Here is a 70,975-nt window from a genome sequence, read left to right as displayed (position 1 = left end):
CTAGGGTAAATTGTAATTCAGTTGGTCACCTAGCATCACTGTGGAGTTTTCTGTGTGTTACAATTTCATTGGTCACCTCTGCATGGCCAGGCCCGACCGCATGGCCTTTGCCCTTAAAAGCTAGTCTGTGAAAAAGGGAAGGGTCGCCCTCTCTTGTAAGAGGTGCGGCCCTGAACATTCGGTTAGATTCTTTTTTTATTTTTTTTTTAATATTTTATTTATTTGACATAGAGAAATCACAATTAGGCAGAGAGGCAGGCAGAGAGAGAGGAGGAAGCAGGCTCCCCGCAGAGCAGAGAGCCCGATGCGGGGCTCGATCCCAGGACCCTGAGATCATGACCCGAGCCGAAGGCAGAGGCTTTAACCCACTGAACCACCCAGGTGCCCCTCGGTTAGATTCTTTTTTTTTTTTTTTTAATTTATTTATTTATTTTTATTTGCTTATTTACAGCATAACAGTGTTCATTGTTTTGGCATCACACCCAGTGCTCCATGCAGTACGTGCCCTCCCTATTACCCACCACCTGGTTCCTCAACCTCCCACCCCACCCCACCCCCTCCCGCTGCCCCTTCATAACCCTCTGGTTGTTTTTCAGAGTCCATAGTCTCTCATGGTTCATCTCCCCTTCCAGTTTCCCTCAACTCCCTCTCCTCTCCATCTCCCCATGTCCTCCATGTTATTTGTTATGCTCCACAAATAAGTGAGACCATATGATACTTGACTCTCTCTGCTTGACTTATTTCGCTCAGCATAATTTCTTCCAGTCCTGTCCATGTTGCTACAAAAGTTGGGTATTCGTCCTTTCTGATGGAGGCATAATACTCCATTGTGTATATGGACCACATCTTCCTTATCCATTCATCCGTTGAAGGGCATCTTGGTTCTTTCCACAGTTTGGCGACCGTAGCCATTGCTGCAATAAACATTGGGGTACAAATGGCCCTTCTTTTCACTACATCTGTATCTTTGGGGTAAATACCCAGCAGTGCAATTGCAGGGTCATAGGGAAGCTCTATTTTTAATTTCTTCAGGAATCTCCACACTGTTCTCCAAAGTGGCTGCACTAACTTGCATTCCCACCAACAGTGTAAGAGGGTTCCCCTTTCTCCACATCCTCTCCAGCACACGTTGTTTCCTGTCTTGCTAATTTTGGCCATTCTAACTGGTGTTAGGTGGTATCTCAATCCTCGGTTAGATTCTTGATGCTTGGTGCGAAATAAAGCTTTGCTTGACCTTCGCTTTGTATCAGTCTCGCTCCTTTAATCACGGACCCATTATTGGGGCATAACACTTACCTTTGAAGATGAGAAATCACACCAAGATGGGCTTGCATAAATAGATTTTACTAAAATAGCCCTTATCTCCCATTAGTTCCCCTCTATATTTCCTAGTCACTTCCTGACAATGTATTGTCCCTTGAAACTTTGTTAAGTTTCCTTTGTTAAGAGAGTATATAAGCTCCCCAAATTAAATGCTTCCTTGATTTTCACTCTTTTCTGTGATCTCCTATGCACATCAACTAAGTACCTCTTTTTTTTTTTTTAATTTTTTTTTAAGATTTATTTATTTGACAGATAGAGATTACAAGTAGGCAGAGAGGCAGGCAGAGAGAGAGAGGAGGAAGCAGGCTCCCAGCTAAGCAGAGAGCCTAATGCGGGGCTTGATCCCAGGACTCTGGGATCATGACCTGAGCTGAAGGCAGAGGCCTTAACCCGCTGAGCCACCCAGGCGCCCCAACTAAGTACCTCTTCTCCAGTTAATCTATCTTTTGTCCATTTAATTCACAGCCTCCAGGTACAGAACTTGAGAGAGCAGAGAAAATTTTTTTTTCTTCCTAACACACTTGTGTTCATAGCAACAATATTCACAACAGACAAGCCCCAACACAAATATCCATCAATGGATGAATGGATATACAAAATATGGAATATACATACAATGGAAATTTTCTGAGCCTTAAAAAGGAAAGGAATTCTGACACATGCTATATAACCTTATATGTGTTGATCTTCAATATAAAACTGTCAGTCATTTTACCAGTAAAAAAAAAAAAAGGGTTTATTCACAAATATCAGAGAATAGACACCTGGGATCAGCAAGCTCTGGCAAAACCATAGGCAAGTCTGCAGAACAAAGGGGAGGAAGGCTCTTATACAGGAAAGGGGGAAGTTGGAAGGGTTGCTGTAAACAAAAATCCATTAGAGTAACCTGGAAGACTGAAATATAACGGATTTTCATTGGCTGCGCTGTGACTCTCTCTCTCTCTCTCTTTAGCCAGGCTGTTGCTGGGGGAGGAGGAAAGCTTGCCATCCTTCCGCAGGGATAGTGAAGTAGCATCAATGGGCAAAGTCCATCTCTTCCTGTTGGGTCTGCAATAAGCAATGAGTGACAGGGCATGAGAGCTCCCCCTGCTGGCCTGCCAACTCCTTTCTAAACAAGGTTTCCTTTCTTTCTTCCTTCCTTTTTTTTTTATTAGTTATCTTCTATTTTAATTTTACAGGTGCTCAGAGTCATACAACATGTAATTGGCAGAGTTGACATATAAACGCTGACATTTAAATTTTAGAATCTGAACTTTTTTAACCACAACTTGGTGATGCCTCTAATTATAACATATAATATATATATTATAATATATAACATATAATAATATAATAATTATAATATATATTATATATGTATTATCTATAACACACTGGTGTATAATATAATAACACACTGGTGTATTATTTGAAAGTAAGCAAAGGGGAGAGTAAATACGGTATCTGAGAGCAAAACAAAGAAAGAAATCAAAAAAGTTTTGGGCAACTACCATATGCCAGGCATTGTACTGTGTGCTTTACTTGTATTATCTCATTTAACCTTCACACACCTACTATGAAGTAGATACTATTTTTTTATTTTCCATTTTATAGATGGGGAAACTGAGGTTCAAAGAGCTTGAATAACTTATACAAAGTAACTTCAGGTCCATTTGAAAGTAAAGTTCATGCTCTTAATTACCAGAAAGTGTTGGCTGTATATTCATGGTTATAAACACGTCTTCCTTTCATTAATTTTCATACATGGTTGCATGCTGAAGACATTTGCTGAATGAAATAAACCAGTCACAAAAAGACAAGTACTGTATGATTCCATTTATAGGTATCTAGAGTAAATTCACAGAAACAGAAAGTAAAGTGGTGGTTACCAGGGGCTGGGGGGAGAAGGAAATGGGGAGTTGTTATTTGATGAGTATAAAGTTTCAGTTTGCAAGAAAAAGTTCTGAAAATTGGCTGCACAGCAGTGTGAATATACTTAACACTACCAAACTGTACTGAAAAAAAGGTTGACATGATAAATCGTATGTTACATGCATTTTACTACAATTAAAAAACCCAAGGCGCCTGGGTGGCTTAGTTGGTTAAGTGATTGCCTTCTGCTCAGGTCATGATCCTAGAGTCCTGGGATCAAGTCCCACATCGGGCTCCCTGCTCAGCAGGGATTCTGCTTCTCCGGCTGACCTCTCTCCTCTCATGCTCTCTCTCTCTCTCTAAAATAAATAAAATAAAATCTTAAAAACAAAAACAAACAAACAAAAACAAACAAACATAGATACTATATGCTCCAGCATTCCACTCCTAGGTATGTACCCAGGAGAAATAAAAACATATGTCCATAAAAACTTGTGCAGGAAAGTTCATAGCAGCATTATTCGTAATAGCCTAAAATGGAAACAAGCCCCAAAAGTCCATCAACTGGTGAACTGGTCAACAAAATGTGGTATATCCACACAATAGAATATTATTCAGCTACAAAGGATTGAAATACTACACATGCTCTAATGTGAATGAAACTTGAAAACACTGTTAAGTGAAAGAAGCCAGACACAAAAAGCTACCTATGGTATGATTCCATTTACATGAAACATCCAGCATAGACATCTACAGAGATAGAAAGATTAGTGTTTTGGGGCGCCTGCGTGGCTCAGATGGTGAAGCGTCTGCCTCCGGCTCAGGTCATGATTCCAGGGTCCTGGGATCGAGCCCTGTACAGGGGGCCCCCTGCACAGCAGGGAGTCTGCTTCTCTCTCTCCCACTACCCCCTTTTGTGCTCTCTCTCTCTCTGCCAAATAAATAAATAAAATCTTAGGAAAGAAAAGAAAAGATTAGTGTTTACCTAGGGCTGTGTAGAGTAGTGGGGATAGGGAGAAACAGCTAATGGATATGGTTCATTTTGGGGGCCAAAAAAAATTCTAAGATTAGAAAGTGGTGATGGCTGTACATTTCTGTGATATATTATAAATCATTGAGTTATCCACTTTAAATGGGGGAAATGTATGCTATGTGAATTATATCTCAATAAAATTATATCTCAATAAAGCGTTTTAAAAACTATATATACTAATAAAGGTTTTAAAAACTGAAAAAATAGCTCTTGTAGCTTAACAGGAAAAATCAAACAAAGGCAGGCCTCTTGGCTGAATCTCTAGTTAACCAAGGAGGGATTCTTCAAAGTTGGTTCTAATTCTTGGGTTCAGCAAATTCTGCCCAGACCTTTATTTTTAACTCTGCCATAGTTGTATTGTTTCTTTAATTCCTGAGGGTCATCAAGGTGAAGCAGGTGTGTGTGTGTGTGTGTGTGCATGTGCGTGTGTGTGTAAAGAAGACTACTTTCCTAAGCATTCATTGAGAGGGAAGTCTCTGACATTACCCTTAACATTACACTATATTGTCCCCAGGCAGCTTATTTCTCTTAAGCTTCAATGTCATCATTTTCTGAAATGCTAACAATAATGTAGCCAGGTACAGGGGTGAGAAAGGGTGACCACTGACAGCTGAGACATCCACACAGTGAGGCCAACGCCTGGAAAACAGCAGGCTCACGTCACAAAGACTGTCTCCAAAGTGCTGAAAATACATCCAGGTTTATATAAGAAAAATGTGGGACAAAGGTGGGTACATGCAGGTGGGCAGTGACGGTCAGGTTGATCATTGTCTTGGGGGCAGTCACATAGGGTCTTGCTGGTGTCAGGGCAGTTGTTACTGCTTGAGGGGGTAGTCTGGGTTCCCATCATGGGATGCTTTGCACACAAGGTCATTCCTGAACTAAGAAATAAGCAGGAAAGAAGAACTTAGTCAATTAGAAAGTATAGACTATGAGGGGGCGCCTGGCTGGCTCAGTCATTAAGAGTCTGCCTTCGGTTCAGGTCATGATCCCAGGACCCTGGGATGGAGCCCCGCATCTGGCTCCCTGCTCAGTGGGAAGCCTGCTTCTCCCTCTCCCACCCTTCCTGCTTGTGTTCCTGCTCTCACTGTCTCTCTCTGTCACATATATAAAAATCTTAAAAAAAAAAAAAGTATAGACAGAGGTCAACACAGAGGTAGCTGTCCTCTTTCAGAAATAAATATCATTCCTGTCACCTTGCCTAAGAAAAAGAGATTTACTGGGTGTCTCCAATGGAAAACCAGCCACATTTAGAACACACTCTTTTTTTTTTTTTTAAAGATTTTATTTATTTATTTGACAGACAGAGATCACAAGTAGGCAGAGAGGCAGACAGAGAGAGAGGAGGAAGCAGGCTCCCTGCTGAGCAGAGAACCAGATATGGGGCTCGATCCCAGCACCCTGGGATCATGACCTGAGCGGAAGGCAGAGGCTTTAACCCACTGAGCCACCCAGGTGCCCCTAGAACACACTCTTATGGATTATCTGTCTTCAGAGTTTCATTGCTTTAGGGGAAGAAAACTGTTAGGTTCTGTATCTATGCCTGTGAATTAAACGACCAATAACAGGAGAAAATTATACACATTTTATTTAATAATCTTTTGTGCACCCATGGGAGTCTTCATGAGGAAAATGAAGACCAGAGGAAGCAGTCAGGAATATACTTTTTAAACACAGAAATGATAAATTTGTGAAGAAGTGGAAAGACAAAGGGGTTTGATGTAGGGGCAGTAAATTGTGGGAAAGTCACTAGGAAATACATGAAGGAAACTACTAGAAGATCAGGGTTATTTTGGTAAATCTGTGTATACCCATCCATTTCAACATCAGCTCCAGTCTGTGGTGACAAGAAGTCTTGCTGGTAAGGGAGGGCACCTTTCTCATGGGAAATGTTTTGACCAGCTTTTAGGTAGAAGGGGGAGTTCAGAGAGCGGTTCCTGTATCTGCAGTTTCTCAAGCTTCTTCAGCTCAAAATAATCAGTAGAGCAGGGTGCCTGGGTGGCTCGGTGGGTTAAGCCTCTGCCTTCAGCTCAGGTCATGATCTCAGGTTCCTGGGATCGAGTCCCGCATGGGCTCTCCGCTCAGCAGGGAGCCTGCTTCCTCCTCTCTTTCTGCCTGCCTCTCTGCCTACTTGTGATTTCTGTCTATCAAATAAATAAGTAATCTTTAAAAAAAAATAATAATCAGTAGAGCAAAGCAGCTCATTTCAGGATGGCATGTTCTGAACCCATCATTGCCCTTGAGCTACTTTGCAATTTTGTAAATTGCAAATAACTTCTAGAAATGCAAAACAATTCATTCCTACAGACATGTAAATTGACTCTGTCAAGTAGAGGCTCAATTTGCTTCCCACCTCCCTGAACCTTGGAAAAAAAAGTCAGCTTATCATCCATTTGTAAATTCATTTTGACATTCCTTTACTCCATAGAAATTTGTGTTTCTTTGCCTTCTCCTTTAAACTGGTTGTACTGTTCTACTGAGTCCCACATTAATAATTGGTTAAATTTTTAGCGAATGTTGTTGTTTTTTAATCTGTGGAAGAAATTTGTCTTTTTAAATTTTTTTTGAAATTTGTCTTTTTTTTCTTTTTTAAAAGTTAGCTTGGGGTGCCTGGGTGGCTTAGTCCTTAAGCGTCTACCTTTGGCTCAAGACATGATCCCAGAGTCCTGGGATTGAGCCCCATATCCGGGTCCCTGCTCAGCAGGAAGCCTGCTTCTCCCTCTCTCGCTTGCCCTGCTTGTGTTCCCTCTCTCACTATGTCTTTCTCTGTCAAAAAAATAAATAAAATCTTTAAATAAATAAATAAATAATAAAAATAAAAGTAAGCTCTTCTCCCAAGGCGGGAGTTGAACTCACAACCCTGAGATCAAGGGTCACATGTTCTACTGACTGAGCCAGCCAGGAGCCCCAAAGTTTGTCCTTTTAAACACTTTTGCCTTTCTGTTCCTGGTTGGGCCTTTTCCCAGTGCATCACAAAACTTCCCAGCAAACTGAGAGGGTAAGCATTTACTGTTCTAATGATTTCATCATAACATTCTTTATTTTTTAGCGATTCCTCTGGTAATCACATCAAAACAAATTTGTCTAGGGATCCTAAGAGCTTACATTTACTGAGTACTGAGCCAGGCACCGTTTTAAGTGCTTAACTTGTATTATCCCTATGAGCTTTTTTATGAGCTAAGTACTAAGAACCAAAACCCTCTACTCCTATACTCAGCCTGAGTACAGAGAACCAAAACCTTCCCTTACCAGTTAGCATCACAAGACTGCAATTTTTTCACTGTCTTTGTTGGCATTACTTACTGGGGCAGTCCTAGACTGTCCAAGCAAATGGCTTAATTGTACATCACATGAATTTCCCATCAACCCTTGGGTGGAAAGCATTAATGATGATTTGTGCACTATAATTCTTTTGAATCACATTAGTTGCCAATCAAAAGAAATTATGCACTTTCATTTCTTTGTGACAACCTGCGAACATTTTGCCAAATAAGAAAAAAAAAAAAACAGTCCAAATGGATCGCATATTATATGATTCCATTTATACGAAACAGCATGGTTATGGAGACCCACTTCAAGACCTTAAAGTGCATTTAAAGTTATTTTAAAGATATTTTAGAGTTCATTTAAAGATTATTTTAAACTAAGGACTTTGAGATACAGCAGATCCAGAAAGAAGCCTTTTCAAAGGTTCCCTTATCTAACTAAAAGAAAAAGACTTCCAAGAGTGAAACTGCCATAAATATCCCCCCGGGGCGCTTTACTTCTAGGAAGAAGATGGGCCACTCACAAGGGGAAGTGAAATTGCATAAACAAAGTTTATTACAAACTGTCATACTTGCCCTTTGCTTCCCTAAAAGCCCATTTGTCTTTCCCGAGAACAAACAAAAAGCCCCACCGCACCATTTGTTCTTCCCATAGAAACCCTTTGCCTCCCCCCATACCTCTCCCCTATTAAATTGATAGACAAACCCCTATCTCTAGCTGTTCAGAGAGCCTCTTCAGCTGAATGGTCCCGCATGCCTACATATAAAACTTGTTTTCTTCTGTTCCGTCTATCTATTGTTATTTCAAAGACCCCCATGACTGAATTGAACTTGGTAGAGGAAAAGCTTTCCCTTCCCACACAGGCAAAGAGAATAGGTGAACCTATGTAGAGACAGAAAGTGCATCTGGGTCTGCGTAGTGGAGGTGGGCTGGGGTGGGAACTGGGGGAAAATGGGGAACGACCGCTAATGTTTACAGGTTGTCAAAATGTTTTAAAATCTATTGTGATGGGGCACCTGGGTGGCTCAGTGGGTTAAGCCGCTGCCTTCGGCTCAGGTCATGATCTCGGGGTCCTGGGATCGAGTCCCGCGTCGGGCTCTCTGCTCAGCAGGGAGCCTGCTTCCCTTCCTCTCTCTGCCTGCCTCTCTGCCTACTTGTGATCTCTCTCTGTGTGTCAAATAAATAAATAAAAAATCTTTAAAAAAAAAAGATTACAAAACATATTTAAAAAAATCTATTGTGATGATGGTTGCAAAAACTATGCTAAAGCCGCTGAATTGTACACTGTAAACTGGCAGACTGTATAAGGTGGGAATTATATCTCAATATAGTTGTTGCATATTTTTTTAATTCCCTAAATCCTTCCTCTCACATTCTCGCCTTGCTTTTTCCACTAGTCCTAGACTGTTGTATCATGATTCTTACAATCTTATCTTCAATCAAGTCCCCGGTATTAACACTGAGCCAGCCAGGCACCCCCGATCCAAATGTTTTAATGTAAAAGTAAAGAAATGGCAGTGTGTTGTTGAATCTTTCAGTTTTTCCGAAATTTAAAAAAATCAGAAGATTTCACATGGAAATCCTTATTTCTGACCTCTCGAAGAATTTTATCATCTAGCAACATTTTCTTTTTTTTTTTTTTATATTTTATTTATTTGACAGAGAGAAATCACAACTAGGCAGAGAGGCAGGCAGAGAGAGAGGAGGAAGCAGGCTCCCCGCCAAGCAGAGAGCCCGATGTGGGACTCGATCCCAGGACCCTGAGATCATGACCTGAGCCGAAGGCAGCGGCTCAACCCACTGAGCCACCCAGGCGCCCCCTAGCAACCATTTTCTGCATTGCCACCAGAGAGCAGCAATTCCCCAGGGCCAATAAAAACTTCCTCTACCCTGTCCATACTGCTCAGTCTGCTTCTGGGGGCTTCTAGACATCTGACTTTACTAGCCATATTCGAATGGTTCCTCTGGGTCTACAGGAAAAAGTCAACACAAAACTGTCTCCTTAGGCACTGACAGGTAGAGAATCAGACATCTAAGGGGCACCTGGGTGGCTCAGTTGTTGAGTGTCTACCTTCGGCTTGGGTCATGATCCCAGCATCCTGGGATCGAGCCCCGCATCGGGCTCCCTGCTTGGTGGGGAGCCTGTTTCACTCTCACCCATTCCCCCTGCTTGTGTTCTCTCTTTCACTCTCTCTCTCTCTGTGTCAAATAAATAAATAAAATCTGAAAAAAATTTAGCTAAAAAAAAAAATCATATGTACATATACTTTGCTGCAATCTTCAAAAACAATGCTGAGTGAGAAAAAAAATTAGAAGCAGGCTGCCATCTATCGCACATCATTTCTGCAAATTAAAATTATGGACATATAAAGTGATTCAGCTTTTACAAGAACATAGTCAAATAAAATGATATATCAAACACACAGAACATTCGTGTAGGAAAGGATAGTGAGACGGGAGTGGAGGTTGGTGATACAGGGAAATGCAGAAATGTAAACAAACAAGCAAGTCCTTGTCCAGACCAATGATGGCAGTGGACTGAGAAGTACAAGGAACTCAATTAGCTGTAACTGATTAAAAAAAAAAAGTAAAAACAAAAGCGAAAATTCCTTAGCAGTTTATTTATTTATATTTTTTCAAAGATTTTATTCATTTGTCAGAGAGAGAATGAGAGAGAGAGAGAGAGTACAAGCAGGGGAAGCAGCAGAGGGAGAGGGAGACGCAAACTCTCCAGAGGAAGGAGACCCATATGGGACTGGATCCTAGCACCCTGGGATCATGACCTGAACGGAAGGCAATGCTTAACCAACTGAGCCACCCAGGCGTTCCTGTTTATTTATTTATTTTTCAGATTTTATTTATTTATTTGTCAGAGAGAGAGAGATAGAGCACAAGCAGGGGGAGCAGCAGGCAGAGGGAGAAGCAGGCTCCCTGCTGAGCAAGGAGCTCAACCCAGAACTCAATCCCAAGACACTAGGATCATGACCTGAGCTAAAGGCGGACGCTTAACTGAACCACCCAGGGGTCCCTCTTTCCTCTACCCTCTCCAGTCCTTCTCTCTCTCCTGCAAATAAATAAAATCTTTAAAAAAAACAATTTATTTTATTCAAGTGAATAAAGTTTCTACTATTTCATTTGTAAATTGCTGCCTGACAGGACATTATAATCTTTTATTCATAACATCTTTCAATGGCTGAAATACATATTCACTAACTTATCTGTGCAGAGGATTTTTGCCAACTGAATTTGGACTCCTTCTTACTACCACCTTCTTACTAGAACACCAGATTCCAACGAGGCATTTTTCTCATTAGACTCATATGTTTAATTGGGATGTTTAGACCATTTACATTTAATGGAATTATTGATATGACTAGATTTTAATCTAACATCTTATTTTTTGTTTGTCTCATCTGTCTCTACCCCCTCCTTCTACCTTCCTTTCATTTAACTGAATCTCTTTAGTGATTCCATCTTATACCCTTTGTTGGCTTGTTAACTATAATTCTTATTCCTGATTTTACAGCTTGTTTTCGGGTTTCTAGTCTACATCTTTAAATTACCACATTCAACCTTTAAGTAATATTGTATTTATGTGTATTTTAAGAAACTTAAGAGAATATATGTTCATTCATCTTTTCCTAGGCTTTGTAATATTGTTATACATTTTGCTTCTATGCATGGTATGAACCTCCATTGTATTATTATTTTTGCTTTAAACAGCTCATTATTTTTGAAAGAGAGCTAAAAAAACTGTGTTAAATCTCTTGTACACATATATGCCATTCTTAGAGCTCTTCATTCCTCTGTGTAAATCTGAGTTTCTATCTGATATAGTTTTCCTTCTTCTTAAAGAACTTCCTTTAGAGGTACCTGGGTGGCTCAGTGGGTTAAAGCATCTGCCTTTGGCTCAGATCATGATTCCAGGATCCTGGGATGGAGCCCTGCATCAGGCTCTCTGCTCAGCAGGGATCCTGCTTCCCTTCCTCTCTCTCTCCACCTACCTGTCTGCCTACTTGTGATCTCTGTCTGTCAAATAAATAAAATCTTAAAAAAAAAAGGGGGGGGGCACCTGGGTGGCTCAGTGTGTTAAGCCTCTGCCTTTGGCTCAGGTCATGATCTCAGGGTCCTGGGATCGAGCCCCACATCGGACTCTCTGCTCAGCGGGGAGCCTGCTTCCTCCTCTCTCTCTGCCTGCCTCTCTGCCTACTTGTGATCTCTCTCTCTCTCTATCAAATAAATAAATAAAATATTAAAAAAAAAAAGAACTTCCTTTAGTATTTCTTGAGTGCAGGTCTTCTGGTTATGAATCTTATATCTATTTCATCTCTGAAAAAGTCTTTATTTCACCTTTAAAAAAATGTATTGGGGTGAAATTTCCATAGCATAAAAATCATTTTAAAACAAACAGTTAAGTGACATACAATTAAGTGTACATTCACAATGTAGCATGACTACTACCTCTACATAGCTCCAAAACATTTTCATCTCTCCAAAATAAAAGACTGTACCCATTAAGTAACTTCTCCTCATTCTTCCTTTCTCCAGTTCCTGGCAACCACCAATCTGCATTCTGTCTTTATGGATATTTCATATAAAGAGAATTATTGCAATATGTGGCCTGTTGTAATTATCTCTTTTCACTTAACATAATGCTTTTGAAGTTCATCCAGTTTAACATGTATCCGTACTTCATTCTGTCTTATGACTGAATACATTGTATGTATATATCACACTTTATCTATTCATCCATTCATGCATGTTTAATCTGTTTCTACCTTTCGACTACCTTGAATAGTGCTGCTCTGAACATTTTTGTACCTGTATTTCTTTGAGTCCCTGTATCAGTTCTTTTATATCACGCTTATTTCAAAAAGTATTTTGCTGGGAACACCTGGGGGGCTCAGTCGGTTAAGCATCTGCCTTCTACTCAGGTCATGATCCCGGGGTCCTAGGATTGAGCCCTGCATCGGGACTCCCTGCTCAGCCAGGAAACTGCTTCTCCCTCTCCCTCTGCCTGCTGCTCCCTCTGCTTGTGCTCTCTCTCTCTCTCTCTCTGACAAATAGATAAAATAAAATCTTTTTTTAAAAAAAGTATTTTGCTGGGCATAGAATTTCAGTTTGACAACTATTTCCTTTGAATATGTTAAAGATGTTGTTCCATTCTCATATGGCTTATATTTTCTGTCATTCTTATTTTTGATCCTCTAAACATAATATTTCTTTTCTCTCTGACAGCCTTTAAGACTTTCTCTTTATCACTGGTTTGACAGTTGGGGCGCTTGGGTGGCTCTGCCGACGCCTCTGCCTGCGGGTCAGGCCATGATCCCAAGGTCCTGGGATCAAGCCCTGCATAGGGCTCTCTGCTCAGCAGGGAGCCTGCTTCCCTTCCTCTCTCTCTGCCTGCCTCTCTACCTATTTGTGATCTCTGTCTGTCAAATAAATAAATAAAATCTATTTATTTGACAGAGACACAAACACAGAGCACAAGCAGGCAGACCAGCAGACAGAGGGAGAGGGAGGAGCAGGCTCCCCTCTGAGCAGAGAGCTGGACTTGGGGCTCGATCCCACAGCACTGGGATCATGACCCAGATCCTTAACTAATTGAGCCACCCAGGCGTCCCATCCCTGGACAACGTTATTCCATTTCTGTGAGCTTCAGATGCCTCATCTGTAATGATATTATCTACTGCAGAGTAATTAAGAATTGAATTAAATTATGTGGAAGGGAGAATTCCTCTTCTGGCCAAGATGTAGTAACAGGAACCCTCCCATATGAAAGAAACCATTACAGAAACAGACAATATGCACACAACAATGGACATCAGACAAAGCAGGACACTAATCCCTGAGAGCAAGGGAAACAAATGAGATGAGCCTACTATTGATTCATCTTACTAGATGAATGCTGTAACAACGCAGAGACTAGAAACTCGGTTGAACCCAGCAGTCTCCCTGAGCTAGAGTTGGGGGTCCTGGGAGGCAGGTGACTAGAGTTCACAGGGCAGAGCTCTAGAGAGGAAAGAGAATAGAGAGAGGGGCAGAGGCTCTAGGGAGTTGTAGACACGCTCCTCCCGGGTTCAGCTGAACACACACCAGCCCATAAATAGGAGAAAAAGCTTCCTGAAAGGACTTAAGGAAGTAATCCCTGAACCTCACAAAGAGCCAGGAATACTTTGTTCTCACCAGCCAGTGGGGAAAGAACTTGATAATTATTTTATTTTATTTTTTCAGTGTTCCAAGATTCATTGTTGATAATTAAAGGACATAAGGCAGAACAATGCCCGGAAAGATACTGTCTCAGCAGTGGGGAAAAACCAGCCCTTACTAAAGGCTGCACTAGTCAAAGTTTAAAAGTGATCCTCATCCTTGAAAGTACCAATGTGTCCCAAGTAAGTTTACTCTATCCCAGAAAAAAGCTCAAAAGTATGTACAGGAATAGAAAAATATCCAACTCCCTACAAGGAAACATTCATAATGTTTGATATTTATAAAAAATGACCAGGCATGGATGCCTGGGTGGCTCAGTCGGTTAAGCGTCTGCCTTCTGTTCAGGTCATGGTCCCAGGGTCCTGGGATTGAGCCCCACATTGGGCTCCTTGCTCAGTAGGGAGCCTGCTTCTCCATCTACTTGCCTCTCCCTCTGCCTGATGTCCCCCTGCCTGCTTGTGCTCGCTCTCTCTCTGACAAATAAATAAATAAAATCTTAAAAAAAAAAAAAGACCAGGCATGCCAAGATGCAGGAAAATATAATGTATCTTGAGGAGAATAACCAATCAATAGCACAGATCCTTAAATGACACAAATGATAGAATAAATAAGAACACCAAAAAGAGATATTGTGATTGTATTCCATATATTCAAGAAGGTAGTGTGGACACCAGGGTGGTCCAGTTGGTTAAGTATCTGACCCTTGATTTCAGCTCAGGTCATGATCTTGAGGTCGAGATACCAAGTTCCCCATTGGGCTCCATGTTCAGCAAGGAGTCTGCTTGGGAATCTCTCTCTCCTTCTGCCCCTCCCCCTGCTCACTCACACACACTCTCTCTCAAATAAATAAATAAATAAAATCTTAAAAAACAAAAAACAAAAAACCAGAAGGTAGAGAAGAAACTGAGCAAGTTAAGTAGATACACAAATGTATTTTAAAAGAACCAGATCAAACTTCTAGAGATTTAAACTACAATGTCTGAGAGGAAAAATACATTTTATAGGATTACACAGCAGATTAGGCACTACAAAAGAAAAAATGATGAGCTTAAAGACACAAGAATAGAAAATGTCCAGGGGCACGTGGGTGGCTCAGTCTGCTGAGCTTCTGCCTTTGGCTCAAGTCCTGATCCCCGGGTTCTGGGATTGAGCCCCGCATCAGGCTCCCTGCTCAGCAGGAAGCCTGCTTCTCCCTCTCCCACTCTCCCTGCTTGTGTTCCCTCTCTCACTGTGTCCCTCTCTGTCAAATAAATAAACACAATCTTTTTTTTTTTTTAATATTTTATTTATTTATTTGACAGAGAGAGAGGTGACAAGTAGGCAGAGAGGCAGGCAGAGAGAGAGGGAGAAACAGGCTCCCCACTGAGCAGAGAGCCCAATGCGGGGCTCGATCCCAGGACCCTGAGATCATGACCTGAGCCGAAAGCAGAGGCTTAAACCACTGAGCCACCCAGGCGCCCCAAACACAATCTTTTTTTAAAAAAAATAGAGAATGTCCAAAATGAAACAGAGAGAAAATGTGAATCAGTGGGCCAGAAACATATTTAAGGGATCTAAAGAGTATTAAAGGAGACTGAGGTGAGGAGGGGAAGAATGGCTGAAAAATGTCCACATTTGATGAGAACATTTAATGAGCCCCAAGTCCAACTCTCTGCTCAGAGGGGAGCCTGCTCCTCCCTCTCCCTCTGTCTGCTGGTCTGCCTGCTTGTGCTCTGTGCTTGTGTCTCTGTCAAATAAATAGATTTTATTTATTTATTTGACAGACAGAGATCACAAATAGGTAGAGAGGCAGGCAGAGAGAGAGGAAGGGAAGCAGGCTCCCTGCTGAGCAGAGAGCCCTATGCAGGGCTTGATCCCAGGACCTTGGGATCATGGCCTGACCCGCAGGCAGAGGCCTCGGCAGAGCCACCCAAGCGCCCCAACTGTCAAATAAATAAACAAAATTTTTTAAAAAGAAAAAAAAAAACCCAAAACTCAGCAACTCTTTAAAAACAAAAACAAAAACCCTTGCCCAGAGGTTTGCATGGTGTATGACCTGGGGACACTAAAAACAAAGAAGCAAAAGATACAAATCTCTCCTGATGGAAGGTAAAGTAGCAAATCAAGAAACTTGCAAAAATCCTCTGATCCCCTGTACTGTGCCCTTTCTGCTCTTATCCCCACCTCTGGGCAGTGATTCTCTGGGTTAAGTCCAACAATTCCTGAGCTACAAACAGCAGGAGAGCTGGTTTAAATGCAAGTTTTTGGATTTTATCCCTGATACACTGAATCAAAATCTCTCATGTGACTCCTTAGAATGTATATTTCTAGTGGAATTTCCACATCTTGCCTTAAGAAATAAACAAGGCTCCACAAGAACTTTTGATTTTATCATCTCTCAAATCTCTTCAAAAATCTTTCGCCAGGGGTGCCTGGGTGTCTCAGTCAGTTAAGAGCCTGACTTTAGCTCAGGTCATGACCATAGGGTCACAGGGTCAGACTTGGCTCCCTGCTCAGTGGGGAGTCTACTTCTCCCTCTCCCTCCACCCCTCCTCCCCACTGCTCATGCTCACTCTCTCAAATAAACAAAATCTTTTATTAAGAAAAAAAAGAATCTTTCTATAGCTTCTCCTTCAGGTTTCTTCAACTTTCCTTTGTATCTGGCTCTTTCTCCTTATAAAAATTATTCAATTTTCTCCCAGCTTAAAAAAAAAAAAGGCTTTTTTAGTTCTATTACCTGACTCTCTTTCACATTTAAGCTTTTTTAATGAAAAAAAATTTTTTAAAGATTTTATTTATTTATTTGACAGACAGAGATCACAAGTAGGCAGAGGGCAGAGGGTGTGGCGGGTGGGCGGAGTGTGTGGGAAGCAGGCTTCCTGACGAGCAGAGAGCCCGATTTAGGGCTCCATCCCAGGACCCTGGGATCATGACCTGAGCTGAAGGCAGAGGCTTTAACCCACTGAGCCACCCAGGCGCCCCTTTAATGAAAAATTTTAAACTGAAGTGTAACATACATACAGAAAAAGCACAAATTAAGTGGGGAGCTCATTAAGTTTTCTAAGTGAACCCATCCAGGTAACTCCTGCCCAGATCAGTAAATAGAACATGACCAGCAACCCAGACGTCCTCCCCCTAACCTTTCCCCACCTTCTTCCCAAATATAAGCATTAAGATGATTTCTATCATTTTGGTTAGCTTTATTTGCTTTTTGCCTTTAGATAAGTAGAACTATACAGTAGTCATCCTCTTGAGTTGCCTCTCTCTTCTGCCTAATTTAATATTTATGAGATTGATCCATTTTCATTCATACAGTACTCTATAAATATGCAATTTTTTTGTTTGTTTTTTAATTTGACACACAGAGAGAGAGATCACAAGCAGGCGGGGGGGCGGGGTGGGGGGCAGGCTCTCCGCCAAGCAGAGAGCCCGATGTGGGACTCAATCCCAGGACCCTGAGATCATGACTTGAGCCAAAGGCAGAGGCTTAACCCACTGAGCCACCCAGGCGCCCAATATGCTAAAATTTTTTAATCCATTTACTGTTGATGCCTGTTTTTGTTGTTTCCTGAGTTTGGCAGTTGGGAAGAGTGCCGCTATAATAATTCCTGTGTATGCCTTTCATTTTCACATTGGTTAACTCAAGTTACAGGGACCACGGTATATAAGAGCGCCCTTATTTCTGATACTACTTTCAAGTTCAGGAGTCCCCAGGACCTCTCCTAGTTTCAATAATTTTCTAGAAGGACTTATAGAACTAATTAAAAGTTATTATACTCATGGTTTTAGTTTATGCTGCTTCATTTTCTTTCTTTTTTTATTTTATTTTATTTTTCAGGGGATGCCTGGAGGACTCATTGGGTTGAGCATCTGCCTTTGGCTCACGTTATGATCCCAGGGTCCTGGGATTGAATCCCTCATCGGGCTGCTTGCTTAACAGGGAGCCCCCTTCTCCCTCTGCCTGCTGCTTCCCCTGTTTGTGCGCGTGCTCACGCTCTCTCTCTCTCTCTTTCTACCCCCAGCCAATAAGTAAATTAATTTTTTTAATAAATAAAATCTTTTTTTTTAAAGATTTTATTTATTTACTTGACAGAGAGAGAGATCACAAGTAGGCAGAGAGGCAGGCAGAGAGAGAGGAGGAAGCAGTCTCCCCGCAGAGCAGAGAGCCCGATGTGGGGCTCGATCCCAGGACCCGGAGATCATGACCTGAGCCGAAGGCAGCGGCTTAAACCACTGAGCCACCCAGGCGCCCTAACCGCTTATTTTAACTTCTATTCGTTGACCCACTTCTTCTTTCAACAAATAGTTGAGTACCCACTCCAGTGCTAGACACTGTGCTAGGCATTGGGGATTATGAAAAAGAACAAAGCAGTAATGGTCTTCCCCTCATTTAATGGGGGAGACAGAGAAACATTGGTGTGTTTTAGGTATTACGACTGAAATACAGAATACAGAGAGACATGTGGTAAAAGAGAGATGTAGGTACAGGTCCCCCGCGTCTATATAAACCGTAATAAAGATAAATAGTTTAGACTCTGTCCTGATGGGTATAGGAGCCTCTGAAGGGTTTTAGGCGGGAATAATCAGATTTCCATTTTCTAAAAGCTCTATCTGCTATGTGGGGAATGGGTTGAGGGAACTGACTAGAGGCAGGAAGACTTGAATAAGAATTTAGGTGAAAAGCAATGGTGGTGGTGGAGATACATTCATGGGTGGATTTGAGAGATTTTTAGGGGGTAGAATCAAAACTACGGTTGACCCTTGAGCCATGTGGATCCACTTATGTGTGGATTTTCTTTGATAAATACAGTACATTACTGTAACTGTATTTTCTCTTCATTACTCAATGTACTTCATTACATTCTCTTCATTCTTAGCATTTTCTTTTCACCAGCTTACTTTACTATGACACAGTATAGAATACACGTAACATACAAAAATATGTATTAATAGACTTTTCATGTGATTACTAAGATTGCCAGGCAACAGGAGGCTATTAGGGGTTAAATTCTGGGAGAATCAAAGGTTTTATGTGGATTTTGGACTGTGTGCTCGGGTGGGGGAGGGCAGCAGCCTTAATGCCTGCATTGTTCAAGGTCAGCTGTACTTGATGATTAATGGGATGTGGGAGGTAAAGAAGAGGAAGCCAAGTATGAGTTTGTCATATTTGCAGCCACACTGTTTTGTTTTTGTTCCTGGAACATACCACCCAAGTTTTTGGTGCTGTGTACTTGGTTTCCCTTGTTTACCCCAGATCCTTACAGGGCTGTCTCCTCTGCCTTCAGACCTCAACACAAAGTCAGCTCCTTAACATGCCTTCCCTTGCTACCCTTCTCATAGCCAGGAGGAGACCACCTGCCAGCCTTCTTGAGAGGATGTTTCTGTGTTGTTGTTGTTGTTGTTGTTTTTTTAAAGATTTTTTTTTTATTTATTCATTCGACAGAGAGAGAGATCACAAGTAGGCAGAGAGGCAGGCAGAGAGAGAGAGGGAAGCAGGCTGCCCGCTGAGCAGAGAGCCCGATGCGGGACTCGATCCCAGGACCCCGAGATCACGACCCGAGCCGAAGGCAGCGGCTTAACCCACTGAGCCACCCAGGCGCCCCTGTTGTTGTTGTTTTAATTTATTTGACAGACAGAGATCACAAGTAGGCAGAGAGGCAGGCAGAGAGAGAGAGAGAGGATGAAGCAGGGTCCCCGCTGAGCAGAGAGCCCGATGTGGGGACCGATCCCAGGACTCTGGGATCATGACCTGAGCCGAAGGCAGAGGCTTTAACCCACTGAGCCACCCAGGCGCCCCAAGTGTTGTTTTTTTCCCCCATCATTTATCACAATTATCTTATTCTGTTTTATACCATCCTGTTTACTCAACTCCATTAATGCAGAAGTCTCGTTTGTCTTGCTTATCAGTAAATCCTATTATTTGAAAAGACTCTGGCGAACAAAAACCACTTGATAGGTATCAAGATATCTCTTGCCATTTCTAACTCCGGTTCTAAGTTCCAGCCTTAATGAACAAATTACAGCGCTCTAAATAAGCTGCTTCCTTGGTGTAGAATTCCTTCCTCATTCTTTCTTTGCTAACTCCCCATTGCCCCTCAAGACTTGCTTTTTTTTTTTTTTTAAAGATTTTATTTATTTATCTGTCAGAGAGAGATCACAAGTAGGCAGAGAGGCAGGCAGAGAGAGTGAGAGGGAAGCAGGCTCCCTTCCAAGCAGAGAACCCGATGCGGGACTCGATCCCAGGAACCCGAGGTCATGACCTGAGCCGAAGGCAGCGGCTTAAACCACTGAGCCACCCAGGCGCCCCAAGACTTGCTTTTTATCACATTGCATTACTTCATCTGTTTTCCAGCTGGAGAGAAGCCTGTTGAGAACAGGATATATTCCAAACACTTAGTCAAGATAGGTAGGTAGATAACAGGCACTTGATAAATGGGTGTTGTGATCACCCAGAAGCTTCTTAGAAATGCAGACTCCCAGCCTGCACCTCAGATGGACTAAATGACCATCTCTATTTAGCAAGGTCTCTAGGTAATTCCTTTTCACATTAAAATTTGAGGAACACAGGGGCACCTGGGTGGCTCAGTGGGTTAAAGCTTCTGCTTTCGGCTCAGGTCATGGTCCCAGGGTCCTGGGATCGAGCCCCACATCCGGCTCTCTGCTCGGCAGGGAGCCTGCTTCCTCCTCTCTCTCTGCCTGCTTCTCTGCCTAGTTGTGATTTCTCTCTGTCAAATAAATAAAATATTTAAAAAAAAAGAAAAAAAGATAAAATTTGAGGAACACTGCTTTAGTGATGATAATACACAGCCTAAATTTAACTAGGAGGCATTGTAGTGATTCACAAAGGCAGGTATTGTGAAGAAAGGGGCATGGCACACTGGGAATCCCACAAACTGGCTTGGTTTTGTTTGTTTTTTTGTTTGTTTTAATTTTATTAGTTACCTCACTTAAGTGGTTGCTGTGCAATAGTAAGTTTGAAAGGGTTGGTACATGTTTGATGCTTAATAAATCACAGTATCTCTCTCCCACAGAAGATTCCAAGACTGGTGACTTGGAGATCTAGCCTCTAGATCTGATATTGTTACCATTTCACTAAATCATGGTACATAGAGTTAGAAGGAATCTTTACATAGATACCATTTATTTTAGCAACCTTGTGTTACAGATACAGAAACTAAGGCTCACAGCTAGACTGGAGGTCAAGTTGTCGGAGTTTAGTGTTCTGCCATACAGCTTCCTCATTTGTAAAATTAGTAAAATAACACCCTCTCCTATTTGTCTCATAGGTTGCATCTATCTTTCCTGAGTTTGTGAGAGCTCTTCAAAAGTGCAAAGTATTATTATTATTGTTTTTAAATTCTAGATCGTATTATACATGTTGGGACTTGTAAGATTTCCTTCCATCAAGCAAATTAGGGATTAATGTGTATTAAATTCTAACTTCACATTTTTGAGAAAGGATAGAGTTCAGAAGAATGGCTACTATTGTTACTGATAGTTACAATACTCAGTTACCATTAAACCACTTCCATCTCTTTATAACATGATATCTAAATTTCAGAGGATGGATTGCTTACTTTAATCAAAATAAAATTCCAAAGGGAAAAAAAAGCTGTTTTATGTAATAAACAGTTTTTTAAATGATTTTTATTTATTTATTTTGAGAGAGAGAGAGACGCGAAGTGAGAGAGCATGAGAGCTGAGGTCAGAGGGAGAAGCAGACTCCCCCCATGGAGCTGGGAGCCCAACGTGGGACTCAATCCCAGGACTCCGGGACCATGACCTGAGACAAAGGTAGTTGCTTAACCAACTGAGCCACCCAGGCGCCCTGTAATAAACAGTTTACTATTTTTACTTGAATAGGAGCAAAAGGAGTGCATAGGTATGTCTCCTCTTTGTATGACTTCAGTGCTGGGGTAAACAAAGCAATAGGGTTGCAGGATTTCCTTTCCTTTGGTGCCTGCTGTTCTCAGTCACCACTTTGAAGAATGAAGAGGTGGACCAGACTGAGTAGTGGGCAGCAAAGCAAAGTGTATTGAGTGATAGTACAGTGATAGCACCGAGCTCTGGAAGACGGAGGGGACCTGGGACGGTGGCCATCAGCTTTCTAAGTCTACAGGTTTTTATGGACTTGTTGGAGGTCTGTTTTAATCTGATTAACCCTTACGATGCCTGTCATCCAACTGGGTTTTTGTCATCTATCACATGGGATAGGGGTAGAGGGCTCCTACAACGGGTGTAAAATCCTTTTAGGGGTGGTTTCCTCTTAGGGCCTTAGGGTGGCTTGCCCCTGTCCCCCTCCCCCGCCAAACCTCTCCAGGAGTTTACATATAAATCCTAGGTTGGCCCTTTACTTCAGGGCTTCTATTCTGAATGCTTCATTCCCTTCTTTGATCTTAATCATTTCCACCCATCCTCTTCCTGTAAGAGAAGGGAAGGAAGGTTTCTGCAGGCTCAAGATTGGGGGCTGGTTTATTTTGGCTTGGGCTGGATGTTGGGCCAGGGAGAAGAGGTCAACAACTCCTAGCCCACTTAACTGGAAGAGTCAGGAGGCCTGGACATTTGCTCTGCTAATGACCTTGAGTGAGTCACTTGACACGCGGGCTTCCTGTCCCACAAATAGGAGGTTGCTCTAAGCAGCTTCTCGTGGTAAAAATCTGATCCTATAGGTGGTCCTAGCACTAGCAGTTCTAAACACAGAGGTAAAGGAAAATAGGAAGTTAAAAGTAAAGAATTGGTAAGTGAGATATAAGAGCCTGGAAATAGAAAAGAAAAAGTTCTAGGGGAGACTTAATGTGGATGCCAAGGAGTTGCCGTTCCTGGGCTTAAAATGGATTGGTGGGGATGGAGATTAAAAGGCTTTATTTCTATTCATTTTTAGAATTTTAATCTCAACCATCACTTCGCCGTCAGAGTGCACACCTACTGCAGCCGAACTGTACGGCGGCGTGTCCTGTTCTTCATGATCTTGACTTAAGCCTGTCGTTGCATAGTTCCCTTTGGTGACAGAAAATCTCCAGCCAGATAAAGCAAGGCCACCTCTGTATTTTGCTCTCCTGTTAGACTTCCTAGGGTTTTAGAAGGGCATGTAATTGCAGAAGTAAACCGGCAGTGTAAAGAACAGGACGAGGGCGCGGGCACTACTACATGAGGAAGGCGGTCCTGGGCGTCCTTGGACGCGGCGAGGGAAGGGCGGGGTCGGAGCACGGACTGCATTTCCCAGGCTCCGCCGCCCCTCCTGGCCCCGCCCCCTCCGCCGCTGCGATCCCGCCCCCTCCACCCCACCCAGGGCTGCTCGGCGCGCCTCGGCTCGGCTCCTCGCCCGCCCGACTTCCCAGCGGCCCCGTGCGGCCCGGGCATGCCCAGTGCGGGCGCAGCGGCCCCGGCCCTGGGAGCGCCCGGGCGGGAGCTGGCGGCCGGGCGCGGAGGGTCCAAGAGGAGCCCAGCGCGTTCGCGGTGGGCGAGGGGGCCGGTCGGGCCGGCGGCGGAGCGGCCGGGTAGGTGCAGGCTGGCCGAACCAAGGCCACAGGCGCCGCGTAGCTGGCGCGCGGCTGGGGCCCTGCGAGGCAGGGGCGGCGAGGGCGTGCGAGGGAAGGGAGGGCCCGAGCGCGGGGGTGCGTGGTTCCGGGCAGGGTCCCCGGGAGGGGACCCCTAACAGGAAGGTTCTGGCCCGATCCGGGCCAGGCCAGGGAGCGGGACGCAGCCCGCAGCCCCACGCGAGACGCTGCCCCAGGTGCGGCGCGTCTATGTTTAGCTCTCAGTGTGACCGGAGGTGAGCGTGCTCAGTACCTCGTGCACGGCTGGGTTGCGAGGGGAGACTATGTTTCCGGTCGAAATTGGCAAGGAGCTACGGCTGAGACGGGTCCCAGCTGACCCGTGGACTTGAAGCAGTCCGTGAAGCCCTCGAGAGAAGCGAGGATGCTCAGCCTTTCTGCACCTGGTGTGGGCTAGAACAGCTTCCTGCTTTCCCGACTTGGGTTGGGTGGCTTAGAAATGAAAGGACAGGATTGTGCCACAGAAGATTCTTCGCGAGTTCTGATGACTATTAGGGATCTAAAGTCCACCTGTATTTCCAGGTTAAAGAGAAGTTGTCCATGGGGTGCTCGGGTTAAACAAACTCATTGCAAAGCTTGAGTAAGAAGTATTCCCGACCGAGGGTTAGAACACCAGGGTATTTGAAGTTCGCAGTAGCCATTCATTTGCTGTCATCTTGGGCAAGCATTTAACTTCGGAGACTCAGTTCCTCCATCTGTAAAGTGGTGAGAACCAGATGCGTCTTATTTCCTTGCAGTTCAATAGTAAAGTTCCCCCTGTGTGATCTTAAATGGTGGCAAGTCCTATTTTTCTCCATGCCTCTTTGTGAAACCGGGCAATTCACCAAGTATCCGTGAAGGAAGGCTGCTAGGGTCTCTGTATAGAATTGAAGTGACTTGTCCTTAGACAGCCGCTTTAGGTCAGTAGGTAACCTGTCTCTTGTCCGTTGGGAAGCCAGGTGTTAGTGGCCGCGGTTCAGATAACACAGCTGTTCTCCTGGACTAGAGCTGCAGAGGGACTTGTCAGGGTCCTGTGAGAAATCCAGACGGAGTGATTGGCTTCTTCCAACTCCCAAGCTAGCTCAGTCTTTAGTGGGATTGGGTTTATATAGAAGTTACTATTTTTCGGTTATAACACCTTCTATTCTAAAGACCTGTGAAGAATTTCAATATCCTTAATTCACAGAGGAGGAAGTAGCTGGTTAAGAGTGAATCCATGATAATCTTCAGAAACTAGTATGGTGTATTGAGTAGTTACTAGTCACCTGACAGTGAGTTACCCTGTCACCCTGAAGTGTTTCTTTTTTTTTTTTTTTAAGATTTTATTTATTTATTTGACAGAGAGAGATCACAAGTAGGCAGAGAGGCAGACACAGAGAGAGGGGGAAGCAGGCTCCTCGCTGAGCAGAGAGCCCGATGCGGGGCTCGATCCCAGGACCCTGAGATCATGATCTGAGCCGAAGGCAGAGGCTTAACCCACTGAGCCACCCAGGTGCCCCACCCTGAGGTGTTTTTAAGTGGGAGTATTCACAGAAGTTTCTGAACCCTAGAAACTTCTGTATCTGAAGTAATGGGTTTTGACCTTAGGAGCAGGTGGTACATACAGTGTTGTGCAAGTTGCTTTCCTACTGCTTTAGTCCCTGCTCTTCTGGTTCTGGGTGGCAGTAGTCCAGTTGGGTCAAGGTACAGTTTGAAGTGGTTAAATGTGTGAGGGAAAAGGTGCTTATGTTTTGAAATTGGGAGTTTTATACAAGATGCTTGTGAAACTCTGTCATAATTTTTGGAGCTGGGTTTCTTGTTTACCTGAGAATTACTTGAAATAAGAAAGCTGTAGTGTTTTAAGGAATGTTTATACATGAACTTTTTGGACCTAGTTTATATTCCACTGTTTCTTGTATGCTTATTAACATCGTGTGTATATATATGTATATATTTAAAGTTGGAAAACATGGGGAGGCCTATTTGGTAGTCTAGGTGGGGTGGTTTCACATTGTACCTTAAGCTTACTTGTGTGCCAGAGGGCCCTGTGTGTGAAGTGCATATTTACTAATTTTTGCCAGAACTTTTGTCTTGCTCTTATATTTTCATTCAGGTGTTTGAGGTCCTACATCCGCTTACGAGGATACTTAAATGTAATTATCACTCATTTCCAAATCCTCAAATATTTGGAATGTGTAGGAGGGATAGTTAGGGACACCAGGCCCAGAGAGCAGACTCCTGGTTCAAGAGCACATTTACCCCCACGTAAAAGTGAAAGGGTGGGAAGCGACTTAAAAATTGTATTGCTTTCAGGTTTCAGCACTTATAGCTATACCTTCACTTAGTTCCCTGGGTTGGTATCTGTGGAAGTGCCCGAATCTGTACTCCCCGTAGAGATGTAAGTAGGTGAAAAAGGTCCTTATGTAGACATGTACATGAAGTAACTTACCTGTGAGATACCTATTCGTTGCCCCATTATGCTCCATCTGTTTCCAGGTCCTTCATGATGAAAGATTCTGAGATGCTTGTTTCTCCTCTGTGTAGTTGGTAGTTGGGGTGGTGAAGAGATGGCTGACAGTGTCAAAACCTTTCTCCAGGACCTTGCCAGGGTGAGTACCTCAGTGTATCGTCTCTTGATCTTTTTGTAGGAACTGACCAGGAAATCCTTTAGGTTTGGGGGGGGGGGGGATTTTTGTTACATTTGTTGGGTCCCTCACCTACAGGTTTTCATTCTCATCCACACTACTCAGGAGATTAAGTATTTATCTTGCGTCTTCTAGAAGTTTGGGAAAGCTATCTAGTGAGTCTCTCTAGTATTGGAACCTTGGTTAGTTTGACTCCAGAGCCTTTTTTCAAAACGCTTTCTATTTTGGAATAATTTGAGACTTACAGAAAAGTTGCAGAATAGTTCAAAAGAGTTGCCCTATATCCTTCACCAACATTATTTTATGTAACTGTGGTCCACTAGTCAAAATTAAACAGTGAACATTGATAGACTACTATTACCTGAACTACTTTGTTCCTGTTTACATTACAGAACCTACTTTTCCTTCATTCTACGTGGTGCAAATGAATGACGATGCACTAGGAAAATGTCCCGTAAAGATCTATTTAGGACTTAGTAACCCAAATTAACCAATAGCAGAAAATTCCATCATAACGGGTGTCTGAGGCTTATGGCCTAGTTGTAGCCTCTGTGGCTGTATCCTTGGGAGCAGGGGGATCCTTCCTTAATGGGAATGCTCAAAAGTTTATTACCTTCAAATAAAAGAGGGGGAATTGAAGGAGTATCTTAGAACGGTCAAAGACACTTCGTGCAATGAGATCTACTTATTTATTTTTATTTTTTAAGATTTTTATTTATTTGAGAGACAGAGGGAATATGAGCGGGGGAGGGGCAGAGGGCGAACCAGACCCCCTCTGTTGAGCAGGGAGCCTGATGTGGGGGCTTGATCCCAGGACCCCGGCATCATGACCTGAGCCAAAGACAGATGCTTAACCAGCTGAGCCACCCAGGAGCCCCGAGATGTACTTTTAATACCTTTTCCTCATCTTGCCATCCTGATGCTACAAAATTTCAACCCTGGATCAGTTCTACAATGTGCTGTTAATGTTAGTCTGCCCTAGTAGACTGTAAGCATCTTAGAGGGGGGGAATCCTGTCATCGTCCTAGCACATGTAGCACATCGTCCTAGCACAAAAGGCCCTCAGCCATTTGAACTTCACTCCCTTAAATATTTAAACAATTTGTGGAAGATTTAGAAGTTCAAAGCAAAACAAAACTCTGCTTGTAGATAAAAAGATCGGGTGCGCACTGTGCCAATTTATGCTGTCAGGAGTTGGTTTGTCCCCACTTGGCCCATTCTCATTTTCCTGTATCCTGGTGGTTAGCTTCAAAATTTATTGTAGCTAATAATAGGTAAAAATGCCATTCTTGAGTCCAGATTGGCCTTTGCATCCAGAATGTCTTTTTTCCACCTACTCTCTTTGAGACTGAATATCCCAGTGCCACCAGTCTACTTTGGACATAAATCTGTTGTGGCACACACTTTAAACTATTTTTGTTGTTGTTGTTTGGTTGTATACTTTTCCTGATCCGTTACACGTTCCTCAAGCATTTTCGTATGACCGATATCTAGCTCGTTGAGGATGCCTAATATGTGAATGGAGGGATGGATGAAAGTAGTTTTTGGGGGGCGCCTGGGTGGCTCAGTGGGTTAAAGCCTCTGCCTTCGGCTCAGGTCATGGTCTCAGGGTCCTGGGATCGAGCCCCGCATCGATCGGGCTCTCTGCTCATCAGGGAGCCTGCTTCCTCCTCTCTCTCTCTGCCTGCCTCTCTGCCTACTTGTAATTTCTGTCTGTCAAATAAATAAATAAAATCTTTAAAAAAAAAAAAAAGTAGTTTTTGGAACTGGGCGATAGGCAATTCTGGGGTTTGTAGCACTAACTTTTCTACTGGCGGGGAAGTGCCTCTTTCACTGTCTTTATAGACTTAACCCTCTCTCTCTCCATAGAGTCTTTAAGGACATTCTTTACTCCAGCACTACGACCATGTTGTTTCTGTCTTACATGGCATGCTCTCATCCTCCAGCTGTTTACATCTTACAATGATGATTTCTTTGTCTTTCCCCAGTTGTGGTCTAGCCCCCGGTCCTTTATAGAAACCAGTGTTTAATTTGTCCTTGTATCCCTGGAATTTAGCACAGGGCACACTAGAGGTATTGAATTAATACGGAAAGAGTACAGTGGAGGGCAGTAACCAGACTTTCGATAGTGTTAGGTGTGGAGGGATTCGAAAACCACTGTTTTGTGCCCGTGTTATTGAGGCTTGGTTTGGGCAAGAATTGTAAATGGGTACTGAATCTCAGAGAGAGAAACTTAAATGAGCAGGATATTTGCCTGGTCGCGGCGGTGTCTACCACAGAGGGCCTACTAGTTGCAAGAGGAGAAATTTGCAAACATACAATGGGGAAGCTGGATAGCACCTTGACTGCGTATGTAAAGTAACATTGCCAGCAAAGGCAGACAGATGCTTTTCTCTGCATCTAATATTTAGAAGGACACCTCAGCCCATCTGTGATACTCCTGCCAAAAATGGGGTAGCCTGGGTCTAATCATGAGAAAATGGAAATTGAGGGAACCATGAAATAACTAGCCTCTATACTTGAAGAAGAAAGATAGGCTGAGGAGATGTGTCTAATTAAAGGAGGCTAAGGAGATACGACAGTAAATGTGGCATATGATTCTGAACTGATTTCTGACATGTGCAGAGTAAACATGCTGTAGAGGGCATTGTCGGGACAAATGGAGAAACGAATATGGACTGGGGATTAAAGTATTTCAGTATTAAATTTCTGGAATCAGTAACTTGTGGTTATAGAAAAGAATATCCCTCTAGGAATACACATTCTGGAGGTGCCTGGGTGGCTCAGTTGGTTAAGCATCTGCCTTCTGCTCAGATCATGATCCCAGGGTCCTGGGGTCGAGCCCCGCGTTGGGGTCCCTGTTAAGCTGGGAGCCTTTTTCTCTCTCTCGCTCTGCCACTGCCCTTGTTTGTGATCCCTCTCTGTCAAATAAATAAAATCTTAAAAAAAAATACACCTTCTCATATGGGGAAATTGTGTGTGTGTGTGTGTGTGTGTGTGTGTGTGTGTGCATGTAAATAATTAATTTGCCACATTTATTATTACTTGGTAAATCTGGAGAAAGGATATTTGGAAGTTTTATTCTTTTTTTTTTTTTTTTTTTTTTTAGATTTTTTTTTTTTTTTTTTTTTTATTTATTTGACAGAGAGAGAGATCACAAGTAGGCAGAGAGGCAGGCAGAGAGAGAGGAGGAAGCAGGCTCCCCGCGGAGCAGAGAACCCGATGCGGGGCTCGATCCCAGGACCCCGAGACCATGACCCGAGCCGAAGGCAGCGGCCCAATCCACTGAGCCACCCAGGCGCCCCTGGAAGTTTTATTCTTAAAACTGCTGTAAATTTTGAATTACATCAAACTGTAAGGCTCCCTTAAGCCACGTGGCAAAAATAAGTTCAGTGGTTTCCACTGTTATTTCACTTTAATGTATGTAACTTAGGAAAATCTTCTCTGATCCCTAATCCTTCCTCTTTAAAATAATACCCTTGGGCACTTGGGTGGCTCAGTCTTTAACCGTCTGCCTTTGGCTCAGATCAAGATCCCAGGGTCCTGGGATTGAGCCCCACATCAGGCTCCCTGCTCAGCGGGACACCTGCTTCTCTCTCAAACTCCCCCTGCTTGTATTCCCTTTCTCCCTGTCTCTCTTTCTGTCGAATACATAAAATGTTTAAAAGAAAAAAATAATACCCTTGTCTATAGGGAATCAAAGACTCCATCTGGGGAATTTGTACCATCTCAAAGCTAGATGCTCGGATTCAGCAAAAGAGAGAGGAGCAGCGTCGAAGAAGGGCAAGCAGTGTCCTGGCACAGAGGAGAGCCCAAAGTATAGAAAGGAAGCAAGAGAGGTAAGGAGTGGGGGCTCATGTTGGAAAATGTCTGAGGGGGAGGGACTTCAGGAAGTGACTAGTCCTTAGTATAGAATTAAGACCCTGTATAGTCACTTGGAGTTTCAGTACCCCATTATTTGCTTTTTCTGTTTTTTTTTTCCCAAAAAATTGTTAGAGGGGATTCCCCCCCCGCAACATTGAGTTAAACTAAGGTCTAGCAATCATGCTTGCTCAATGTCATGGTGTTTTAAAGACAGAATGGTGAATTGAGAACCACACACAAAAAAAGTCTGCTTCTCTAGAATTTTTAGCCTTTTCTCACTGAGACTAGGAGAACATTGGAGGAATAACAGGTGCTAGGAGAATAGCGGTAATCAACGAAAGGTCTAAGGTGGGGAGTGACTGAGGTTATGGAACAGCCTGTGTACCTCATGAGCTGAATACATGTGGTCTTTTCCAGTGAGCCACGTATTGTTAGTAGAATTTTCCAGTGCTGTGCTTGGAATGGTGGAGTATTCTGGGTAAGTTCTTTTCCTCAAATGCCAGGTGCCTTATCTGATTGTTGCTATTATTAATAGTTCTCAACCCCTGTCTTGAAACCGAGACAACTAGCTTTCACGTGGTGATACATGCTTAAGACCGTAACTGAGGAGTCTGTGCCCCAGCAGTGATTTTATTCCCACACAAAGAACACTTGTATGTAAATGTCAGGGATAACCCTAAATATATATGTTTTTATTTATTTATTTTACTTTTTGGGAGAGAACACAAGTGTGGGGTAGAGGGAAAGGGAGAGAGAATCTCAAAATGGGCTCCATGCCCATTGTGGAGCCCAAGACAGGTCTTGATCCCATGACCCTGAAATCATAACCTAAGCCGAAATCAAGAGTCAGACACTTAACTGACTGAGCTACCTAGGCACCTCTACACCTTTATTTTTCGGGTGGCTCAGTCATTAGGCATCTGCCTTTGGCTCAGTCATGATCCCAGGGCCCTGGGATTGAGCCCCTCATCGGCCTCCCTGCTCGGTGGGAAGCCTGCTTCTCTCTTTCCCACTCCCCCGCACTAGTGTTCCCTCTCTCTCTTGTGTCTGTGTCTTGGCTGTCAAATAAATAAATAGATAAGATAGATACCTACCTCTCTCTGGAAGGTAATGACACTGAAACTTGGAGCTCTTGTTTTAAGGAAGAGCTTTTAATGTTTACTTGATTACTTCTTTCCTTTAGTTAAGTCTCCTCTTGTTCTATCGAGTGTTTATTCCTGTACTACAGTCGGTGACAGCCCAAATTATTGGTAAGTATAGGCATTGCTGTGTGCCATCTGCCTGGGCTGGGGGTGGGAGGTATATCCCTGTTTCTCTCAGTTTGTTGAACCCTTCCGTGTACCAGGAGCTTTAGATGTTTTTTTTTTGTTTTTTGTTTTTTTTTATTATTTTTATGTTTTTTATTTTTTTTTTTTTAGCTTTAGATGTTTTTAGCTCAAGCCTTTCAACAACCCTTTGAGTGGGTACTGTTAGAGAGCTTTTTTATGGGTGAGGAAATAGAAATTAATTATTGAGGTTAAACCATTAGTAAGTGGCAGAGCTGGGATTGAAACCCAGGTAGTTTCCTGCATAGCCTGTGCTGTTGGAGCACTGTGACATCTCGGTCACCACCGGTAAGCAGCGCAGATGGCTCCTCTGACTTAGAGCTGCGACTGAAGACTGGTGTGTGTCCGAAAAGGAAAAGTACCTGAAGTCGGTATGATGATGCACTGGCAAGAAACATAGTTGGGGGGTGAGGGAGGAGAGTCACCAACTTGGGGTTCCATATTTGGTCTTTTTTGTTTTTCATTTCTTCAGTTAAACTGACAACTCTTTTCCCCCCTTTTTTCAGGTGATCCATCACTACATGGAGATGTTTGGTCGTGGCTGGAATTCTTCCTTACGTCCATTTTCAGTGCCCTCTGGGTGCTCCCTCTGTTTGTGCTTAGTAAAGTTGTAAATGCCATTTGGTTTCAAGTAGGTCCATGGTGGAATGGAGTCTGGGTCCTGCAGCATGATGGGGTTGATGGGTGGTGGATTGATGGGTGGCAGGTTTTAGCTTGTGGTCAGTGACCGTGCATGGAGTAATTTCATAGCCTTAACCTTTCTCGCTGCTGATCTTTGTGCACTTGTAAAATGGAATTTGGTCTCAGGTCACAGAAGCCTCTCATTACCAAATGTCCAGGAGCTTTTGTCACCTGGCAGATCTCATGGCAAACCAGTGGCCTTAGCTTTGGGGATGGATGGTGAAAGCATCTTACTCATGTTTTGGTGAGCTACTTTCTCTGTTACAGGACATAGCTGACCTGGCGTTTGAGGTGTCAGGGAGGAAACCTCACCCATTCCCTAGTGTCAGCAAAATAATTGCTGACATGCTCTTCAACCTTTTGCTGCAGGCTCTTTTCCTCATCCAGGTGAGACTGGCCTTCTGGGTACGTGGTCAAGTTTTGGAAAAACGGTCACTAAAGGGAGCGCCACAAAGCTAGGGTATTGCCTATATGCTGGGGCAGATAAGCTTTATGGGAGGTAATGATTTTTAAGTCACGTTTTCACAGAAACAACTAGAAAATTTAAAAATCGTGAAATAATAAGCAATATAAATTTACCTCCTCTTCCCTGTCCACGGGCATTCTCCACTCTCCCGCTGTTGAGAAACTCGAGGCGCGTCTGTGAGGCTGTTTATACAGGCGGGGGGTTGACTCATAGTGGCGGGTGAAGAGTGTTAGGTCTCTGAAGCTTTGGGATTAAGATTTTCCATATTTGTTCTTTAGGGGATGTTTGTGAGTCTCTTTCCCATCCACCTTGTTGGTCAGCTGATTAGTCTTCTGCATATGTCCCTTCTCTACTCACTGTACTGCTTTGAATATCGTTGGTTCAATAAAGGTGAGTCCATGTAAAGAAACTCAGAAGTAGGAGGTCCAGTTTAGAAAAGCTGCCAAACAGACTTCGTGAACTGTTCCAATATTTAGGCCCTTGGTAAACCATCTTTGGAAGGAAGTAGCCCCCCTTTGGTAAGGGGGAATTTATATTTGGCTTAGGGGGTTTAACCCATAACTTTGATGCTGGGGGAATGCGGCAATGTAACATTACCTTCATGGTGCTAATGTGATGTAGCTCTGACTGAGTCATACAGTGGCATAAAGGAGCACACATTTTCCTAAATTTGAGAAATTAATCTGGTGTCAGTGCTTTCATAACTCCGGGGGATATTTTAAAGATCTTGGCATCTTTGTACAGGTATCTATGGTTGGAAGAGGTTCATTGATTTCTAGAGAACGGCTGCCTTTTTATTTGATACCTTAATTTGTTTGAGACTGATTATGACAGAGCATGCTGTTGTAATTCATAATGCCTAGCAGGTTTGAAATTGTGATTATTGAATTGAAAAACTTCTCACAGATTCCTTATATTGTATTTGGACAACTCCAGTTTACATGTTTAACTGTTCCAAATGACAGGCGTGTACCTAAAACTCAAACCTCAAATAATTTGTCTACCGCGTTTAGACATTTGATGAAGTAAGCAATCGAATTATTAATTGTATTGGCCGTCTTGTTTTAGGAATTGAAATGCACCAGCGGTTGTCAAACATAGAAAGGAATTGGCCTTACTACTTTGGATTTGGCTTGCCCTTGGCTTTCCTCACAGCAATGCAGTCCTCGTACATTATCAGGTAGTTTGGTGAGAGGAACTTGATGGGGACTAGTAAAATACTCAGTGTAGAGAGCATCTTCTGTGTGCCTGGTTTTACGGTAGGCATTTTCTGTTCTTATTTGGCCATCAGGAGGTCTGTAGACTTTTTTTCTCCTTGACGGATAGTCAAGACATTTGTCAGTTAGCATTAAAATCTAGTCTGCATGATCCTAAATGCCTTACTCTTTTTTTTTTTAATGATTTTTTAAAAAGATTTTATTTATTTATTTGACAGAGAGAGAGATCACAAGTAGGCAGAGAGGCAGGCGGGTGTGGGGGGAAGCAGGTTCCCTGCTGAACAGAGAACCCGATGTGGAGCTTGATCCCAGGACCCTGAGATCATGACCTGAGCCGAAGACAGAGGCTTAATTAACCCACTGAGCCACCCAGGTGCCCCCTAAATGCCTTATTCTTTTATGTTGCCTCCCGGGGCAGTGTTTACCAAGCCAGTGTTTAGGAAAATAACATTTTTTTGAAGATGTGTTTGATAGATTATGTTTTCATCAAGCCATGATATTAGCTCTGGAGGCAAGGGAACTCTGGGTTGCTATTCTAATCTCTTTTCCAAAGTCATGGCTGTCATGAAGGTGATTATTTCTCTTCTGTTTGCAGTGGCTGCCTCTTCTCTATCCTATTTCCTCTATTCATTATCAGCGCCAATGAAGCAAAGACCCCTGGCAAAGCATAGTAAGTACTAGCCAGTATCAGCTAAAGTGTAGTAAGCTGTCTCTGTGTAAAGGATCATGGCTATAATCTCACTATTACAGGAATGGGACTTAAAAAAAATAAATCTTTTACATTGTAGGAAAGTACTAATATACACTATGATGAGAGAAAAGCACTTGGAACATATCCCCTAATTTTTCCCAGGCAAATATGCAGATATATTTTTAAAAATGATGCTGTTATACATATTATTAAAATTCAACAATTCACTCAAGATAAGGCACTGTAAACACTTGTAGTGAAACCCATTTTTATAAAAATGGCCAACTTTTCATAGTAGATCATGTGATCTGGCTGCATGAGTTTATCGATACTGATAGTAAAACAAAGTATTTCTTTTTTTTTTTTTTTAAAAGATTTTATTTATTTATTTGACAGAGAGATCACAAGTAGGCAGAGAGGCAGGCAGAGAGAGAGGAGGAAGCAGGCTCCCTGCGGAGCAGAGATCCCGATGCGGGGCTCGATCCCAGGACCCTGAGATCATGACCTGAGCCGAAGGCAGCGGCTTAATCCACTGAGCCACCCAGGTGCCCCAAACAAAGTATTTCTTAATACTTATTTGAGCAACAGCATGAGCTGGTATTTCTTTTTTTTTTTTTTAAAGATTTTTTATTTATTTATTTGACAGAGAGAGATCACAAGTAGATAGGCAGGCAGAGAGAGAGAGAGAGAGAGAGAGGAAGCAGGCTCCCTGCCGAGCAGAGAGCCCGATGTGGGACTCGATCCCAGGACCCTGAGATCAAGACCCGAGCCGAAGGCAGCGGCTTAACCCACTGAGCCACCCAGGCGCCCCATGAGCTGGTATTTCTTAATATTTATTTGAGCAAGAGCATGAGCCAGGGGGAAGAGGCAAAGGGAGAGGGAGAAGCAGATTCCCTTCTGAGCAGGGAGCCCACTATGGGACTTGATCCCAGGACCCTGAGATCATGACCTAAGCCAAAGGCAGATGCTTAACCAACTGGGCCACCCACGTGCCCCATAACAAAGTATTTTATTTATTTATTTTATTTTTTTTAAATTTTTTTTATTTTTTAAAGATTTTATTTATTTATTTGACAGAGAGAGATCACAAGTAGGCAGAGAGGCAGGCAGAGAGAGTGAGAGGGAAGCAGGCTCCATGCTGAGCAGAGAGCCCGATGCGGGACTCGATCCCAGGACCCCGAGATCATGACCTGAGCCAAAGGCAGTGGCTTAAACCACTGAGCCACCCAGGCGCCCCCCCAAAGTATTTTAAAATAAATCTTTAGTGGGGTGCTTGGGCGCCACAGCTGAGTGAGAGTCTGGCTTTTGATTTTGGTTCAGGTCATGATCTCAGTGTTGTGAGATCGGGCCTCATGCTGAGCACAGAGCCTTCTTGAGATTTTCTCTCCCTTTTCCTCTGACCTTCCCCCACCATTTGAGCATTTGTTCATTTGTGTGTACATGCTCTCTCTAGAAACAATAAAAAATTGTAAAAAATGAAGTGAATCTTTAGCAATAATAATAACACTCTGAAAGCTTTGCCATTTAAAAAAAAGTTTAATCCTTGATCAATTTTGGTTAAGTCAGTGAAGATACATGTATTAGACATTTCAGATCAGTTTCGGGTGTTCGCTTGCTCTTCCTACCCAGCAGTGCTTAGTGTAATAGCAGTCTCTGGTGTAATTGGCTTTCCCTTGAAACTCTTGAAAACTAAGCACATATAGTATATGATATCTTCAGACATAGCTTGAGGTTTATAAACAGCCATAGAAAAGTATTTCTCCAGGTGGGAATGCAAGCTGGTGTAGCCACTCTGGAAAACAGTATGGAGGTTCCTCAAAAAGTTGAAAATAGAGCTACCCTGTGGCCCAGCAATTGCATTACTGGGTATTTACCCCAAAGATACAAATGTAGTGATCTAAAGGGACACGTGCACCCCAGTGTTTATAGCAGCAATGTCCACAATAGAGAAACTATCAAAAGAGCCTAGATATCCATCAACAGATGAATGGATAAAGAGGATGTGGTGTATATGTATGTATGTATGTGTGTGTGTGTGTGTGTGTGTGTGTGTGTGTATACACACATAAACACACTGGAATATTAAGCAGCCATCAAAAATGAAATCTTGCCATTTGCGGTGACGTGGATGGAACTAGAGGATATTAGGCTAAGCGAAATAACTAAGTCAGACAATTATAATATGATCTCACTGATACGAGGAATTTGAGAAACAAGACAGATGATCATAGGGGAAGAGAGGAAGAAATGAAAGATAAAACCAGAGAGGGATACAAACCATAAGAGACTCTTAATCTCAGGAAACAGTATGAGGGTTGCTGGAGGGGAGGGGGATGGGAGGGATAGGGTATGTGCTATGGTGAGCGCTGTGAATTGTGTAAGACTGATGAATCACAGACCTGAACCCCTGAAACAAATAATAAATTATATGTTAATTAAAAAATAATAAAGTACCTTTCCAATCAGAGTCAATGTTAATGTAACTTCATTTCCTCTGAGCCTTCATACTTCAAATAGTGATTCCATTGCAATCATAACAGCAGCTGGACCCAGCGCCTTTTTTAGCGGCTGCCTGTTAACCCATGTGTTTAATATCTGTATGGTGCTTCCTTGATCAAATTTCAGTTGTCTCGTTTTCCCCTATGCCATTTTAAGTTTAATGTGGTCAAGTACGTTGTCAAATAATTAAAACATCAGGTTTGATCACCTGGGGATCTAACAAGTCGGGTCTCTTGCCTTTCAGCCTTTTCCAGCTACGCCTCTTCTCCTTGGTGGTTTTCTTAAGCAACAGACTTTTCCACAAGACGGTCTACCTGCAGTCCGCACTGAGTAGCTCAACGTCTGCAGAGAAATTCCCTTCACCACATCCATCTCCTGCCAAACTGAAGGCTGCTGCAGGCCACTGAGTCGCCTGCCATCCAGAGGGGATGGGTGGGATTGGAAGGAGGCCGTAGGAGCTCTTTTCCTTGTCCCCTCCTCTACCAGGGAAGGCAGGACCCGTTCTGCCAAGGGCCCTCTGCGTATTCCCTTCTCTCTGAGGAATTGGGATTTTTGTCTGGTGCGCTTAAGGCAGAATCTTCCTGATACCAGTGTGTGGATTTTTAACACCGGTGAGTCTGAACGGACCACAGGTTTTTCTGTAGCTCTTTTCTAGCACTTGCCAGCCCCCGTGCCTGGACTGATTGGAATACTATTTTTGTCCCTGTGCCATTGACCCTTCCGGCTCCCCGTCCTGCCTTCCACCACCCTCGGATGAATGGATTTTGTAATCCTAGCTGTCGTATTTTGTGGACCTGTTTTTGTTTTTTGTTTTTCTGTGAAGCACATATATTGGATGTGGGAGGTAAAGGAGTATCTCATTTGCTCCCGATCACTCCCTTTATAGCCATCACTGTCTGTTGTTTCTTGTAACTCAGGTTAGATTTTGGTCTCTCTTGCTCCACTGCAAAAAAACAAGCCTGAAGAGATGGGACAGGAGGAAAGACCTCACAGCCAGATCTGCTGGGTTTTGAGGAGTGATTTTCTTTCTTCCCCTTGAAGGGGAAAAAGCTTTTTTCACTGGTACATTTAAAGTTCCCCAGCTAAAGGGAGGTACCAGTTCTGGACAAGTGCCACTGCAACACCGAGTGCTCAGAGAACCCGAACTTGGAACTCTGAACGTCGGAAGTGTACTGCTGGCCACTGCCGGGTCTGTCTGGTATTTCAAAGGAATATTGGGTGCTGCAAATAGGAACTGAAGGGGTAAACTTATTAAACCCATTAAGCCTGCGATTGGTTGGTGTTTTCCTGTCACTTTAAAGAGACTAAATATGGGGGGGGGGGGCGCAGATGTCAAAACACTTGTCCAATTTTAAAATGTCACAATTAAATGTGAGCTGGTTTCCGACAAGCGTGTAATGATTGCATTTTCAAAAATCAGCACCCTGTGAAATGTTAAAAAGGTTAAATGGAACACACGACTTTGGCTTGGACAATTTGATTGTAATTTTGAGGGATTAGTCCTGAAAAATGTTCCCTGAGGAAGTATGAGTTATTTGATTATAATCATGTTTACATCTTAGAATTGGGAATTGTTTTAAAGTCCATATGTATGTCCCCTGTGTATTCACGAAGGGAGAGAGATCTTTCAGGTTTCAGTGTACTGAACATTTGCATGAGGGAATTGATTAGACATATGGTTAACAGAAACCCACATCTTAGCTGCCTGAAATTTGCATTTGTATCAACTAAGCTGGTTTCAGTTTAGAAGGGTGCGGGGTTAAGTTGATAAAGGCCCATGATTTTTATCCAGCGCTGTGCCCAGCTATAGAAAAATGCTCGGGGCGCCTGGGTGGCTCAGTGGGTTGAAGCCTCTGCCTTCTGCTCAGGTCATGATCCCAGGGTCCTGGGATCCAGCCCTGATTCGGGATCTCTGCTCAGCGGGGAGCCTGCTTCCCCCTCTGTCTCTCTGCCTGCCTCTCTGCCTACTTGTAATCTCTGTCAAATAAATTTTAAAAAAAATCTTTAAAAAATGCTCAAAGTTGGAAGTGAGGAATCTGCAAAATTTTATGAGTGTAATCGAAAGACCAGGCCTGTATGAAGGATGGATTAGGCATATCTACAGTAGAAATCAGGCAATCATCTCAGATGAGATGTCCACAAAAGCAGTAGGGTGGTGGGTAGGAAATTAGGAGCAAAGGGAGAGCAGGCTCCATTTTTGCTGAGTTCAGACTGGCAATTGGAGGCAAACAGTAACTGAAAGGGAGGGAGATTGTATTGCTAAACATGAGAGAGCTTGAGTTTAAACCATGCAACCAGTAGGATCTAAGGTAGCCTGTTCATAAAAGTTCTTTTCAGGGAAAGGCATCAGCTTGAACAGGCATATGGGATTCAAAACACTGCCCTTGTATGCCACCTAGAGCTCTGTTGTCCATGACAGCAATGGAAAAATTGGAAAGTGTATACTTCAGACCCAAGTACGTTTGCTGAGTCTGTTGGAAACTTTTAAGTGGACAGATTCACTTACTGACTTGTTAATTGCTGTACACTTAGGAGCCAAGATAAAGTTGAAGAGGAATTGTGACAGACTGGAGCAAACCCAGAAGAGGACAGCCAGAGGCTAGAGGTTTTTGAACGGCCTTAAAAGAATTACAGGTGTGGGAATAAAAAGGCAACTACAGTTGTCTGTTCATTGTCCATTCATTTTCCATCCTCTTGTATTTTTTGATTACCTCCCATCAAGACTGCTGTGGTAAAGGTTATCAGCTCAGTAGTACAATGGATAACAAAGGTTATCAGCTCAGTAGTACAACAGCTCAGTAGTACCTTTCCCTCCTCCCCCGTTAACATTCCTCTTATGCTATATGATCCACAGAAGTTAAAAGGAAGCTGACTTGAGGTTGGTGTAACATGCCTTTTAAACAATGACAGCTGTGCATCAGTGAAGTATTTTGGATGGACCTAAAGTGAGTCCCTAGAGCGAGTCAGGGATCAAGTTGGGGAATGGATGACTTCATCGTGTAACATTTAAGTGCCTTCTCTGTTGGGCACTTTGCAAAGGATTGGGAATTCAAAGGTGAACCAGAAAGATGATTAGTGTCCCCTTGGACCTAACAGCACAGTGAGGGAGAGTGGCAAGTGATCAAGCAAATTTTTTAAAATAACACATTCAAATAGCTAGTAGTTTCCATTTCCATTCCCACTACTTTTCAAAGCTAGATAAAACATTGGATTTCAGGGAATCTCAGCAGGGTGAGAGATTAGGCCACTGTACATTTAGCTTCCTATTCTTGCACTCATTCTCTGATTTCAAGTTTCAGTGTTTTTTAGTCCTTTCAAACCGATGGGGAAAATAGTGCCCATTTGATCGAGAGAAATCTTATTTCAGTAAGTAGTTGTGGATCAGCAGCATCAGAATCCCCTCTGGAGCATTTCTCCAAATGCACATACCACCTGACACTGGAGGAAATTTAATTTCAGAACAAAAAGTAACTAAAAATTCTAATAACCGCTTTCATAGACATTTGGGCAACTGTTGCATCCATGAAGTAAGAACAGATTGTTGTGAAAACGGGACAGAAGGGAAAGCTCTTGGAACGTAAAGCAGTTGTGGAAGTAAATGAAATGGCTTATAAAAGTGACAGGTGTGCACAGACATTTCTCCAAAGAAGACCTACAGATGGCCAACAGACACATGAAAAGATGCTCAACATCCCTCATCATCAGGGAAATGCAAATCAAAACTACAGTGAGATTCCACCTCACACTCAGCAGAATGGCTAATATAAAAAACACAAGAAGTGGGGCGCCTGGGTGGCTCAGTGGATTAAGCCGCTGCCTTCGGTTCAGGTCATGATCTCAGGGTCCTGGGATCGAGCCCCCGCATCAGGCACTCTGCTCCGCGGGGAGCCTGCTTCCTCCTCTCTCTCTGCCTGCCTCTCTGCCTACTTGTGATCTCTCTCTCTGTCAAATAAATAAATAAAATCTTTAAAAAAAAAAAAAACACAAGAAGTGTTGGTGAGGATGGAGAGAAAAAGGAACCCTCATGCACTGTTGGTGGGAATGCAAACTGGTGTGGCCCCTGTGGAAAACAGCGTGGAGGCTTCTCAAAAAATTAAAAATAGAACCACCCTACGATCCAGAAATTGCACTACTGGGAATTTATCCAAAATGTACAAAGATACTAATTGAAAGGGATGCATGCACCCTTATGTTTATTGCAGCATTGTTTACATTAGCCAAACTAGAAGGCTTTGAAGGTGTGTGTGTGTGTACATAAAAAGTGAAAAGTGAAATCTTGCCATTTGCAATGACATAGATGGAGCTAGAAAATACGATGCTAAGTGACGTAAGTCAGAGAAAGACAAATGTTATATGATCTCACTCATGTGGAATTTAAGAAACAAATGAGCATAGAAAAAGGACAAACCAAGAAGCAGTCTTAACTATACAGAACAAATGGTTACCAGAGAGGAGATGCTTGGGGGGCTGGCAGGAAATAGGGGAAGGGGATTAAGGAATACACATCATGAAGAAAAAACCAAAATGATAAAGTATGTAAGTGACACTGAGGAGCCACTAGAGAAATTGCAAGATAAAATCAAGGAAGTTTCCCAGAACATAGAACAGAATGATAAAGACATAGAAAAAGTTAATCATGGAAATGTCCAAGAATCAGGAGGTCTGACATTCATCTAAATAGCACCTCCAAAATGAGAACAGGAACCCAGAGACAGGAATAAAACCCAAGAAAGTTTCCTGGACTGATGATTACATTGGTGTATTCAGATAGAGCCTGCAGAGAATAAAGATGAAAATGAGAGCAAAAATGAAAACACACCTAGATGGGATCTCTAAGGAAAAGTCTGTTATCAGAGAGAAAAATGGGCTACTTACAAAGACTGTGATTCACATGGGCATTAGATTTCTCAAGAACAACTCCAGATAACAATGTAAAATCATAATGCCTTAAAAAGAATGCTTTTTAAAAAAACAACAAAAAAAGATTCTTATTTATTTGAGAGAGAGATCACAAGTAGGCAGAGAGGCAGACAGAGGGGGAGGGAGAAGCAGGCGCCCTGCTGAGCAGAGAGCCAGATATGACGTGGGACTGGATCCGAGGACCCTGAGATCATGACTTGACCTGAAGGCAGAGGCTCAACCCACTGAGCCACTCACACGTGTTACGTGTGGTCATGTGTATAGGGGATGTGTGGGTCCCCATTTTGTTCATAATTCTAGCTATGTTATAAAGGGCAAAACCAAAGGCATTGTTTGCTTTCCATTCAGCTTTTCTGAAAAAGTTACCTGAAAAATTTACCAAAGGGAAAAATAAATCCAAGAAATAGATGGCTAGTTAAAACAAAAAGCACCCTACCAAACATGAAATAGTGAAATAAGTACATTAAAAAGAAATCTTGGTAACATAGCTTTGCAGCACACTTGGAAAGGTAGATTCTGGGGAGAGAATCTTCAAGAAGAAAATAAATACTGTTTCTCTGGTGTGCCTGACTCCTGTAAAGCGAGCAAAAATAGCATTATTCTAAGCAATTGTGGAATAGTAAAAATAGTGTTTCTGAAAGAACCAACTCAAAACATTTGGTCCAGTAAAGCAGGAGGGAGAGGATTAACAAATATGTTCAAATCATGTATAATCTCTGGATTTACAGTAATTTTCCCCATGACTTTGCTGTCCCAACTTTCATTATAGATAACAGTTTCCCTATCAACTGGTAGTAAAGAATCAGCCTTAAAAAAAAAAAAAAAAAAATCAGCCTAAAAATCGGCTTCCAGGAGTGCCTGGATTACTCAGTTAGGTAACTGCCTGCCTTTAGCTCAGGTCATGATCTCAGGGTCCTGGGATAAAGTCCCACCACAGGCTCTCTGCTCCGCAGGAAGCCGACTTCTCCCTCTCCTTTTGCAGCTCCCCCTTGATTGTGTGTTCTATCTCTGTCAAATAAATAAATACAATCATTAAAAAATCAGCTTCAGTTTTTAAACTTTTTTCTTTAGTAGTATATTTTGACTTTTGAAAAAGTTGACTTAGTTTTACCACCGGAAACTTAAAAGGATTCCCTTTAAGAAACATGTTCAATCATTTTAAAAAAATTAATGAAAACCCAAGATCTTCTGTTCTTCAAACAGTATCTTTTTTCTTTTTAAACTTTAAAGGAATCTAATTTTAATTCCTTTTTCTTTTTTGACAGAACCCACCGTTCCCATTCTTGATTTCCAGAAGCATTTTTTTGAAGCTCCGCCATTCCTTTAGGTTCAGCATTAGTTTACGTGCGTTAATAAAATTACATTGAACACATTGTAAAAACAAAAAAGCAGACAGCTGTTGAATCATAACGTTCCTGGGTCAACCTGGTCACGTGAATTGTGAAAAGCACTGATTTTGAAGCACAGATTCAAATGTGCTTTCCGTATGTTCGTTCGGTCGGCTGCATTCACAGCAGCGTCAATAGTAAGATAAATGAGTGGCATTGGCGCTGACTTCAGAGTTACGACGCTCCCATTTTCTTTAGCGTAGCTTTTGCCCACTGCAGAGAGAGAGAGAGAGAGAGAGAGAGAGAGAGAGAGAGTGTGTGTGTGTGTGTGTGTGTGTGTGTGTGTGTACACGTACGTGAGTGTTTGAGGGGCGATGGAATTGGCTGCTGAACTTCGTCCTTCCCTCTCTTGCCTACCTTCAGCATTGCATTTTGGGGGGAGACGGGTGTGGTTGAGCGGGAGAAAATGAGTAAAGTGGTTAGGGCAGCTTTCCCTGGCAGGTATCTCACAAAGGGGCGAGCTGGGTGTCGCGAGAAAGCCTGTCTACCGCTTGGAACGGCAGCTCTGCGGCAGTGGCTGACTACTAGTCAGGCAGCGGAGACCCTGCCAGCTTATCCCCCACGATCCCTTTAGGCCTTGGGATGCTCGCTCGCTAAGTCCGGGGCTTAAGAAAGGGATATGCTTCGAGAAATGTGGCCGGACTCTCTCGTCTATCGCAGTTTACGGGAGCACTGCCAAAAACAACTCTTGAGCGAATGCTCATCCCGTACACGATGTAGCGGTCTGGACCAGAAACCGTTTGAGTTTTCATCGAGGATAGGTAGAAGAGTCTTCTCTCCTCTCCTTTAACCCTTATGTTAGCTAACGGTCGATTTCTGCACTTTTCTCCCAAACAGATGAGAAGCCTCCCGGCCCGGCTTTCTGGGATTTGCAGGTTCGGTTGATTGCTTCGCGTAGTTTCCGCTTCTGGTCACATGACTGGGGTAAACCCGCCACACCTTCACCCCGCGACTCCTGGGTCTGCAGACCGACACGTCACTCCTCTGCTCTCAACCAAACTGTGCCGAGCACGTTCTTTCCGCGCTCTCGCCCTCACGAGCGAGCCTATCACAGCTCGGCGGGAGCACGAAGTCCCGCCTCCTGGCTGCTAAGTGATATCTGTATTGTCCAGTTAAGAAGTGGGAGCGCGGCTTTGTCTGCGCCTCTGTCTCTGACAGACAGTTCCGCAACCCTATCTCTCTTTCGACGTGCGGTAGCGGACCTGAGCCAGCCAATGGGAAAAGGTCCAGGAGGCGGACCAGGCCGCTGCCAGGGTTGGATGCGCCGCTGAACGGATGGCAGAGGGAGCAGAGCGGATTCCTGAGGAACGCTGGCCAGGTGAGAAGGCCTTAGGCTATAACTTGAGAATTAGCTGCAGATGCAGCCCAGGTTGTTGGTGGCGCTGAACGAAGAGCAGGAGGTGGGGCTCTAATGGCGGCGGGTGGCCTGTATGAAGCGGAGTCTAGGGCCTTGCAGAGGAGGGGGCGTGGGATGTGGGGTGGGGATATCCTGGAATGGAAGGATGTGAAGGTCCGGGACGGGGCGTGCGCTTAGGGCTAGGAGGGCGTGCGAAAGATCGGATTCTGGGACTAGTCCTGGAGAGGAAGGCGCTGAGGATGCTGAGGGGGTGGGGTGCCCGCGGTGGCTAGTGTCAGAGGTGTTGCGTTCTGTGGAGGTGGGAGGCAGGGACTTGGGACCTGCTAGAGTGAGCAGAAGAGGGGCGTGAGGCGGGGAGTACAAGAGTGAGAGGGTACGAGAAAGTGTGCGGGCAAACTGGGCTGGGGAAGTTGCAGTCCTGGAAACTAGAACGAGGGTGAGTCTAGGACGCCACAGCTCCCAGGCACCGTTGGGGAGAGCAGATGCTAAGTGTATAAAAGTGTCTCTGCTCTTACTTGCTTTAGCGATATGCTAAAATGACCAGAGAGCACACTAGGAAAACTCTGTTGATGTTCTGACTTAAATTACCAGTTCTCGTACTCAGTTTTCGGGTAGAGGTTCTAGTCCTCTCATTCCCTCCGCTGACTCTTCTGGGCATGTGGTTCATATCAGCTCAGCGGTGTAACCATTTTTCTGTTTCAGGCATTCCAGAAAGCCAGATACAAACCTGCGGGGTGTGGCAGGTTTATTGACTTCCTAAAGTTAGATGTTTATTTTTGATTGCAAGATAGGGTGAAACGTTGGGGTTTTAATTTAAAAACACATGTAAAACTGCCCCTCTAGGACAGTTAATTATGGAAAAGATGTTGTTGGAGCTAGGAATGTATGATTCTTTATGCCTTCCACCTAGTTCCGTGTTATTTTTTCCTGTCTTTTCCTCCAGTAATAGTGAGAAAAAGATTGGGAAGGATGTAGCTTCCTTTTTTCCTCTGCAGTTTTGAACAATGTTGCATTTCCTTTATTACTGTATTCTTAATCGTTTGGCCCTTGATCAGCTTATGGTTTAAGAAGGTAGCACTATGGCTCAGTCGGTTAAGCATCTGCCTTCGGCTCAGGTGATCTCAGGGTCCTCAGATCGAGCCCCAGGTCAGGCTCCCTGCTCAGCAGGGCAGTCTGCTTCTCCCCCTCCCCGACTCATGCTCTCTCACTCTCTCTCTTTCAAATAAATAAAATCTTTAACAAAAGAAAAAAAAGGTAGCACTATCTTAAACAGAAATAGCTAGCCTCCTTCCTTCAACATTTTATTTTAATCTAATTTTTTTTCTTCCCTGTGCTTTTCTTGCTTCAGTAGGAAAAATTCATTTTCTTTTGCCTTTAGATTGTCATCTGGTTCCATGAGCTGTCACTGAGATCAGTGGCTTAAATCAGCGGTGTCAATTACAGACAAGTCTTGAGATAGGCAGCTAGCATTGGCTATAGATCTGAGCAGTAGTTGCAGCGTGTTATATGGAATTGAAAGTGCAGTGATCTGTGTATGCGTATCTCTCCCTCTTGAGTGCATCACTACCTGCATTAGTGAACAGTCATGCTCTTTAGTTGACCCTGTGACCCCACTGGGATTTGGAACAGAAAAAAGCTTGTAGCCAGTCAGTTGCTGCTGAAATGTAGGGCGGCCACAAATCAGGGATATTCAGTCATGACTTATTTCTCTGATTTCACCACTGTACTTTATTCATTTCCTGCTTTCTTTCGTACATTTCTGCTTTTTTCTAGAATGCTCTCTTTCTCCATTTAATTATTTTTTTCTCTATTTCCAGTCTTTCCAATTTTCTTTGCATCTCTTCCCCAACCACCTTTTTTCTATTCCCATTTGCTCTTTACTCCTGTTGTACCACACTGTTGCCAGTAGTGATTTTGTACTTGTTAGCTGTGAAGGAGTGGGAAGCAGAATTATGGTGACAGAGTCCAGTCTTGGCACATAGACCTGACTTATGCCTACTTCCTTGCCAGTCAGCCATACCTCAGGCAAGGCGTGGGTGTTAGTATTAGCTCTGACCCTCTCTGGCATGTTCATTAGCCGCTGTCTCCTTTATGGATTTTTGCCACCATAAAATATGAAAATGAATTAGATAAGTTGAAAGTGTTTAATATCCTACATTGTTGACTTTTCCATTTCAGCTATTTGAGTGTCATCTGCTGCTACCCATTGATGTCAAGATGACTAAGCTGGGATTTTTGCGGTTGTCCTATGAGAAGCAGGACACACTTCTGAAGCTTCTCATTCTGTCAATGGCAGCTGTGTTATGTGAGTGTGCTTGTGGACCTCGCTTTCTCTGGGGATGGAAAAGGGAAAATCTTGAAAAAAAAAAAATCAAGAATGGCTTTCTTTAATGCCTGGTTCTTTTCAGTAGATTGTGATGTGTTCTTTTTACTGTTAGCCGTCGTATAATTTTTTGAAGACAAGATATAAGAAACACAGGATTATAGAAGTCAGGACTAGAGATCATCTGAGAAAGAATGGGAAACATGCTGTGCTCATTCTCTTTTCTTTAAGGACTGAAAGATATACTGGAGACCCTTGGACACTCAATTTTGTAAAAGATAATGGTCTTCAGCCTCGTTGCCTACTTTAGTATTTCTGAAAATCTTTTCAGAACTTATTCTGGTTTTTTTAGATTTTCTAACTCTTGATGAGTCATAAGTATAGTCTTGATTTGCTTTACCTCTTGGTTGCTCCACAGTAAAGGTTAGTTGTGGGTAGGGGAGGTCAACATATAGAAAAAATGACCTTGTAAGTTGAGTGCAGTATTAATAGGTGAATGCATTGTTCAGTATCTTAATAATAAGGAGTTAAATGTGTCCTGCCTATGTGGTAGGTGTCATTGTCAGGGGATAGTGAAATTCTTTTGTTTCCCCTATGTGGGAGAGATGGATAAATAATTTATTGAGGGGTCTCTCTCTCTCTTTCTCTCTCTCTCCTTTTTTTTGTTTAAAGTAAACTCAGCCCCCAACATGGGGTTCAGCCTGTGACACCAAGATCAGGAGTCACATGCTATACTGACTGAACCAGCCAGGAACCCCCTATTTAGGAATCAGTTTATATTTCCTGTGACTTCTTTGCTTGATAATACTGTTATCCCTATAATACAGTAATCTCCTATTTTTCATGGCAGACTACCATTAAAATATTAACTCTCTTGGTTTTGTAGCGTTCTCCACTCGTCTGTTTGCTGTCCTGAGATTTGAAAGTGTCATCCATGAGTTTGATCCGTGAGTACTTTTGCTTGGTCTGATGTTTGCTTTGGAAAGCTTTCAGGTTCATGGGTTTCAAATTTCACATTCTAATCAGCTCTTGGTGTTGGGGATGTGCTCCCTATATACTTAGAGCAAAAAACCCTCAAGTTTTCCAAAGGAGATAATTGCTTCCTTTTGAGACATTTTTGTTGGAATTAATTAAGTAAGTCTCTTGAACTCATAAGGTGGCTAGGCTAAGAGAAGTCTGGCTGCTCAGTGTGGTCCACAGTTAGTGATACAAATTGAGGGAAAGGGGCCTGGTGTGTATTTAAGGCTCAAAAGAAAAACCACAAGTCTTGAACTTGAGATTTATGACTTTTTGTTTAACAATTTATATGAGAGGAATTGGGTCTGTTGGTTAAGTTCTAAGATATTGGAGAGAATTTATTTATTTATTTTTTATTTTTTTTTTTTTTAAAGATTTTATTTATTTATTTGACAGAGAGAGATCACAAGCAGACAGAGAGGCAGGCAGAGAGAGGGAAGCAGGCTCGCTGCCGAGCAGAGAGCCCGACGCGGGGCCCGATCCCAGGACCCTGAGATCACGACCCGAGCCGAAGGCAGCGGCTCAACCCACTGAGCCACCCAGGCGCCCCTTGGAGAGAATTTAAAGCCATGAGTTTGATTAGGGATTTTAGGGGAGTATTCATTTTGTTTCAAGCACTGTTTCACAGGTTATTTCTAAGTCCTTACAACCCTGTGAGATGGAGGTGCTGTTTTCTCCTTTATATAAATGAGGAGACTGAGGCTGGGAGAGGCTGTTGAAGGTTACATGTTTGGAGGAGCCAAGATTTGAATCTAGGTTTGTCCATCTCTAGACACTAGAGTAACTATGTTGTATTGCCTTAAGTTTAGGCCTAATTAAAAATTTGGAAAGCCAGGGGCGCCTGAGTGGCTCAGTGGGTTAAAGCCTCTGCCTTCAGCTCAGGTCATGATTCTAGGGTCCTGGGATTGAGCCCCGCATCAGGCGCTCTGCTCAGCGGGGAGCCTGCTTCCCCTTCTCTCTCTGCCTGACTCTCTGCCTACTTGTGATCTTTGTCTGTCAAATAAATAAATAAAATCTTAAAAAAAAAAAATTGGAAAGCCAGAATCATAGGTTCTTCAAGTGTTGTTAATATTTTAAAGATAGCATCTATCAGCTTATGGAGCATTGATAGAAGTTAATTTACAAATTTGTTATTTTTTGTAGGTATTTGAAAGCACTTTGGAGGCACATAAGTACTTTCTTTGGGGCCTCTCAAATCAATTTATATATTTTTTCTCATGAATGAGAAAACATATCCTTTTGTTTCTTTTTTTTTTTTTTTTTTAATATTTTATTTATTTGACAGAGAGAAATCACAACTAGGCAGAGAGGCAGGCAGAGAGAGAGGAGGAAGCAGGCTCCCCGCGGAGCAGAGAGCCCGATGTGGGGCTCGATCCCAGGACCCTGAGATCATGACCCGAGCCGAAGGCAGAGGCTTTAACCCACTGAGCCACCCAGGTGCCCCTATCCTTTTGTTTCTTGATCACCAATCTGTTAAAGCTTTTTCTCAGATTCTCTAGATGAACAAACATTGAGGCGAGATGGTCAGGGAAAATGAGACTGTCTGCTTTGTAGCCAGAGACTTAGAAGGAATTATAAAGATCTTGTGATTTGATGCTTTCTTTGGTGGAGCAGGAAACTGAGGCCTGTCTTGTGACCACAGTCCAGACCTCTTCACACTAATTTATACTTTCTCTGGCTTGTCCTGCCTGCCCTTAGGTAAAGAACATAGTTCTCACATATGTTGAATGCCTACTACCCTCATCCCTGTGTTTCTCTGACAGTTACCAAAATAACATTCATCAGCAACAAATAGAAGGATAGAGATTTCTGCCATCTGCTACTTCTGCTTACTTCAGCTGCTTTATAAAACTTGATTGACCAAGAAGGAAACAGGGTTAGAGGGATGGGCAGGAAAGGTGGTTAGTCATCATTACCTTTAGTAATTAAAAATTCCTTTTATTTATTTATATTTTTATTTAATTTTTTCCTTTTTTAAAACTTCTTTTTACTTTTTTAATTGAATTTTTATTTGGATGTAGTTGGTACACAGTGTTCCATTAGTTTTAGGTGTACAGCATAGTGATTGGACAGGTTTATACAGTATGGTGTGTTCAGCACAAATGTAGCTATCATCTGTCGCCATAACAATGTTATTACAGTATCACTGAATATATTCCTTATGCCGTGGCTTTTACTCTCGTGACTTATTCATTCTCTAATTGGAAGCGTGTGTTTCCCATGCTTTTTCATCCATTTAGCCCATCCCTCCAACCTCTGCCCCTCTGGTAAGCATCAGTTTGTTTTCTGTTTTTACAGGTCTGATTCTGCTTTTTGTTTATTATTGTGAGGTCATATGGTATTTGTCTTTGTCATCCGGTCTTTCTTTTAGCCCAGTACCCTCTAGGTCTATCCATGTTGCTGGAAATGGCATAATCTCATCTTTCTATGGTTGTGTAATATTCCATCATGTGTATATATGTATATGTATGTGTATATATACGCCATATCACCCTTAATCCAGTCATATATTGATGGACTCTTAGGTGGTTTCTGTATCTTGGCTACTGTAGATAATGGTGCAGTAAACATATGGGTGTGTATATCTTCTCAAATTAGTGTTTTCATTTTCTTTCTTTCTTTTTTTTTTTTTTTTTTAAAGATATTTATTTATTTGACAGAGAGAGAGACTGGCTAGCCAGAGAGGTAACACAAGCCACCCAGGCGCCCCTCAAATATTCTTTTTAAAGATCTTATTTTTAAGTAATCTCTATACCCAGCGTGGGGCTCAAACTTACAATGCTGAGATCGAGAGTCGTGTGCTCACCAACTGAGCCAGACAGGCATTCCTCACATACATTTTTTTTTTTAGAGTTATATATTTATTTATTTATTTACTTCCTTTTTTTTTTTTTTTAAGATTTTATTTATATGACAGACAGAGATCACAAGTAGGCAGAGAGGCAGGCAGAGAGAGGAGGAAGCAGGCTCTCTGCTGAGCCAAGAGCCCGATGTGGGGCTTGATCCCAGGACTCTGGGATCATGACCTGAGTGGAAGATGGCAGAGGCTTTAACCCAATTTAACCCAGGCGCCCCCATTCCTCACATATTTTTGTGTAATTTATATTTTTATGTTATTATGTAGGCGATGTACAGAACTATTTTAGATAACATGAGTAGGACTTGTTGTAAGTTTAAGCACTCATTAAGAACTTTTTGTTACGGGGTACCTGGGTGGCTCAGTCGTTAACCATCTGCCTTCGGCTCCTGGGATCGAGCCCCACATTGGGCTCCCTGCTCGGCGGGAAGCCTGCTTCTCCCTCTCCTACTCCTCCTGCTTGTATTCCCTCTCTCACTGTGTCTGTCTCTGTCAAATAAATAAATAAAATCTTAAAAAAAAAAGTTTGTGTTACTTAGTTGATTAAAAAAATTGTAAGGTGTGTGGGTGTTATATCAACATCTTTAGAGATGCTGATTGCTTGAAGTTATCCTTGTGTACTCCTGTGTGGTATCAAAATGTTCGTTTGTATGTTCCTGTCTCTTGGAAAGGGCCAAATTTATTGGTGCCTACATCTCAGGTGTTTTGTGTTTGGTGCTTGAATTCTCTGACTGGTGCTTATGCCTACTAATTGTCAGGCTGGTGAAGAAGTATCCTGCTTCAGTTAGGCTCCAGTTACATTTACTTCTTAGAGAAGCAGTGCTTCTCTAAGACAAAGATAGAGCTAGAATTGAGGGGACTTAGGGTAATGTAAAATGATTTGCATTCTTTGCATAAGTTTTGGTACCAAATTGGTTTTTATTAGAGTAATGGTTAAGTTCCTCAGTGGTGAAACCTGAGGAACAAAATTCTCTTCAAATTGGTACAAGTATTTGAGTACGAAGGGGAGGAGACATACATAATTTCTTTCTTGCCATAGATACTTTAATTATCGGACTACCCGGTTCCTGGCTGAAGAGGGATTTTATAAATTCCATAACTGGTTTGATGACCGGGCCTGGTACCCTTTGGGACGAATCATTGGAGGAACAATTTATCCAGGTGAGAGGAATAGGATTTTTAAAAAATTTTTTAGGAGAAGGCATTTCTATATTATGGAACAGTTTCCCTTGTTTTTACTATCTTCGTTTTGTGACGACTGTAACTTCATTCTGATTATAGATTCCTAAAAATGGATCTTATGTATACAGGAGAACATGTATGGGAGTTGGGGATGGCTGGATTTTCATAAATTCTGGAATTTATAGGCCTACCACAGTTTCTGTGTTAGTATTTCTTTTTTTTTTTTTTTAATTTATTTGACAGAGAGAGATCACAAGTAGACAGAGAGGCAAGCAGAGAGAGAGAGAGAGAGAGGGAAGCAGGCTCCCTGTTGAGCAGAGAGCCCGATGTGGGGCTCGATCCCAGGACCCCGAGATCATGACCTGAGCCGAAGGCAGTGGCTTAACCCACTGAGCCACCCAGGCGCCCCTGTGTTAGTATTTCTGATGGTTTGTCCGGATCTCTGTTACCACTTTATTGATACTTCAGTTTTCTCTTTCTCTTTCCCTTAAGTTCATTGTCTCACTAAGATAACCTAATGGGTTTTCTTCTTCCTATTACAGGCTTAATGATCACTTCTGCTGCAATCTACCATGTACTCCATTTTTTCCACATCACCATCGACATTCGGAATGTCTGTGTGTTCCTGGCCCCTCTCTTCTCTTCCTTCACCACTATCGTCACGTACCACCTTACCAAAGAGCTCAAGGTGAAGGATTTGGGGTGATAGGCTTGGGAATGAATGTTGAACTCCTCTAGTAGATGCTAGAGGGTGGGGGACCAAGGGCCACAGAAGGGCAGGGAGCCAGAGAGTAAAGGCTGAATTACTGGGTTCACTCCAGCCCCTTCCTAGAGTATGTGGTTTCTCTGTATTAACAACTATTTATCTTTATGGAGAACATTTGAAGGTCAAATGTAAATTTCTACATAAGGAAAAGAAAAGCATTTAAAATATGAAGTGTGAGCTTTAGATTTTGAAGTTCTTCCAACCTAAGGGAGAGGAAAAACACAGGAAGTGTTCCAAAATGGTTAATATTTCCTACTGGCAGTGCACATTTAGCAGTTATTTGTTGATTTTTTTAAACATTATTTAAAAATTATTAAACCACTGTTGTAGTAGGCTTCACAGTACTCTGTACTTCTAGGTTCCACATTGCTGATCCTGGCTTCTTGGATGCTATTCTTAGTTTGTGGCTATGGTGTCAGGGAGATACCTGAGAGGTGATAAACTAGTAGGAGGTCTTGGGACACTTGAGTTTAGTTTGGAAACCTTTTCATCCTTCTCTTTGCTGCCCTTCTTCCAAATCTGACTCTTTCAACAGACAAGTCCTTAGTCGCTTTTGGAGTGATGAGTTATATTTTGTTGTTCCTCTCTTCTGAGCTCACAGATTGCCTTGTGATATTCCAACTTTATTATCCAAGCTCCGGTCAGCTTTAGTCCAGATAGATGATCACCTTTTGGCTTTTTAACTTAGGTAATAATTGTCTTCCTTTGATTATCCTTGCATACCTTTTAGAGGTGTGACTGTTCAGCAGTGTGCAGATATTGTTAGGGATAGTACTCATAAGCCTGGGAATACTCCAGCCAAACAGCCCATTCTGGGGCAGTGTCTGATGTCTGACAGCTTACATGATTTGTCTGTCCTTAGCAGATGTGTATTCCGTTTCAGAGAAACTGGTCTTATGGGGAATTGCTTGTGAAGTTTTTAGCTTTCTCATGCTGCGAACATTTCTAGCACTTTTAGCATCACTTCTACCTTGGAAACTGTTGGACTGTTCTCTTGGCCCATTTTAAGTAGAATGGACTAGTGGATCCTCGTCTTTCAGGAGTGAATGATATTAACTTCCTGTTACCCCTCTTTTCTTAAAGGACGCAGGGGCCGGGCTTCTTGCTGCTGCCATGATTGCTGTAGTTCCTGGGTATATCTCCCGATCTGTGGCTGGCTCCTATGATAATGAAGGTAAGACTTAAAATACTGAAGATGATGTGTTCATCTCATTATTCAGTAGATCTTGAGGAAGTACAGTAGAATCTGAGTTTGTATCTGATGTTTAGCAATAGCAAAAATGGTATCTGGGTGAGAAGATTACAAATGGGAGGAAGGGGCTTCAGACAAATTTATAATCTCTCTTTCTGTCATTTCCTCCAGAAAGGTAGCTGGTAATTTTCCTTATGTAAGGTCTTTTGCTCTTCTCTGGATTCATAAAAGTAGAGTTAGTTTAGTGTTGAATGTTACTAATATTTTAACATTGTAATCATTTGCTTTGTTTTCTAGATAAATGAATAGTCTTTTTTTTTGAAGATTTTATTATTATACATTTTTTTAAAAATTTTTTTTAAAGATTTTATTTATTTATTTATCTGAGAGAGAGAGACAGCTCTCAAGCCGGCAGAGTGTCAGGCAGAGGCAGAGAGAGAAGCAGGCTCCCTGCTGAGCAAGGAGCCTGTTGCGGGACTCGGTCCCAGGACCCTAGGATCATGGCCTGAGCTGAAGGCAGAGGCTCAACGAACTAAGCCACCCAGGTGTCCCTATTATATATTTTTAAGAAGATTTTATTATTTATTTGAGAGAGTGAGAGAGAACATGAGTGCTGGGGAGGCACAGAGGAAAAGGGAGAAGCAGACTGCCTGCTGAGCATGGAGGCAGTACTCTGGGATCATGACCAGAGCCAAAGGCAGATGCTTAACTGACTGAGCTAGCCAGGTGCCCTAAGAAATGGATATTCTCTCTCTTTTTTTTTTTTTTTTAAGATTTTATTTATTTATTTGATACATAGAGAATGGACAAGCATGGGAGAGGGTCAGAGGGTGAAGGTGCCTGATGCCTGACCCTGGGATCATGACCTGAGCCGAGGCAGACCCTTAACCACCTGAGCCACCTAGGCACCCCCAGAGTAGTATTCTTAAACATCGTGCCAGTATGGCCTTTTATTGAATTGTTACTCTGTTCTTTCTGCAGGGATTGCCATCTTTTGCATGCTACTCACCTACTATATGTGGATCAAAGCAGTAAAGACTGGTTCCATCTATTGGGCGGCCAAGTGTGCCCTTGCTTATTTCTACATGGTAACTTTTCACTCCTTTCTTCCATGAGTGTCTCTGTTGGGATCAACTGATAGAAACTAGAAATAGCTCTTGGGCTTTGACACCATGGATTGGAGGCTAGACGTCTTTATTGTATCTTGTGTCCCTACAAATCCCAGTCCAAGGCAGGTGTGGATATCCATCCATTGTGTAATAGCAAGGTAGAGATAATGTTTTTGCTTTTTAAAGTTATCCAGATACCATATGTCCTATGGGTACATATTGGTTATATTTTTTCCTGTTCAGTCTTATGTGTTCACTTAGACTTCTCTTAACTGCTTCTACTTGCTATGAATCCTTAAATCCTCCCTATAACATAATCGATTGCATCTGGATTAACCCTGAGGGTTACATACTTCTTTTGTGATCGTGATGGCAGGAGGCATAGAGAATAGGGGATTGAGTTACAGTAATAGGTGTGAATTTGATTTTCCTATTTAAAGAAGTCAGTTATTTCAACTCTTTAAGCCACTTGGCATAAATGAAGTTTATGGTTATTGTAAAGAGATGTTCTTTGTAAGGTCACAGGTAATATCCGAAGTTATAGTGGGGGCCTGAGGAGGAGTACTGAGAGGAACTGTTCTTTTTTATCCTGTCATAGGTCTCTTCATGGGGAGGTTATGTGTTCTTGATCAACTTGATCCCTCTTCATGTATTGGTGCTGATGCTCACAGGACGTTTCTCCCATCGGATCTACGTGGCCTACTGTACTGTTTACTGCCTGGGCACCATTCTTTCCATGCAGATCTCCTTTGTGGGTTTTCAGGTGAGCGAGCCCTAGACTGAGTAGAGGTTTTTTGTTTTTTTTTTTGTTTTGTTTTGTTTTTTTAAAGATTTTATTTATTTATTTGACAGACAGAAATCGCAAGTAGGTGGAATGGCAGGCAGAGAGGGAGGAGGACGCAGGCTCCCTACTGAGCAGAGAGCCCAATGCGGGGCTCGATCCTAGGACCCTGAGATCATGACCTGAGCCGCAGGCAGAGACTTTAACCCACTGAGCCACCCAGGCACCCCAAGTAGAGTTTTATCTTCTTCTATGTTCTCTAAACAGCTCCAACTAGCTTGATTTATCTTGGATTCTGATGAAGAGAGTAAGACTTATTCATAGTCTAACCTGGGACTGTCATGTTAACTGAAGCAACAGAATCATTGGTCATTAAAGTCTGCTTCCAGGGTGCGTTAAGATTTGTTGCATGAAGTTAGAATTGAATGACTGTTAATTTGGCTTAGGTTTGTTGGAAGAGAGACATTTTGAGCTGAGTTGATATAAATGCAAAGTTATTTCCAGTCCTTTTTAATTTTGATGAGTCCCTGTATTAGTAATGACCCCTGAACTTCTTGATGGGGCCTGTGTGAAAGTCCTTTAGGAAGCAGAACACAAACGTTTAAACCACATTACTCATAGTGTTAAGACACAACTGTGAAACCAAAGAATTAAGTGGTGTGTTTGATTTCTCATGTAAAATTCTGATAGAAATGGGACTCTTATTCAGAGGTCTGCAGTGTTTCCTTACTGATCACCTGCTGTATGCAATTTGTTAATCAGTGAAATATAAAAATTAAAAATATAGTCCTGGTCCTTAAGGGAGTTATAGTCTTGCAGGGAAGGAAGAACAGGCAGATGTCTATATTCGGTAATATAACAATTCTGGAAATGTAATTCCTGGACCAGCAGTGTCTGGGAACTTGTTAGAAATGCTAATTCTGGGGGCAGCTGGCTGACTCAGTAGAGCATGCCACTTGAAGATCTTGGGATTGTGAGTTTGAGCCCCATGTTGGATATAGAGATTACAAAAAATAATAATAAAAATTTCAGTATTCTGAAGAAGCAAATTAACTCCCAAATTTTTTATTAAAAAAATATAAATTCTGGGGCTGCATCAGAGACCCACTGAATCAAACTCTAGGTGAGGACTCCACAGTCTGTCTTAACACTGTCTCTTCTTTGCTCTCCCCATGGTTATCGTGCTCACTAGTTTGAGAACCATTGATCTAAGCAAAGAAAGAATTAGTAAGTAATGGAAGAGATCTAAAGTGCATTGAACATGGAGGAGAATAATGGATTTCTGTTTGGCAGATAAAGAGGAAGTGGTATTTGCATTGGGCCTTGAGTGATAAGAATTTCTGTGAACACAAATTTTGGAAAAATGAGAAAATTACTATCTAGGCTAAAGAAATAGCCCAAGCAAAGGCCAGAGGTATGATAATGATAATGTATGGCATGCTTTAGAGGACTCCGCATACTCCTTGGAAAATGCGGGGGGTGGTGGTGAATTAGACCCTTCCCTCCATTGGCTAAATCCTCTGAGCTGCAGAACTCATTTGACCCTTTGTTTGATCCAAACTAGGTCAGGATAATTCAGGTCTAGGCTGGATCCAGTGCTTTTCAGCATTGTCACAAATATGCTTTTACCTACAGCCCGTCCTTTCATCAGAGCACATGGCAGCCTTTGGGGTCTTTGGTCTCTGCCAGATCCATGCCTTCGTGGATTATCTGCGCAGCAAGTTGAATCCACAGCAGTTTGAAGTTCTTTTCCGAAGTGTCATCTCCCTGGTAGGCTTTGTCCTTCTCACCGTGGGAGCTCTCCTCATGCTGACAGGTAGGGAAGGCTCACAGCTTGTGTGAATGGGTATGGAACATGTAGTAAACTTTAAAAATAATGGGTTATTTCTTGATCACAGAGAGAGTCATTCTTTTCCTCCCAAGATTATAAAGTTCTGCTTCCTCACATTCAGTCCACTTGTCAGCCCAGTGTTTGGATTCTGTATAGAATGTCTTGTTAGAGTAGCTCTTAATGTCAGAAACACACTTGGTAAAAGGACTGTATCTCACCTTGCTGGTTTTTCTCCTCTCTTTTTTTTTTTTTTCTTCTTGGTAAGGGGGAAAAATCAACACTGCTGGCCATATCCTACAAACATGGCCTTGTCTAATCCCATTTGCACTAACCCATGACTGTTTAACATGCCACGTTTTCCTCACTTCTGAGCTGATCTGATACTGCCCATGTCTCAGTGTATTGTCTACTTCGGAGCAGCACTGGAGGATGGAGCTGACTTAGTTTATAGAGTTGGCCATGGTTGCCAAATTTGACCTAAAACTCTTGGAGGAAGCACTTTGCCTCCCATCTCTGAGTTTATGTACAGCCTGATTTTACTTTGCTAGCTATGCTGAGAAAAAGTACTCCCAACTTTGAAGGAAAGGATGGAATGAAATTCTGAAAGTAATGATGGCATTTTAACAAAAACCTAATCCTTCTCTGTCTCAGAGACGCTTATTAAAATGGAAAATTGTGATTAGTTAGGATCAGAGGTTATTTTGTTTCAGGAATGATTGTGAAACGTTTGTGCTTCTTTGCTGCCAGGAAAAATATCTCCCTGGACGGGGCGTTTCTACTCCCTGCTGGATCCTTCTTATGCTAAGAACAACATCCCCATCATTGCTTCTGTGTCTGAACACCAGCCCACGACCTGGTCCTCGTACTATTTTGATCTGCAGCTTCTGGTCTTCATGTTTCCAGGTCTGTCTGGCTTGTTCTGAGGTGGCCTTCTCTTGTAAGAAACACCCTCAGTAGATTTAAATAAGTAAATTACCCTCATCCTTGTGTTTTGTTGTTTCTGTTTTTTCCCCTTTACCCTATGCCATGCAAAGGATGGCTAAGCATTTTTCTAATATTTGAGGCAGAGTAGAAGTCAGAAGTTGAACAGTTAGAGATACTGGCAAATTCAGAGCCTCATAGTTTTCTGTTCATTTGTGTTATAAGTTAAAATTCAGCTTGAATTTGGATTTGGTTTTGGTTTTTGAGTACTTTCAATGTACCTCTCTCTCCCATCCCCTATCCATGACTCTTCCCTGTTTATTCCTTAGCAGTACTGAAGTTTGAGAATAGGCATAGCTGATTGTAAAGACTCAGCTACTTAGGTTTAGCCAATCCAGATATGTTTTTGGATTTACTAGAGATGGGGTGCTTCCCCCTTTTTTTTTTTTTTTTTAAGATTTTATTTATTTATTTGACAGAGAGAGATCATAAGTAGGCAGAGAGGCAGACAGAGAGAGTGAGAGGGAAACAGGCTCCCCGCCGAGCAGAGAGCCCGATGTGGGACTCGATCCCAGGACCCTGAGATCATGACCTGAGCCGAAGGCAGCAGCTTAAACCACTGAGCCACCCAGGCGCCCCTCCCCCTTTTTTTTAAAGTAATATAACTTCTATTGTTTTTCTTATGAAATTAAGTTGTCTCTTGTGAAAAATATAGACAAGTTTAAAAACAGTAAAAATTTCAGTTCTTACCACATACCTATCGCTACCGTTAACATTTTGATGTATATTGATCCAGTTATTTATTTATTTTAGGGTTGGGTTTTTGTTTTTTTTTCCTGTAAGATTTTATTTGAGAGAGAGTGAGAGAGAGAGCACAAGCGAGGTGAGGGGCAAAGAGAGAAGCAGACTCCTGGCAGAACAGGGAGTGTTATACAAGGCTTGATCCTGGGACCCTGGCATCATGACCTTAACCAATTGAGCTGCCCAGGCACCCCTTAGTTATTTCTTTTAATTAATTTTTTTTTTTTTTTAGTAATCTCTGCACACAGCCTGGGGCTCAAACTTATGACCCCGAGATCCGTGTCACATGCTCTTTTTTTTTTTTTTTAAAGATTTTATTTATTTATTTGACAGAGAGAGATCACAAGTAGGCAGAGAGGCAGGCAGAGAGAGAGAGAGGGAAGCAGGCTCCCTGCCGAGCAGAGAGCCCGATGCGGGACTTGATCCCAGGACCCTGAGATCACGACCTGAGCCGAAGGCAGAGGCTTAAACCACTGAGCCACCCAGGCGCCCTCACATGCTCTTTTGACTGAGCCAGTGAGGTCCCCCTCATCCAGTTAATTTATTGAATAAAAATGAGATGATAAAGTTTTTCCCTAATTTTTTTCATTTTAAAAAGATTCATAATTTCTTTTATTAGTATTATTTTAGAGATATGGTATTTAAATATATTATTTGTTTTTTTAAGTACCGAGATATGTAAGAAGGCAAATGATCCACAATATCTTGCAGCAATATTTTAATTGATGTATTGTATTCTATTATATAAACATACTATAAAAATTAGGTCTTTTATGTTGGATATTAGGTGTTTTCTGACTTTTTGGTATTTTAAAGAGTTTTGTAGTAAACATCTTTGCATGTATCTTTGAATATTTATTGTAGCTGCTTACTTCTTTTTATTTTTACTTTTGTAGTTGGTCTCTATTACTGCTTTAGCAACCTATCTGATGCCCGGATTTTCATCATCATGTATGGTGTGACCAGCATGTACTTTTCGGCTGTCATGGTGAGGAATGCCCTCAGTCTTAGCAACATCCCTGCCTCTGACTCTGAGGGGCACGGCAGGATTCAGAATGTACTGATGACTGTGCATGTGCTTCCCTCGGAGCATATGAGGGGCTGAGTTGTAAAGCTGCTCACTGCTGCTGCTCCTTCACAAGGGTGTATAACGGACTGATACATTCTGGTTGTGGGGCCCAGCATTCTTGGCTTGTGTCAGGAAGGGTACATATACCCTGTTGAAGAAAGTGACTGTGTGCAGGTTTCTTCCCCTCTCTTTCTGTGTGTCTTAAGAAAAGAGTTGACATTTTCCCCTTAAAGCCTTGGGAAGATTGTCAAGTGTTAGATTGTTGAAAGCAGAGAGATTTTATGTATTGTAGTAAAACAGTGCTTCTTAAACCATAGTTAAATACATTCTTTAATATATTGTTATTTGGGACACATATACATATATAACTGAAAACAGTTTAAGAAATACATACTTCTACTATAGATATATCAAGTATTTTCTCATATTCTTTTTTTTTTTTAAAGATTTTATTTATTTATTTGACAGACAGATATCACAAGTAGGCAGGCAGAGAGAGAGGAGGAAGCAGGCTCCCCGTGGAGCAGAGAGCCGGATGTGGGGCTCGATCACAGGACCCTGGGATCATGACCCGAGCCAAAGGCAGAGGCTCCAACCCACTGAGCCACCCAGGCGCCCCTCATATTCTTTTTTTATTGAGAAATCATGTTTGTTGAAAACCACTGAACTGATGTCATGATGTACTAATAGGTTGAAATCTGTAATTTGTAAAGCTCTGATTAGACTGTTTTTGTTTGCTTCCTGTCTTTTGTAGGTGCGTCTTATGCTAGTGTTGGCACCTGTTATGTGCATTCTTTCTGGCATTGGAGTCTCTCAAGTGCTGTCCACTTACATGAAGAATTTGGATATAAGTCGTCCAGACAAGAAGAGCAAGAAGCAACAGGATTCCACTTACCCTATTAAGAATGAAGTGAGAATTAAGCAACACTAAGAACAGGCTTGGGAAATTCAGTGTGTGTGTGTGTGTGTGTGTATCTATTTTTTGAGTGAGGGAATAGAGTATTGTCATAGTGGTCAGAGTGAACTTGTATAGCCCCTGATTTGTTTTGCTTCATCTCATCTATATTGTGTGTAAGAAGCTGTTCTGAGTTGTTTAAATCTAATTTGCTTTACAACACAATTCTTCCTTGTTTAGGTGGCAAGTGGGATGATACTGGTCATGGCTTTCTTTCTCATTACCTATACCTTTCATTCAACCTGGGTGACCAGTGAGGCCTACTCTTCTCCCTCCATTGTGCTGTCTGCCCGTGGTGGAGATGGCAGTAGGATCATCTTTGATGACTTTCGAGAAGCTTACTATTGGCTTCGCCACAATACTCCAGAGGTAAAAATTTGGGAGGAGTTGGATTGAGGGGTATGGGAAAATGGGAGACATTTACTCTGATAGTGAATTGTATAGCTTTTAGATGGGTGGAAAACCTGGAGAAATTGAAACTATAGAACCCTGGTGTTGAACGAGCCCTGATGGTCAGCCTCCATTCAATTCAGGACTTTTTCTGTATCCTTACTGGTGTAATCATCTACAATCTGACAGCGAGGTGATTTTATCATGAGGTAGAACACCCTAAGTGTAAAAAAAATCAGAAAATGAAAGCAAAAAGAAAAGGTAACAAATTCTCCATAAAGTCATCACCTGATGATAAGCACTTTTAACATTTTGGTTTATACCTTTTGAGAATCTGAAGTGATTTTCTTTGCAGAGCTATTAGGAATAACCCTTCTGAGTTAGACTGTTAATCAAAGCTTTAAGAATTTTTTAACTCTTGTCCTTATATTCTGTGGTTTATATTCCCCCCCATCTTGATATTAACTGCTTTTTGTGTATTGTTAAAGATCACTTATTTAATATAATTACCTCATGACACCAGATTATTTGGAAATAATACACAGTCCCCTATACCTTCCATCCTATTATGCGTGTTTATATAAGGTGATCTGAGATGAAAGTAATGGGAATGTTGGATTATATAATTTGCACTGAGATTTCATGATTATATTATAAATGTAGGACCAAGTGCCAAGATTTATTTTCTGGCTAGGCTTTGCTTCACTTACTATCAGATGTCCTTCCAGGTCTTCTCTTGTATTTGATTTTTGGAGGCAGCAAGCTTATTTTCATTTCCCATTCTTTTTTCAGGATGCGAAGGTCATGTCATGGTGGGATTATGGCTACCAAATTACAGCTATGGCGAACCGGACAATTTTAGTGGACAATAACACATGGAATAATACCCACATCTCTCGAGTAGGGCAGGTAAGATGAAGGAATCATTTGAGTGTTTGGCGCACAGGGTCTAGTCGGGAATATTTCTCTCCGAGGGATTATATGTCTTGGAATTTTGCTCTGAGAAATGTGCATCTATTTTTCTAGGCAATGGCATCCACAGAAGAAAAAGCCTATGAGATCATGAGGGAGCTTGATGTTAGCTATGTGCTAGTCATTTTTGGAGGCCTTACTGGGTATTCCTCTGATGGTATGTACTTGATTCTGTTTCTAACTACAGGTCATAGGTTCTAAGAAAACTAGTTGAATCTCCAATTTTTCTGTTTGTTTTGTTTTGTTTTACTAATATCAACATACTGGTTGGGGAAGTTCCTAAGTATTTGCAGCTTTAGGGTTTATATATATATATATATATATATATATATATTTTTTTTTTTTTTTTAAATTTATTTGACAGAGAGAAATCACAACTAGGCAGAGAGGCAGGCAGAGAGAGAGGAGGAGGCAGGCTCCCTGCAGAGCAGAGAGCCCGATGTGGGGCTCGATCCCAGGACTCTAGGATCATGACCTGAGCCAAAGGCAGAGGCTTTAACCCACTGAGCCACCCAGGTGCCCCGAGGGTTTATATGTTTTGTTTGGGTTTTTTTTTGCAACAAGTAAGAGGTAAAAGTAAAAATTCTTATATAGGTATGGCATGCTATGATTGTCTAAAGACCTAGGAATAGTTCCACAACCAGTAAACAAAGAACATAAAGCTTAATTAGCTGAACCTTTTGTGGTGTTCATTTCACAGTCTGTATAAATCAAACAAAAAATAATAGCAAAGCAAAATATAGTGTTAAAAAGAAAAGAACATAAGGCATCTGACAATGAACTTAAGAATTAGTATTTTTAATGGGTTTAAGCCATAGATTTCATATGCCAGTTTAAAATGTTTCATATTTATATGTGTGTGTGTGTGTGTGTGTATGGCATATGTTACCATGTTCTCTGTGATTAATAGTAAAACCATATTTTTAGAAGACTTGTCAAAGTGTGGTTCTCTCCCTTAAAACAACTTAAACTAAAGCAATACCTTTTTTTTTTTTTTTTACTTAATAAGCAATACCTTATTTTATACTTGAAAGTGTTGAACGCTTTTGAAGGTTTATAATGAAAAGTGGTAGCTACTACCCAGTCCCCAAACCTAAGCTCCCTATGATATCAGTTTCCAGAGGCAATGATTTCTTCAGTTGTTTCTTCTCATACTTATGTTCCTATTTCTAAAAATATGTATGTTCCTCTATTCATTGATTATTTTAGATATGCTGTATCCACTTAGAATTTTAGAGAAGAAATTTCCTTCTTTTTATTACTCCCATTTCCTCCTTTTCCACTTGATTCTTTTTAGTGGGGTCAATTTTTAATTTCTGGTTAAATCCAGATAAAGTATTTTCAGAATTGTGGCTATGTAAACACTCATTGCTGAGTCAACCATACCATGGTTACATTCTTATCTAAAAGAATGCATTTTGTTTTCCTGCGTTTAATAACTACCTCATATTTTTAATCTTAATTTTCTTTGAATACTGCTTCATAGAGATATTTAAATTTTAGATTATATGTCTCTATATATACTACATATAAAGTGCCAAGTATAACGTTTAAAGACTGATCTCCATGCATTGAACATTTTTAAAACATATTGTAAATATATAGTATGATCAATTTTCACAAGGGAAACATATCCATGTAACTAGCGCCCAGATCAAGAAACAGAACAGTACTTGTGTCCTAGAATTCTTCTTCATGCATCATGCATCTGTCTATCCCCACCGTCTGGTCTTCTAAGGGTGACCACTATCTTGGCTTCTAATGCCATTTGTTCGTTTTTTAAACAGATTTATTGAAGCATTTTAACATATTACACACTGCATATATTTAAATCTGTAATTTGGTAAGTTTTGACATAAATACATACATATTTGGGTAGTTTTGCCTGTTTTTGAACTTTGTAAATGGGGTAGTACAGTATATATTCTTTGTTTCTGGCTCTTTTGGTCAGTGTTGTGTTTGTAAGTTTCATGTTGCAGGTCATAATAATTTCTTAATTCTCAGGGCTCAGTTAATTCTCAACTATTTGAGTGGCTCAGTTGGTTAGATGTTTGCCTTTTGCTTAGGTCATGATCCTGGAATCCTGGGATTGAGTCCCAGATTGGGCTCTGTGCTCGGCAGGGAGTCTGCTGCTCCCTCTGCCCTTCATCCCACTCGCTCCCACTCTCTCTCAAGTAAATAAATAAGATCTTTTTAAAAAAATTCTTTATTCTCATTGCTGTGAGAGAGCACAAGCAGGAGGAGGGGCAGAGGGAGACAAACAAGCAGACTCTGGCTGAGCAGGAAGCACCAGTCGCAGGACCCTGAGATCATGCCAGCCAAGTTAGATGCTTAACTGACTGAGCCACCCAGGCACCCCTCTTTGGAACATTTTTATGCTATGTGATACCAGTTCCAAAAACAACATTTTCTAAAGGGATTAACAGGCATTTGGGTATAAAAATTGTATTGCATTTATTTGTTTTTTTTAAAAAGATTTTATTTATTCATTTGAGAGAGAGCGAAAGAGAGCACAAGCAGGGGAGTGGCAGAGGGAGAGGAAGAAGCAGGCTCCCCACTGAGCAAGGAGCCTGATGTAGGGCTTGATCTCAGGACCCTGGGATCATGACCTGAGCCAAAGGCAGACGCTTAACGACTGAGCAACCCAGCCACCCCTAAATTTTTTTTTCCTTGTGATGATAATTTTTAAAATCTCTTAGCAACTTCAAATATATAATGCAGTATTCTTAACTATAATCATCATGTTGTATATTATATGCCTAGAACTTATTAATCTTATAACTAGAAGTTTATCACCTTTGACCACCTTCACCCAGTTTCCCCTACCATCCCCCACTCCCCGCCCCCAGCCTGTGGAAACCACAATTCTGGTTTCCGTTTCTGAGTTGTTTTTTTTAAATTCCACATATAAATGGGATCATACAGTATTTGTCTTTCACTATTTGATTTATTTCACTTAGCATAATGCTCTCAAGACCCATCCACATGTTGCAAATGGCTGGATTTCCTTTTTACTTTTTTTCTATGGCTGAATGGTATTCCATGTTACATATGTGAGGTAAATTTATATTGTAGTTGTATTTTTAATTTTTTGAAGAACCTGTATACTGTTTTCTGTAGTGGTTGTATCAGTTTATGTGCCCACCAGCAGTGTACAAGTTTTCCCCTTTTTCCACATCCTTGGCAGCATTTGCTATCTTTTGTTTTTTCTAGCAGGTATGAGGTGATATCTCACTGTGATTTTGATTTATCTTTTCCAATGATTAGTGATGTTGAGCACTTTTTCATGTACGTGTTGGCCATCTGAACATCTCTAAGAAAATATCTGTTAAGGTCCTTTGCCCATTTTTAATTAGATTATTTGGGGGGTTTGTTATTGGGTTGTAGAAGTTCCTTATATATGTTGGCTATTAATCTCCTGTGTTAATACATGGTTTGCAAATATTTTCTCCCATTCCATAGGTCGCCTTTTCGTGTTGCTGATGGTTTCTTTTGCTATGTACTCTTCCATTCTTACAGCTTGTCAGGTTTTTGCTTCAGACATAACTTTTAGGAAACTACAATCTCAGTACTCCAGGATAGTTCAGTTGATGCTCTCTGGTGTTTTGTTTTTGGTTCTTTTTCTCTGTGTGATTCTAGGTAAGTCTCTGTGCCTCTGTTTTCCATTAGTAAGATGGAGGTAAGAATGCAGACACTACAGTACATGAGGAAAGCAGTATTATATATGGAATGCTTACTTTGTGACAAATGATATACTAAGTGCTGTACACGCTCTTACTCATTACCCTTTTGTTGTACGTACTCTTATTTCTCTATTTCAACTTCAAGAGAGGTTAAGTAACTTGTTCAAGGTCACCCACCTAGAATTGGCAATGCTAAAATTCAAAGCCAGGCTGTTTAGATCCAGAGTCTGTTCTTAAGCACTGAGATATCCTCTGGGACCCTTTGCCTTGGTACAGTAGGAACCTTTCTTCCTACAGATCAATAATACTTTTTATACTAACCATCCATTTCCCTAAGGCTTGTGGAGAAGATTCAGAGGTGACATTCTAAGAGAGAGAACCTCAGTTGCTGGTGGTGTCAGTATTTATGGACCCTGGTAGTATGGTTGACTTCTCATAGATATGTTTTGGAGGTTTGTAATTTTGCAACTGTGGGTCAAGAAGGTAGCATGTTGTTCTGATAAAGTTGCTACTTTCTAGGTCTGTGCTGTCTGATAGAAATATAATGGGAGCCACATACGTTGTTTTAAATTTCTATTAGTCACATAAAAATAAGTAAAAAGAAACTAAGAAATGAATTTTAATAATTCAACTGAATATATCTAAAACATCATTATTTAACCAAGATATTTTACTTACTTTGTCTTGTTTTGTTTTTGGACTAAGTTTTTAGAAATCCAGTGTGTACTTTATACTTAACAGCCCATCTTAATTTGGATTAGCCACCTTTTTTTTTTTTTTTTAAGATTTTTATTTATTCATTTGAGAGAGGGAGGAAGGGAGACAAAGCACAAGCAGGGACAGGGCAGTGGGAGAGGGAGAAGGAGACTCCCCGATATGGGGCTCGATCTCAGGATTTCAGGATCGTGACCTGAGCAGAAGGCAGATGCTTAAATGAGCCACCTAGGTGCTCCTGGACTGGCCATCTTTCAAGTTTCAGTAGCTACATGTGGCTGATATATAAAGTTACTATATTGGACAGCTCAGACCAACTAATACCTGGGAGTAATTTCTATTGTGACTTAAGTCTGGGCCAGTAGCTTTCAGAACTCGTAATAATCTGTAGGAAATGTAAATTTTGAGGGAAAAATTTTATCCCCACATTGTATTTCCTATTTTAAAAGACTAGCCATTTCTTATTATAAAAATATTTTAAGGGATTTTCTTAGAAATAGTGGCTTTTTCAAATGTCCCATCATTATGTTATACATGTAAAATTAATATTGTATGTCAACTTTACTTTAAAAAAAAAGGAAGGAAAGAAATAATAGCTTTCATTAGGTGATTTAGCTCCAGCAGACTTTGTGACACAGCCGTTCTCTTTCTGCTTTTTTGCAGACATCAACAAGTTTCTGTGGATGGTCCGGATTGGAGGGAGCACAGACACAGGCAAACATATTAAGGAACATGATTATTATACTCCAACTGGGGAATTCCGTGTGGACCGTGAGGGTTCTCCAGTGCTGCTCAACTGCCTTATGTACAAGATGTGTTACTACCGCTTTGGACAAGTCTACACAGAAGCCAGTGAGTGATGCATAATAACATTAGTAAGAACAGTAATGTTAATATGTATAGTTTTTTTCATATGCCAGGCACTGCTCTGAGTGTTTTACATCTATTAACTTGTTTGATCCTTACAACAACCCAAAACATAGATACTAATATTATTTCCATTTTATGTATGAGGAATTTGAGGTACAAATAAGGAAGTTAACCTGCCCCAAATCATGGAACTAGTGGCAGAGTTAGGTTAAACTCAGGCAGTCTGGCTCTAGATTCTATGATTTTTACCATTATATTTCACTGTCTCTTAGTAAAAGGTATTGCAGTGGAGAGAGGAATGAAGGGGGGATACAGTGATATAAAGGACTTTTCTTTTCTTTCAGTAAATGCCCAGAGAATAATCTGATTACGTTAAGTCTTTGCTTCTGATTTTAATTTCTTGGTTCTGTACTAGGGACAATGCCTGAAGTGGATGCAGGCCTTTGACTTCTGTTTGGTTCTTCTCTGATCCATGGAAAGGTTACTAGTGTAACACAGAGGCTTCTGGGTAGCAGTCCTCAGGAATGGAAGGGCTGGAAATCAGCCCCGTCTTTTTTTTTTTTTTAAGTTTTTTTTTTTTTTTTTAAGATTTTATTTACTTATTTGACAGAGAGAGATCCAAAGTAGATAGAGAGGCAGAGAGAGAGAGAGAGGGAAGCAGGCTCCCTGCTGAGCAGAGACCCCGATGCGGGACTCGATCCCAGGACCCCGAGATCATGACCTCAGCCGAAGGTAGCAGCTTAACCCACTGAGCCACCCAGGTGCCCCTTTTTTTAAGGTTTTATTTATTCATTTACCTGAAAGAGATAGTACAAGCAGGGAGAGCACCAGGCAGAGTGGGAAGGGGAAGCAAGCTGTCTGTCAAGCCAGGAGCCGGATGTGGAACTCTATCCTAGGACCTTAGGATCATGACCCAAGCCGAAGGCAGCCCCTTAATGAACTGAGCCACCCAGGCGTTCCAATTTTTTTTTTTTTTTTTTTAAAGATTTTATTTATTTGACAGAGACCACAAGTAGGCAGAGAGGCAGGCAGAGAGAGAGGGAAGGAGCTGAGCAGAGAGCCCGATGCGGGGCTTGATCCCAGGACCCTGAGATCATGACCGGAGCTGAAGGCAGAGGCTTTAACCCACTGAGCCACTCAGGCGCCCCTCCAATTTTTTTTTTTAAACTATTTTATTTATTTGACAGACAGAGATCACAAGTAGGCGGCAACGGGGGTGGGGGTGCAGTGGGAAGCAGGCTCCCTGCTGAGCAGAGAGCCCGATGCAGGGCTTGATCCTAGGACCCTGAGATCACGACCTGAGCCGAAGGCAGAGGCTAACCCACTGATCCACCCAGGCGCCCCAACCCTGTCTTTTAGAAAACATAGCCTCCATGGACTTTTTCAAGCATCAGTTTGGAGAGGACTTGAGTCAGGGTAACACTTGATTTGTTCTAACTACCTGAGGTCTTTTTATGTAGGCCCTACTCTCTAAACAAACTTCAGGCTGAGAAATAACATTCTAGTTAGTAGATGATTTACCAAATTGATTTATTCTTTCCTTAGGAAATCAGCACTGTAGAAAGAAGTGTTTCTCCTTATATTTGTCCCTTTCTAGAGCGTCCACCAGGCTTTGACCGTGTCCGGAATGCTGAGATTGGGAATAAAGACTTTGAACTTGATGTCCTGGAGGAAGCATATACCACAGAACACTGGCTAGTCAGGATATATAAGGTGAGCAGATGCTACACTGAAAAAGCAACTCATGTTTGTAGATTGGTTCTAGTCTTAAAAATGGGCCACATATTTTTAATATAAGGACATTTCTAAAGTCAGAAAAGTAGCTTACAATTCAGTGTTGCTATTTTCATTTTAGATAGTTCTTCAAGAGTAGACACCATAATCTGCTATCATTTTAGCTGTGGTTACAGTGATATTTTTCTAGTTGGGGCTATACTGCTGTACTTGATCTGTTTTTATGATTATCAGGCCTGGCGGGGAGAAAAAAGGAAGTGTGTTTGTGTGTGTGTGTACATGCATGCATATGTGTATATATGTGCGTGTACACTACATTTTCTTCTCTCCCACTGAATAATTACGGCATAGAGTCACCCCGAAGTGTGTTACATCTCTTACATAAGAAAAGATTGAGACCCCTTGATGTATTTGGCAGGTAGGTCATTTAAACTGCTCCTCAGAGGTACTCCAAAATTCTAAGCAGGAGAGTAGCTGGTTTCAAACCAGCACTCACTTAGTCACAAAGCCAAATCAGGCAGCAGAACCCAACTCAGGGACGCTCTTCCAATTTGACTTGATTTTAAATATAAAAATGACATCTTTATATTGCAGGTAAAGGACCTGGATAATCGAGGCTTGTCACGGACATAACTGTTACGTCCACCTCTGTCTGATATGCTTCGCACTGAGCGTCACATTTAGGACGCTGAAGATGTTTTTTTAAATACGCAGTTTATAACAACAGAGCACGATGGGATTAGTATTGTCTGAAAGTTTTGCCCTGGGCAGTATGGGCTGGGCCAAATGGAGTGATTTTTATAATTCTGAGCAGGTTACCAAATGAAATGTCATGGCTTTACTTTGGTCAATTAAAGGGGGGACCTTTTTTTTTAAAATGTGCCTTATTTGTTTTGACTTATGACTGGTTTGAGAAAGGCAGAAATTTGTCCTGGGCTGGTAGAAGGACAGAAAGTAAACCTCACCCATGCTTTTAGCTCCCTAAATGAGCCATATGAGGGCATTCTGTCTCTGTCAAATCAGGAACACTATCAAAGAGTAGCTCAGATCCCACTTGTACAAAGTTTTGTCATTTTCAAAAACTGCAGCACCTAACACAATGTCTTGCATATAGTGGGTGTTCAGTAAACTTATTAAATGAATAAATGTTTGTGGAACCAGAGGAGTACAGTTTCTGGGCAGGAAAGTCAGCTGTGTTGCCATCTTGTCTCTGTTTGAACATCTCTTGTCCTTAGAGGCTTTTTGCTTTTATGAGGGACAGAAGGTGGCTGGCCACACCTGATCTCACTAGTATTCTTTTGGACTGGCTAGGTTTTGTTTTTGTTTTGTTTTTGAGCAAGGATAAATCAAGTGAGACTCAATCACTTGGTGTTTTGAAGACTCAAGGCAGACAGTGAAATTGTCCTCAATGGTGAAGATGAAACTCCTCCAATATTATGTATAGAATTTGATGGTCAGGTGCTTTTGAATCAGCTGAAATATAATCATACAGTTCTATTTGAAATCCAGCTTTTCAGTACTCTTATCCACGATACAGTAAATGCCTCTTTGCTTATTTCCTTTAGCTTATATGCTAAAAC

General features: G+C 41.9%; 2 protein-coding genes across 3 annotated transcripts; both read left to right on the top strand.

The window, feature by feature from the left end:
* Window positions 1–22,972: 22,972 nt before the first annotated feature.
* On the top strand, window positions 22,973–37,950 carry EI24 (EI24 autophagy associated transmembrane protein). 2 transcript variants are annotated; one of them, XM_046016778.1, is made up of 12 exons: window positions 22,973–23,160; window positions 23,740–23,922; window positions 25,672–25,784; window positions 29,514–29,659; window positions 30,102–30,162; window positions 30,868–30,934; window positions 31,516–31,640; window positions 31,958–32,077; window positions 32,435–32,546; window positions 33,225–33,336; window positions 33,969–34,043; window positions 36,808–37,950. In XM_046016778.1, the coding sequence occupies exons 3-12, from the start codon at window positions 25,743–25,745 to the stop codon at window positions 36,968–36,970; spliced, it is 1,023 nt and encodes a 340-aa protein (XP_045872734.1). In that variant the 5' UTR covers window positions 22,973–23,160; window positions 23,740–23,922; window positions 25,672–25,742; the 3' UTR covers window positions 36,971–37,950. The 2 variants fall into 2 exon arrangements, with proteins under 2 accessions (XP_045872734.1, XP_045872733.1); XM_046016777.1 differs by lacking the exon at window positions 23,740–23,922 and having other exon boundaries at window positions 22,974–23,160.
* Window positions 37,951–44,079: 6,129 nt separating this feature from the next.
* Window positions 44,080–70,273, top strand: STT3A (STT3 oligosaccharyltransferase complex catalytic subunit A). Its single transcript, XM_046016356.1, has 18 exons — window positions 44,080–44,189; window positions 46,407–46,533; window positions 47,438–47,498; window positions 51,465–51,586; window positions 52,150–52,295; window positions 53,457–53,547; window positions 54,547–54,653; window positions 55,273–55,437; window positions 57,091–57,271; window positions 58,034–58,189; window positions 59,905–59,996; window positions 60,832–60,987; window positions 61,213–61,401; window positions 62,215–62,331; window positions 62,449–62,551; window positions 67,455–67,643; window positions 69,259–69,374; window positions 69,990–70,273. Exons 2-18 carry the CDS (start codon window positions 46,446–46,448, stop codon window positions 70,026–70,028), a joined length of 2,118 nt encoding a protein of 705 aa, XP_045872312.1. The 5' UTR covers window positions 44,080–44,189; window positions 46,407–46,445; the 3' UTR covers window positions 70,029–70,273.
* The last annotated feature ends 702 nt before the right edge of the window (window positions 70,274–70,975 follow it).

Source organism: Meles meles, chromosome 8 (genome assembly GCF_922984935.1).
Source record: "Meles meles chromosome 8, mMelMel3.1 paternal haplotype, whole genome shotgun sequence".
Taxonomy (NCBI): domain Eukaryota; kingdom Metazoa; phylum Chordata; class Mammalia; order Carnivora; family Mustelidae; genus Meles; species Meles meles.
Note: the sequence above shows the minus strand (reverse complement) of the source record. Positions and strands in the feature narration are given on the sequence as shown.

What these genes read in the sequence shown, in the direction of transcription:
- STT3A (XM_046016356.1), top strand. Translation starts at nt 46,446, where the DNA reads ATGACTAAGCTGGGATTTTTGCGGTTGTCCTATGAGAAGCAGGACACA. An exon ending in AGCTCTCCTCATGCTGACAG is followed by an intron (nt 57,272 to 58,033) that starts GTAGGGAAGGCT and finishes CTTTGCTGCCAG; the next exon opens with GAAAAATATCTCCCTGGACG. An exon ending in ACAAGTCTACACAGAAGCCA is followed by an intron (nt 67,644 to 69,258) that starts GTGAGTGATGCA and finishes GTCCCTTTCTAG; the next exon opens with AGCGTCCACCAGGCTTTGAC.
- EI24 (XM_046016778.1), top strand. Translation starts at nt 25,743, where the DNA reads ATGGCTGACAGTGTCAAAACCTTTCTCCAGGACCTTGCCAGG. An exon ending in GGTGACAGCCCAAATTATTG is followed by an intron (nt 30,935 to 31,515) that starts GTAAGTATAGGC and finishes CCCTTTTTTCAG; the next exon opens with GTGATCCATCACTACATGGA. An exon ending in ATATCGTTGGTTCAATAAAG is followed by an intron (nt 32,547 to 33,224) that starts GTGAGTCCATGT and finishes GTCTTGTTTTAG; the next exon opens with GAATTGAAATGCACCAGCGG.